Below are 72,089 nucleotides of genomic sequence, written 5' to 3'. Positions count from 1 at the left end.
CACCTCCTTCCAATCCATTGTCATGTCGGAGTTCAATGACTCCAGGGCTGGGGCTCCAGCCTTTCATTTTCCCTCTTATTTGATGTGTTTTTTGTACAGACATGAAGCAACTTTTTAATGTGTTTTTTTACAGAACCAAAAAGCTTTGATTCTGCACTTAAAAAAGTAACTGCAGCTTTTTACATACTTTTTTTAGGATCCGCATAGAAGCTGTCAGAGAAAAAAATTACATTAGTTTTTTGATTATCAAGTGTTTTAAATTATTTTTTACGGAAAGAAGAAACTGGGAAAGAAAGGGTCTTATCCAATGACAAAGGGGTGTCAGGTAAAGGAGAGAATACACTCACCTTGCTAGGTTGCTGAATGGCAACACATAACGGGCATATAACAGTTGATGCACAGATACCGGTCAAGGAAAATGACCATGGATATAGAGAGAAGACGGAGGTATCCCTCGAACGCTGCGAATATCGGTGAAGTTAAAACATTTATTTAACCCCTTTAGTCCCAAGGGTGGTTTGAATGTTAACCCCTTCACCCCCAAGGGTGGTTTGCAAGTTCATGACCGGGCCAATTTTTACAATTCTGACCACTGTACCTTTATGAGGTCATAACTCTGGAACGCTTCCATGGATCCCGGTGATTCTGACATTGTTTTCTCGTAACATATTGTACTTCATGTTAGTGGTAAAATTTCATTCAAATAACTTGCGTTTAATTGTGAGAAAAACGGAAATTTGGCGAAAATTTCGCAATTTTCCAACTTTGAATTTTTATGCCCTTAAATCACAGAGATACGGCACACAAAAAACTTGATAACTAACATTTCCCACATGTTTACTTTACATCAGCACAATTTTGGAACCAAAATTTTTTTTTGTTAGGAAGTTATAAGGGTTAAAAGTTGACCAGCGATTTCTCATTTTTACAACACCATTTTATTTTTAGGACCACATCACATTTGAAGCCACTTTGAGGGGTCTATATGATAGAAAATACCCAAAAGTGACACCATTCTAAAAACTGCACCCCTTAAAGTGCTCAAAACCACATTAAAGAAGTTTATTAACCCTTTAGGTGCGTCACAGGAATTTTTTTGAATATTTAAAAAAAAATGAACATCTAACTTTTTTTCATAAAAAAAATACTTCAGGTTCAATTTTTTTTATTTTACCAAGGGTAACAGGAGAAATTTGACTGCAAAAGTTATTGTGCAATTTGTCTTGAGTACGCAGATACCTGATATGTGGGGGGGAACCACTGTTTCGATGCATGGCAGAGCTCAGAATGGAAGGAGCGCCGTTTGACTTTTTCAATGCAAAATTGGCTGGAATTCAGATTGGACACCATGTCACGTTTGGAGAGTCCCTGATGTACCTAAACAGTGGAAACCCCCTACAAGTGACCCCATTTTGGAAAATAGACCCCCCAAGGAACTTATCTAGATATGTGGTGAGAACTTTGAACCCACAAGGGCTTTACAGAAGTTTATAACGTACAGCGGTACAATTAAAAAATCATATTTTTTCCACAAAAATGATCTTTTCACCCCAATTTTTATTTTCCCAAGGGTAACAGGACCCTAAAAGTTATTGTGCAATTTGTCCTGAGTACGCTGATACCCCACATGTGGGGGTAAACCACTATTTGGGCGCATGGCAGAGCTCGGAAGGGAAGCAGCGCCATTTGGCCTTTTTTTGCTGGAATTGAGATCGGACACCATGTCGCGTTTGGAAAACCCCTGATGTACCAAAACAGTGGAAACCCCCCACAAATGACACCATTTTGGAAACTAGACCCCCTAACGAACTTATCTAGATGTGTGATGAGAACTTTGAACCCCCATGGGCTTCACAGAAGTTTATAACATAAAGCCATACAATTAAAAAATCATATTTTTTCCACAAAAATGATCTTTTCACCCTCAATTCTTATTTTTCCAAGGGTAACAGGACCGTAAAAGTTATTGTGCAATTTGTCCTGAGTACGCTGATACCCCACATGTGGGGGTAAACCACTATTTGGGCGCATGGCAGAGCTCGGAAGGGAAGCAGCGCCATTTGACGTTTTTGGCTGGAATTGAGATCGGACACCATGTCGCGTTTGGAAAACTCCTGATGTACCAAAACAGTGGAAACCCCCCACAAATGACACCATTTTGGAAACTAGACCCCCTAAGGAACTTATCTAGATGTGTGGTGAGCACTTTGACCCCCCCAGTGCTTCAAAGAAGTTTATAATGCCCGGGCGTGAAAATAAAAAATTCGTATTTTTTCCACAAACATGATCTTTTAGTCACCATTTTTTTATTTTCCCAAGGGTACCAGGAGAAATTGGACCCCAAAAGTTGTTGTGCAATTTGTCCTGAGTATGCTGATACCCCACATGTGGGAGAAAACTACTGTATGGGCACACGTCGGGGCTCGGAAGGGAAGTAGTGACGTTTTGGAATGCAGACTTTGATGGAATGGTCTGCGGGTGTCATGTTGCCTTTGGAGAGCCCCTAATGTACCTAAACAGTGGAAACCCCCCACAAATGACACCATTTTGGAAACTAGACCCCCAAGGAACTTATCTAGATGTGTGGTGAGCACTTTGAACCCCCCAGTGCTTCACAGAAGTTTATAACGCCCGGGCGTGAAAATAAAAAAATCGTATTTTTTCCACAAACATGATCTTTTAGTCACCATTTTTTTATTTTCCCAAGGGTACCAGGAGAAATTGGACCTCAAAAGTTGTTGTCCAATTTGTCCTGAGTATGCTGATACCCCATATGTGGGAGAAAACTACTGTATGGGCACACGTCGGGGCTCGGAAGGGAAGTAGTGACGTTTTGGAATGCAGACTTTGATGGAATGGTCTGCGGGTGTCATGTTGCCTTTGGAGAGCACCTAATGTACCTAAACAGTGGAACCCCCCACAAATGACCCCATTTTGAAAACTAGACCCACTAAGGAACTTATCTAGATGTGAGGTGAGCACTTTGAACCCCCAAGAGCTTCACAGAAGTTTATAATGCCAGGGCATGAAAATAAAAAAAATCGTATTTTTTCCAGAAACATGATCAATTAGTCCCCAATTTTTTCATTTTCCCAAGGGTAACAGGAGAAATTGGACCCCAAAAGTTGTTGTCCAATTTGGCCTGAGTACGCTGACACCCCATATGTGGGAGAAAACTACTGTATGGACACACGTCGGGGCTCGGAAGGGAAGCAGTGACGTTTTGGAATGCAGACTTTGATGGGATGGTCTGCGGGTGTCATGTGCGTTTGGAGAGCCCCTGATGTACATAAACTATTGAAACTCCCCACAAGTGACCCCATTTTGGACACTAGACCCCCCACGGAACTTATCTAGATGTGTGGTGAGCACTTTGAACCCCCAAGTGCTTCACAGAAGTTTATAACACTCGGACGTGAAAATAAAAAAATCATTTTTTTCCACAAAAATGATATTTTTGCCCCCAATTTTTTATTTTCCTAAGGGTAACAGGAGAAATTGGACCCCAAAAATTGTTTTGCAATTTGTCCTGAGTAGGTTGATACCCTACATGTGGGGTAAAACATTGTTTGGGCGCATGGCAGAGCTTGGAAGGGAAGGAGCAACATTTGACTTTTTCAGCTCAGAATTGGCTGGAATTGAGATCAGACGCCATGTTGCACTTGGAGAGCCCCTGATGTGCCCAAACAGTGGAAACCCCCCCAATTATAACTCCAACCCTAACCCCAACACACCCCTAACCCTAATCTGAGCCCTAACCCTAGCCCTAACCCTAGCCCTAACCCTAACCCTAGCCCTAACGGGAAAATGGAGATAAATACTTTTTTTTAATTTTATTATTTTTCCCTAACTAAGGGGGTGATGATGGGGGGTTTGATTTACTATTTATGGCGGTTTTTATATTTGGCAGCTAAAAGACGCTTTTTATTGTAAAAATAGTTTTTGCATCACCACATATTGAGAGCTATAATTTTTCCGTATTTTGACCCACCGAGTCATGTGAGGTCTTATTTTTTGCGGGACGAGTTGACATTTTTATTGGTACCATTTTCGGGCACGTGACATGTTTTGATCGCTTTTTATTCCTATTTTTGGGACACAGAATGAACAAAAACCAGCGGTAAAATTGATAAAGCGGCTTTATTCTTCGGGTCAGTATGGTTACAGCGATACCTCATTTATGTCATTTTTTTATGTTTTTGTCGGTTTTATGCAATGAAAACTATTTTATATAAAAAATAATTATTTTTGCATCGCTTTATTCTGCGAGCTATAACTTTTTTATTTTTTCGCTGATGATGCTGTATGGCAGCTCGTTTTTTGCGGGACAAGATGACGTTTTCAGCGGTACCATGGATATTTATATGCGTCTTTTTGATCGCGCGTTATTACACTTTTTGTTTGGCGGTATGATAATAAATCATTATTTTTTGCTTCGTTTTTTATTTTTATTTTTTAAGGGGTTCGCTAAAGGGGTTAACTAATGGGACAGTTTTATAGGGCGGGTCATTACGGACGCGGCGATATCTAATATGTGTACTTTTATTGTTTTTTTTTATTATTTCCAAAAAATGGATTTATTGGGGGAATATTTTTTTTTTTAATTTATTTGGCGATTTTTTTTAATTATTTTAACACTTTTTTTATTTTTTTTTTTACTTTATTAAATAGTCCCAGGTGGGACATCACTGTCCTGTGACAGATCGCTGATCTGTCACATCACAGATCACTGTGACAGATCAGAGATCTGACACTGGCACTGCAGAAGGCTTCCTCATGCCTGCGCTTTGCAGGCACTGAGGAAGCCAGGTTCCTCAGGCCCCCGAAGGCCCCCGTCGCCATCTTGGATTCGGGGGCCTGGAGGAAAGGAGCCCCCCGCAGCAGCGCTGCACATTGCGCTGCCGTGGGGGGCTCAGGGAAGCACGGAGGGAGCCCCCTCCCTGCCGATGCTTCCCTTTAACCCCCGGTACACCGCGATCATGTTTGATCGCGGTGTGCAAGCGGTTAACGTGTCGGGGGCGGTCCGTGACAGCCCCTGACACATTGTGCCGGGTGTCAGCTGTGATAATCAGCTGACACCCGGCCGCGATCAGCGGCGCTCACCACGTGGGCGCCGCTGATCGCGCTAGACGTACTATCCCGTCCATGGGCATAGGGGCCCAGGTCCCATGGACGGGATAGTACGTCTCATGTCAGGAAGGGGTTAATGTCCGGGCCAATTTTTACAATTCTGACCACTGTCCCACTGTATATATGAGGTAATAACTCTGGAACGCTTCCATGGATCCCGGTGATTCTGACATTGTTTTCTCAAGACATATTGTACTTCATGTTAGTGGTAAAATTTCAATCATATAACTTGCGTTTATTTGTGAAAAAAATGGAAATTTGGCAAAAAATTTGAAAATTTTGCAATTTTCCAAATTTGAATTTTTATGCTCTGAAATCACAGAGATATGGCTCTCAAAAAACTTAATAAGTAACATTTTCCACATGTTTACTTTACATCAGCACAATTTGGGAAACAAAATTGTTTTTTGTTAGGAATTTATAAGGGTTAAAAGTTGACCAGCGATTTCTCATTTTTACAACACCATTTCATTTTTACGGACCACATTACATTTGAAGTCACTTTGAGGGGTCTATATGATAGAAAATACCCAAAAGTGACACCATTCTAAAAACTGCACCCCTCAAGGTACTCAAAACCAGATTCAAGAAGTTTATTAACCCTTCAGGTGCTTCACAGGAATTTTTTGAATGTTTAAAAAAAATGAACATTTAACTTTTTTCAGAAAAAAAATTACTTCAGGTTCAATTTTTTTATTTTATCAAGGGTAACAGGAGAAATTGGACTGGAAAAGTTATTGTGCAATTTGTCCTGAGTACGCCGATACCTGATATGTGAGGGGGAACCACTGTTTGTTCGCATGGCAGAGCTTGGAAGAGAAGGAGCGCTGTTTGACCTTTTCACTACAAAATTGGCTGGAATTCCGATCGGATGCCATGTCAAGTTTGGAGAGCTCCTGATGTGCCTAAACAGTGGAAACCCCCACAAGTGACCCAGTTTTGGAAACTAAACCTTCCCAAGGAACTTATTTAGATATGTGGTGAGCACTTTGAACCCCCCAAGGGCTTCACAGAAGTTTATAACGTACAGCCGTACAATTAACAAATCATATTTTTCCACAAAAATGATCTTTTCACCCCCAATTGTTATTTTCCCAAAAGTAACAGGACCCCAAAAGTTATTGTGCAATTTGTCCTGAGACACCCCATATGTGGGGGTAAACCACTATTTGGGCGCATGGCAGAGCTCGGAAGGGAAGCAGCGCCATTTGACTTTTTTGGCTGGAATTGAGATCGGACGCCATGTCACGTTTGGAAAGCCTCTGATGTGCCAAAATAGTGGAAACCCCCCAATTCTAACTCCAACCCTAACCCCAACACACCCGTAGCCCTAACCCTAGCCCTAACCCTATTATTTTTGGCAGCTGTCGCACGCTAAAAGACGCTTTTTATTGTAAAAATAGTTTATGCACCACCACATTTTGAGAGCTATAATTTTTCCATATTTTGACCCACCAAGTCATGTGATGTCCTGTATTCCGCGGGACGAGTTGACGTTTTTATTGGTACCATTTTCGGGCACGTGACATTTTTGATCGCTTTTTATTCCGATTTTTGGGACGCAGAATGAACAAAAACCAGCGTTTCATGAATTTCGTTTGGGGGGTGCTTTTACACCGTACCACGTGCGGTAAAATTGATAAAGCAGTTTTATTCTTCGGGTCAGTACGGTTACAGCGATACTTCATTTATGTTTTTTATGTTTTGGCGCTTTTATGCAATGAAAACAATTTTATATAAAAAATTATTATTTTTGCATCGCTTTATTCTGCGAGCTATAACGTTTTTATTTTTTTGCTAATGATGCTGTTTTGTGGCATGTTTTTTGCGGGACAAGATGAAGTTTTCAGCGGTACCATGGTTATTTATATCCGTCTTTTTGATAGCGCGTTATTGCACTTTTTGTTCGGCAGTATGATGATAAAGCTTTATTTTTTGTTTCGTTTTTTATTTTTATTTTTTAAGGGGTTCAATAAAGGGGTTAATTAGTGGGACACTTTTATAGGGCAGGTCGTTACGGACGCGGCGATATCAAATAGTGTACTTTTATTTATTTATTTTTTTTATTTCAAAAAATGAATTTATTAGGGAATATATATACATATATTTTTTAATTTATTTAGCGATTTTTTATAAATTATTTTTACACTTTTTTTAACTTTATTACATTGTCCCAGGGGGGACATCACTGTCATGTGACAGATCGCTGATCTGTCACATCACAGATCGCTGTGACAGATCAGCGATCTGTCACAGGCAGTGCTGCAGGCTTCCTCAAGCTGGCGCTTTGCAGGCATGAGGAAGCCGCCTCCCTGCAGGCCCCCCGAAGGTCCCCGCCACCATTTTAGATTCGGGGACCTGCAGGGAAGGAGATCCCCGCAGCAGCGCTGCACATCACGCTGCTGTGTGGGTCTCAGGGAAGCACGGAGGGAGCCCCCTCCCTGCCGATGCCTCCCTAAACCCCCGTTACACTGCGATAGTGTTTGATCGCAGTGTGCCAGGGGTTAATGTGTCGGGGGCGGTCCGTGACACTCGGCTGCGATCAGCTGCGCTCCCCCATGAGCGCAGCTGATCGCGCTAGACATACTATTCCGTCCTTGGGACTTAGGTCCCAGGTCACATGGGCGAAATAGTACATCTAATGTAGGAAAGTCAACGCGTTTCGAGGTCACGCAAGATCTCTTCATCAGGTTTGTCCTCTTCATCAGGTTATAGGATGAAATAAATTTTTTATTCTCCTTCTAGAATACAAATACATAGAAATACATGACTATGTAAAATTTATCAGTACAATCTGCCTTTGGAGTCACAGCCTGCAATACAATATAAAAACTTCTCACTTTACATCACTGAAGCCTGTGGCTGAGTAGCTTTAGCTCCTAACTGTAGTGTTGAACGTTGTTGATTCAAATACAGGGGAAATTCACGAAAAAAATTACATTTTTAATAGCTTTTTATTATTTTTAGTAGTTTTATAGGAACAAAAAAATCTGTTTTTTTTTCACCGCAGTAGTTTATACTGGGACCATAAAAATACATTGTTATGTACAATGTATATCTATGAACAAATAATCTGTTTCAGTGTGCAATGTCTGCAATATAGGTCAAAATTACCAAATCCTCACATGTTTATCGTAATGAGTTGTGGCCCATAGATTGTTCTGTGAACATAGAGACATGAGTTTGGGTCCCAGGGAGATGAGATAAATAAATAATAAATAATCTTTATTTTTATATAGCGCTAACATATTCCGCAGCACTTTACAGTTTTGCACACATTATCATCACTGTCCCGGATGGGGCTCACAATCGAAATTCCCTATCAGTATGTCTTTGGATTGTGGGAGGAAACCGGAGTACCCGGAGGAAACCCATGCAAACACAGAGAGTACATACAAACTCCTTGCAGATGTTGTCCTTGGTGGGATCATAGGATACGGGTGAATACTATAGTTTATTTAATGCACGCAGCAGAGAAATGCTGCCCACACCCCTGAGAAGGAGGAGCAACTGAGTGATGTTGGAGAAAGGTGCAGGTGAATATCAGAAGCCGCGACTGAGACGTCAAATCAGGACAGTCCCGCTGAATCCTGGACAGTTGGGAGCTATGGTGCAGGGGGAGGGATTACAGTATGTAGTGAGAGGTAACTGCTACAGCCCTAAGAAAGTAACACTGCTCTGATGGAAACCATCAGCTGCAGTGGAATATAACTTAATTTTCATGACAACATCCAGGTCACCAGAGCTAGGAAACTTGTTGATCATGCACAGGGCATGATCAGCAAGTCTCTCGGTCAGTGCAGCACTGACTGCTTCTATGGCAGGCAGATGCTGCTTCATCTGCATGCTATAGAAGCGATCAGCCTGCAAGAAATGATTATCCCATATCACAAAGTAAAAAAATTAGAAAAAAGTAAAACAAAATGCTTTTTAATAATTGTAAAAATATTTTCAAAAACTCAAAAACAATAATAAAAAAATCAATATATATCTCTAAATAAATATTTGAATAAAAAAACAAAAAAAAAAACAGTAAAAATATTTGGTATTGCCGTGTGTGCAACAACCCGACCTATAAAGCTGTCCCACTAATTAATCCCTTTAGTGAACACCATAGAAAAAAAAAAAGAGAAATAAACAATGCTTTATCATCATACTGCCAAACACATAGTAGAATAAAACGCGATCAAAAAGACAGATATAAATAAACATGGTACCACTGAAGACGTCATCTTGTCCTGCAAGAAACAAGCCATCATACTGCTCCATCAGCTTAAAAATTAAAAAGTTATAGCTCTCAGAATAAAGTGATGTAAAAATAATTATTTTTTCTATAAAATAGTTTTTATTGTATAAAAGCGCCAAAAAATAAGAAAAATTGATATAAATGAGGTACCGCTGCCATCATACTGACCAGAAGAATAAACCTGCCTTATCAATTTTACCATACATGGAACGGCATAACCCCCCCACCCCCCAAAAAAGAAATTCATCAATTGCTGGTATTTGTTTATTGTGCCTCCCAAAAATCGGAATAGAAAGGGATCAAAAACCATCATGTGCCCGAAAATTGTACCAATAAAAACGTCAACTCGTCCCGCAAAAAAAACAAGACCTCACATGATTCTGTAGACCAAAATATGGAAAAGTGATAGCTCTAAAAATGTGGTGATACAAAAACTATTTTTTGCAATAAATAAAATAAGCGTCTTTTAGTGTGTGACTGCAGCTAAACATAAAAACACTCTGTAAGGCCTCTTTCACACGCCCTGATATTTCCGGTACCGGAGATGTCAGTTTCTGTGTGTAAGGCCGGGGTCACACTGGCGAGGAATACGGCCGAGTGAGAGGCGCTAAAAGCACGCATTACACACGGACAAATGATTCTCTATGGGGTACCTCGCACCAGCCGTATATTTCTCATCCGTATTCTACGGTCCGTGCCAATCGCAGCATGCTGCGATTGTCAGCGTACTACAGCCGTAATACACCAATGCAAGTCTATGGGTGCGCAAAAAATACGGATTGCACACGGACCACACATGTGACTTGCGAGAAATACGCACCCGGTGTCTTTTAGCAAAGGCGGCAATTCAGTGCGCTATACAGTAATCTCACACTGACAGGTTTAATAAAGAAACGAAAGAATAGATATAGACACATATACACTCACTGGCCACTTTATTAGGTACACCTGTCCAACTGTGTGTTAAGACTTAATTTCTAATCAGCCAATCACATGGCGGCAACTCAGTGCATTTAGGCATGTAGACATGGTCAAGACAATCTCCTGCAGTTCAAACCGAGCATCAGTATGGGGAAGAAAGGTGATTTGAGTGCCTTTGAACGTGGCATGATTGTTGGTGCCAGAAGGGCTGGTCTGAGTATTTCAGAAACTGCTGATCTACTGGGATTTTCACGCACAACCATCTCTAGGGTTTACAGAGAATGGTCCGAAAAAGAAAAAAAATCCAGTGAGCGGCAGTTCTGTGGCCGGAAATGCCTTGTTGATGCCAGAGGTCAGAGGAGAATGGGCAGACTGGTTCGAGCTGATAGAAAGGCAACAGTGACTCAAATTGCCACCCGTTACAACCAAGGTAGGCAGAAGAGCATCTCTGAACGCACAGTGCGTCGAACTTTGAGGCAGATGGGCTACAGCAGCAGAAGACCACACTGGGTACCACTCCTCTCAGCTAAGAACAGGAAACTGAGGCTACAATTTGCACAAGCTCATCGAAATTGGACAGTAGAAGATTGGAAAAACGTTGCCTGGTCTGATGAGTCTCGATTTCTGCTGCGACATTCGGATGGTAGGGTCAGAATTTGGCGTAAACAACATGAAAGCATGGATCCATCCTGCCTTGTATCAACGGTTCAGGCTGGTGGTGGTGGTGTCATGGTGTGGGGAATTTTTTCTTGGCACTCTTTGGGCCCCTTGGTACCAATTGAGCATCGTTGCAACGCCACAGCTTACCAGAGTATTGTTGCTGACCATGTCCATCCCTTTATGACCACAATGTACCCAACATCTGATGGCTACTTTCAGCAGGATAATGCGCCATGTCATAAAGCTCGAATCATCTCAGATTGGTTTCTTGAACATGACAATGAGTTCACTGTACTCAAATGGCCTCCTCAGTCACCAGATCTCAATCCAATAGAGCATCTTTGGGATGTGGTGGAACGGGAGATTCGCATCAGGGATGTGCAGCCGACAAATCTGCGCCAACTGTGTGATGCCATCATGTCAATATGGTCCAAAATCTCTGAGGAATGCTTCCAGCACCTTGTTGAATCTCTGCCACGAAGAATTGAGGCAGTTCTGAAGGCAAAAGGGGGTCCAACCCGTTACTAGCATGGTGTACCTAATAAAGTGGCCAGTGAGTGTATATATATATATATATGTATTCTATGTGTCTATATCTATTCTTTGGTTTCTGTTAGAAACCCTGTCATAGGGCTCCATTATATGTCCATTTTGCAAGCCTGCGAGAAAATCTCTCCATACGGATGCCATACGGATTACATACGGATGCTGACATGCGCAAAATACGCGACCACACCTTGATTACGGATGACATACGGCCATTCATCCGTATTACGCATGTAAAATACTGACCGTATTTTGCGTCGGTTAGTGTGACCCCGGCCTAATACTTGCAGCACACATGTGGCATGCGTGTTCTGCATCAGTACCTCAAGGACGGATGCCAGGGAAGAAACATTACAGTAAGCTCTGTTCCCCGGTGCCGGGTGCTGAATACGACTCTCATCATTCTCCCCTGCTCTGTCGGAGATCAGTGCGAACAGGGGAGAATGATGAGAGTTACATTTAAGCAATAAAAGAGGCATCAGGTGGCGGCTGATGGAACTATTACTCCCATCAGCTTACCCCTGCTGCTGCTAATAACAGTGACAGCAGGAGCGGCTGATGGGAGTCTTCATCAGCTACCATCTGCGCTATAAATAAGTGAAAAAAGCAACACGTGTTTCCCTGTATTTTCTATAACCAGCCAGGCAAAACTCACAGCTGGGGGTTGCAACCCTCAGCTGTCAGCTTCAGCAAGAATAGAGTAGTCACCACGCTGTTTTTTTAAATTATTTAAATAAATAATTTAAAAAAAAACTGTGGAGTCCCCCCCATTTTTGTCAACCAACCAGCCTTGCTAAAACTCACGGATGGGGGCTGGTATTCTCAGGCTGATAAGGGGCCATGACTTTTGACTCCCCAAGCCTAAAAATAGCATCCTGCAGCTGCCCAGAAAAGGCACATCTATTAGATGCACCAATTCTGGTGCTTTGCCTGGCTCTTCCCACTTGCCCTTTAGTGGTGGCAAGTGGGGTTCATATTTTTGGGGTTGATGTCACCTTTGTATTGTCCGGTGACATCAAGCCCACGGCTTAGCAATGTAAAAGCGTCTATAAGACACATATCCATTACTAATCCTATAGTTACATGGTAAATAAAGACACAGCCAGAATAAAGCCTTTTATTAGAAATAAAGTAAAATGAAATATTACTTTTTTATTTAAAAATGACATACAGTTATACTCACCAAATACCTATTCAATTAAAGCCCTCGTTCTCCTGTAATAAAACTAAGATAAAAAAAATATATACCATACCTGTCTGTCGTTCTGTCCCACGCCGTAATCCATGTCTGGGGGATAATTCGTTTTCAACCTGGACGGTGAACATAAGAAAAAGTTCAAAAAATTAAAAAAAAAATCTGTTCAGATTTAGTATTAGGGACTCGCAAAATCTGGGGATCCTTGATGTTTGGATTGCGAGCTTATCTGTGTTGGCCAAAATAGTAACTAATACCCCATGTCTTTTTATCTTTTGCACTTTTTATCATTTTTGCAGGATACAGCTAGGTCTCTTTATGTTGGCTTGATTTTGTTTCTGTGTGATGCATGTATATCGTGCAGAACAGCCCGCCTGCTAAAACTGTGGGCGTGATCAATGGGCTGTTCAGACACTTTGCACTGCACTGTGTGACTGATGTCCTATGCAAGCGTTATCTGTGTGTAATTTTCCCAGTACGCAGCCAGCTCCTCTTTTTCTTTTGGTTACTGTGTATTCATCAGTGGGTTGCATTTGTGCTGCCCTAAGCCTTTATCAATAGAGGTCTGCTGCATCCTGCTAGTGCATTAGTCAGGGGTTGGTGAGTCTACCTTTCGTAAGTTTTTTTTTTTTTTTTTTGAATTTTGGATTGCGAGCTTATCTATCTTGGCCAAAATAGTAACTAATACCCCATGTCTTTTTATCTTTTGCACTTTTTATCATTTTTGCAGGATGCAGCCAGGCCTCTTTACGTTGGCTTAGGTTTTTTCTGTGTGATGCATGTATATAATGCAGAACAGCCCGCCTGCTAATACTATGGGCGTGATCAATGGGCTGTTCAGACACTTTGCACCGCACTGTGTGACTGATGTCCTATGCAAGCCTTATCTGTATGCTTTTTTCCCACTAGGCAGCCAGCTCCTCTTTTTCTTTTGGTTACTGGCTGTCTTCATCAATGGGTTGCACCTGTGCTGCCCTAAGCCTTTATCAATGGATGTCTGTTGCATCCTGCTAGAACATCAGTCAGGGTTTGGTGAGTCTACCTTTCATATGTAAGTTTTTTTGAATTTTTTCTTATGTTAGTTGTTCATATTTAGTGTTAGGGACTCACAAAATCTGGGGATCCTTGACATTTGGATTGCGAGCTTATCTGTCTTGGCCTAACTAATACCCCATGTCTTTTTATATTTTGCACTTTTTATCATTTTTGCAGGATGTAGCTAGGCCTCTGTATGTTGGCTTGGTTTTTTCTGTGTGATGCATGTATATAATGCAGAACAGCCCGCCTTCTAAAACTATGGGCGTGATCAATAGGCTGTTCAGACACTTTGCACAGCACAGTGTGACTGATGTCCTATGCAAGCCTTAGGCTAGTTTCACACTAGCGTTTATGAGCACAGCGACGGCCTGCGCATGGCCGCCGCTAAGCCCCGCCCCCTGCCGCGCCCCGCCGGTAGCTCCGCCCACCGGCGCATGACGCTGCATGTGCCCTGCGTCCCCTATCTTTATCACAGGGGGCGCAGGCCGTGCGCAGTATGCGTTTGGCGGCGCATGCGCCTTTTTGACGGTGCGCCGACGCAACCAAAATGCAGCAGGTTGCGTTTGGCGCAGGTCGGCGCACCGTCAAAAGGACGCATGCGCCGCCAAACGCATACTGCGCACGGCCTGCGCCCCCTGTGATAAAGATAGGGGGCGCATGCAGCGTCATGCGCCGGTGGGCGGAGCTACCGGCGGAGGCGCGGCAGGGGGCGGGGCTTAGTGGCGGCCGTGCGCAGGCCGTCGCTGCGCTCATAAACGCTAGTGTGAAACTAGCCTTATCTGTATGCTTTTTTCCCACTAGGCGGCCAGCTCTTCTTTTTCTTTTGGTTACTGGCTGTCTTCATCAGTGGGTTGCATCGGTGCTGCCCGAAGCCTTTATCAATGGAGGTCTGCTGCATCCTGTTAGTGCATCAGTCAGGGTTTGGTGAGTCTACCTTTCATATGTAAGTCCACCTGGACGGTGCCAAGATGCGACTGTCCAGACTGAGAACCACTGGTGAATGAGCTACTAGCAGTGATCTCACCGCAGTTCAGCCCAGCTGGAAGCGGAGCCTCACTGACCGGTAGTAACCTCTATTACGTCGCTCCCGGACACTGAATGTACATTCCCAGCAGCAACTCCATTACTAAGCCATGGGCTTGATGTCACCTGATGCACCAATCCTGGTGCTTTGCCAGGCTCTTCCCACCTGCCCTGTAGCAGTGGCAAGTGGGGTTCATATTTGAGGGGTTTATGTCACCTTTGTATTATCCAGTGACATCAAGCCCACCACCAGCTTAAGAATACCAGCCCCCAGCTGTGAATTTTGCCTGGTTATTTATCAAAAATAGGGGGGAACCCACGCTTTTTTTTTTTTAATTACCGTATTTATTTACAGCGCAGGAGAGGCAGGTGAATACCCCCATCAGCTGCTCCTGCTGTCACTGTTATTAGCATTAGCAAAGGTAGGCTGATGGGAGTGATAGTCCCATCAGCCGCCTCCTGCTGTCTCATTTATCACTTAAATGTAACTCTCATCATTCTCCCCTGCTCGCACCGATCACCGGAAGAGCAGGGGGGAATGATGAGAGCTGTGTTCAGCAGGGGGTTTCTGTTCTGGCACTTCAGGGGCTCTGCCATTGTGACATGGCACCCTCAAACCATGCCAGCAAAATCTGAACTCCAATATGGTTCCTCTTCCCTTCTAAGCTTTGCACTGTGCCTCAAAAGTTGTATTCCCCTATATATGAGGCATCGGCATACTCAAGAGAAATTGCACAACAACTTTTGGGGTCCAATTTCTCCTGTTACCCTTGGTAAAATAAAAAATTGAGGGCAAAAATATTTTTGTGGAAAAAAATGATTTTTTTTTTTTATTTTCACGGCTCTAAGTTATTAACTTCTGTGAAGCACTTGGGGGTTCAATGTGCTCACCACACATCTAGATAAGTTCCTTGGGGGGGGTCTATTTTCCAAAATGATGTCCCTTGTGGGAAGTTTCCACTGCTAGGCACATCAGGGGCTCTCCAAACGCGACATGCCGTCCGATCTTAATTCCAGCCAATTCTGCATTGAAAAAGTCAAAGGGCGCTCCTTCCCTTCCAAGCTTTGCCGTGCGCCCAAACAGTGGTTTACCCCCACATATGGGGTATCAGCGTACTCAGAACAAATTGCACAACAAAGTTTGGGTCCAATTTCTCTTGTTACCATTGGTAAAATAAAAAAAAAATTGCATCTGAAATAAATTTTCTATGACAAAAAGTTAAATGTTCCTTTCTTTTTTTTAAACATTCCAAAAATTCCTTTGAAGCCTCTAAAGGGTTAATAAACTTCTTGAATGTGTTTTTGAACACCGTAAGGGGTGCAGTTTTTAGACTGGTATATTTGTTTGGGTATTTTCTATCATATAGACTCCTCATAGTGACTTCAAATGTGATGTGGTCTCTAAAACAAAAAAAATGATGTTGTAAAAATGAGAAATTGCTGGTCAACTTTTAACCCATATGTTCTGCCCGAGCTGTGCAGCTAGATATTTTTAAGTGCTGTTGCAACTATGACCATTAGGTGACATAAGTTGCCCTTCTCTTTTATTCATGTGTTTGGAATTTTCTGTTCCCCAAATGGTTAATTGTTCAGAACCGCCCCTTCTTTCTGCCCTGGTCAACAACATTTAACCATTCTCCAGCAGTCTCCTGAGTAGCTCGCACGTGCACAGCTCAGCTCTTTGCAAAACCATTCCTATAACAAGCAGATTCTGACAAGGTTAATGCAATTATGAGATATGCATCTGTGTTAGAAGCCATAATGTTTGCATTGCATGCTCAGCTCCTGCGATGTTATTTCACTGCATGTTTGTTATAAGCATCCTCTAGTAATGCATCCTCCGTTCAGTGAGTGTAAAGCTGGCAGCCACTAATTGTGTTAGATATTTATTTCTCCTTTGCTGCTGTGTATGTTATATTGCTCAGCTCTAATATAATGCATGATAACAACATCCTGTACCATTGCTACTGTTGTGATAATACCTGCATTGCTATTACCTGCCAGCATTTGTGTATTGTGTACTGACATGCTGCATTATCTGTCTCTTGTAGTTTTTACCTGAATCATCCACATTTTGTACAACAATATGCTGAATCATCCATAACTGTGTTCTACTATACCATCTGTTATCATCTCCCATCGTTGTCCATATCATCCCAATAAATAATAGACTTAAGCACCCATACAGTCTTGTTTCTGGGAGTGGATGAAAGGTTAAGCCGTATGCTGGAATCCACACAGCGTCATACAGTTGTGGCCAAAAGTATTGACACCCCTGCAATTCTGTCAGATAATATTCAGTTTTTTCCTGAAAATGATTGCAAACACAAATTCTTTGGTATGATCTTCATTTAATTTGTCTTAAATGAAAAAACGCAAAAAGAATTGTCCTAAAGCCAAATTGGATATAATGCCACACCAAACATAAAAAGAGGGTGGACAAAAGTATTGGCACTGTTCGAAAAATCATGTGATGCTTCTCTAATTTGTGTAATTAATAGCACCTGTAACTTACCTGTGGCACCTAACAGGTGTTGGCAATAACTAAATCACACTTGCAGCCAGTTGACATGGATTAAAGTTGACTCAACCTCTGTCCTGTGTCTTTGTGTGTACCACATTGAGCATGGAGAAAAGAAAGGAGACCAAAGAACTGTCTGAGGACTTGAGAAACCAAATTGTGAGGAAGCATGAGCAATCTCAAGGCTACAAGTTCATCTCCAAAGACCTGAATGTTCCTGTGTCTACCGTGCGCAGTGTCATCAAGAAGTTTAAAGCCCATGGCACTGTGGCTAACCTCCCTAGATGTGGACGGAAAAGAAAAATTAACAAGAGATTTCAACGCAAGATTGTGCAGATGTTGGATAAAGAACTTCGACTAACATCCAAACACGTTCAAGCTGCCCTGCAGTCCGAGGGTACAACAGTGTCAACCCGTACTATCCGTCGGTGTCTGAATGAAAAGGGAATGTATGGTAGGAGACCCAGGAAGACCCCACTTCTTACCCCAAGACATAAAAAAGCCAGGCTGGAGATTGCCAAAACTTACCTGAAAAAGCCTAAAACATTTTGGAAGAATGTTCTCTGGTCAGATGAGACAAAAGTAGAGCTTTTTGGGCAAAGGTATCAACATAGAGTTTACAGGAGAAAAAAAGAGGCATTCAAAGAAAAGAACACGGTCCCTACAGTCAAGCATGGCGGAGGTTCCCTGACGTTTTGGGGTTGCTTTGCTGCCTCTGGCACTGGACTGCTTGACCGTGTGCATGGCTTATGAAGTCAGAAGACTACCAACAAATTTCACAGCATAATGTAGGGCCCAGTGTGAGAAAGCTGGGTCTCCCTCAGAGGTCATGGGTCTTCCAGCAGGACAATGACCCAAAACACACTTCAAAAAGCACTAGAAAATGGTTTGAGAGAGAGAACTGGAGACTTCTAAGGTGGCCAGCAATGAGTCCAGACCTGAATCCCATAGAACACCTGTGGAGAGATCTAAAAATGGCAGTTTGGAGAAGGCACCCTTCAAATATCAGGGACCTGGAGCAGTTTGCCAAAGAAGAATGGTCTAAAATTGCAGCAGAGCATTGTAATAAACTCATTGATGGTTACCGGAAGTGGTTGGTCGCAATTATTTTGGCTAAAGGTTGTGCAACCAAGTATTAGGCTGAGGGTGCCAATACTTTTGTCTGGCCCATTTTTGGAGTTTTGTGTGAAATGATCAATGTTTTGCTTCATTCTCTTGTGTTTTTTCATTTACGACAAATTAAATGAAGATAATAATACCAAAGAATTTGTGTTTGCAATCATTTTCAGGAAGAAACTGAGTATTATCTGACAGAATTGCAGGGGTGTCAATACTTTTGGCCACAACTGTACGTGGAAGAAGGCAGAACACCTTATAACTTCCTAACAAAAAAAAATGTTGGTTCCTGAATTGTGCAGATGTGAAGCAAACATGTGGGAAATGATGCTTATTAAGTATTTTTATGTGCCATATCTCTGTGATCTAAGGGCATGAAAATTCAAAGTTGGAAAATTGTGACATTTTCAAAACTTTCGCCAAATTTCAGTTTGTTTGTTTGTTTTTTTTTAATTTTTTTTTACAAATAATCGCAAGTCATATCAAAGAAATTTTACCACTAACATGAAGTACAATTATGTCACGAGAAAACAATGTCAGAATCACCGGGATCCATGGAAGCGTTCAAGAGTTATTACCTCATAAAGGGACAGTGGTCAGAATTGTAAAAAATTGGCCCGGGCATTAACATGCAAGCCACCCTTGGGGGTAAAGGGGTTAAAGATTTTTGATTTCACATGTTTCTGTCAGTTTTGCACAGAAAATGTAATTACACAGGTTTTATTACACAACCTCTTGCTAAGAACGTCTTGTCATGTAACCAGAATACAAGCCTTCTGCACGGCTCCATGTTACACAAGCATTGTTCAGTCCCTTGTGTGGCAATTACTTATCACAATGTAGCAAAATATTTAGAATTGAGAGTCCTCAGTGGTTGATACCTTTTAATGGCTAACTGAAAAGATGGTAACACATTGCAAGCTTTCCCGACTACTCAGGTCTCATCCGGTATTGAATAATACAAGATCTGGAATCTTCCGTGCAGGGAGGCGATGGAGCCCCTGAGCTCAGCATTAGCTTCTTTGTTAAAGGAGGGGCCACATAGCATCATGGCAGGTGTCAGAGCTGTGTGCTGACTTTCTTCCTGGATAGTAACCAGTCTGTGGTCTGAGGCGGTGAGATCAGCAGCAAGTTTTCCCTCCCAAGTTCAGCGAACCTTCTCTTTCAGCAGGTACATCTACAGATTCCTAGAAAGCACTGATGGTAATTCCGTACTTTCTCTACTACTGCTCATTCTCCAGTCTTGGTCCAGAAGGACTTCTATATCCATATGTTAAACTGCACTGTATCGGTTCCATAGCCATGCTTTTCAGCTTGAAAACAGGTCATAGAATTGTTTTAGGGAAAATCTGACTGTGTACCCCAGTTGTACGTTTGCCCTATGTGGACCACAAAATGTTTAGAGGGCACGTTATGTATTATGCTTGCCAGCACATTTTGCAGCACTTTACATAATCATCACTGTTCCCATCAGTACTATGTCTTTGGTGTGTGGGAGAAAGCCGGAGTTCCTGGAAGAAACCCACGCAAACTCTGTGTAGATGTCCTCCTTGGTGGGATTAGAACCCAGGAACCAGCCCTGCAGGAAAGCAACAGTGCTTAACCACTGAGCCACCATTAATATCACAGGCTGAATAAACCTCTTTTTGTCCTCAAGGATTCCCCATGTGGGGATGCGATAACATGACTGAATGTGTTCCATATTCATGGTCACCAGGATTCCCAACTGTCCATAAATTTCAGGACAGTCCATAAAAATAAGGTACTTTTTTTGCCCTGTCCGTATAAAAGTCTAAGGTGTCCATGATTTTTTTTTTTTTTTTTTTTTTTTTAAAGCTGACACAGCTTGGATTATTAACTTTACTGCAATTGCCATCATTTTACAGTGAATGCAGAATTATGAGATGTAGATGTGTATCCCTTATAGTCATAATGATTTATTATAGTTTTACAATGTGTCCGTAAAAAAAGTCTTACTTTTTGTTGACAATTTATAAAAAAAAAAAAAAAAAGTCAAGCTGGCAACCCTGGTGGTCACATGCCAACTAGCCTCACCCTGCTTCTTTGAATAGAAGATAATTGAGTGAAGCGCAAGCGTCTAGTTGGTATGTGACCGCACACCTGCCTTAGGAACGCAGTTTGTGCATTGCACACTGTTGAGATCCAGCAATCACGCGGCAACTGCAGACTTGCCTTACGAGATAGACAACCCACTTAAAGGTCAGTTCAATTCACATAAGTTATAATGCTTTAATAAACTGCTACTAAAAATTCAGTGTTGAGCCTAGTAAACAATGAAGGGTAGTGCGGTACTTGCAGGAGCATCCTGACTTCTTAAAACAGTTCCTTGGTGAGGATGTAGAGGGTAGAGCACCACCAATCTCCTAAGGATAAGTCATTAATGTTAAAGGATCTGTTAAACTTAACTCTTTCATACATTGCTGTGCCACAAAGGGGTTAAAGTCTGGCTGTCAAAGAAACAGGTAGGGCTCACGGATATGCTGTGTCATACTGAGTAGCAGTTAACTGATTAACCCTACATCCACCTCTTATTATGTAAGAGGCGCAGGAGCTCAGAATGGAATGACTTGAAAAAATGTTAGCGTGTTGACTTTGTGGTTAAAGCAAAATAACGACTATCATTCTTAGCTATGTCCTCGAGGGGGGAGAGAGAGGGGAAAATGTTAATTTCTTGCCACAAGACTTTCTTTATTCACACACAGTTGTTTAATGTGACTTAGAATATTCCACAATGACCACACAACCTCCTAATGTAGAAAGCTCTTTGCCCTATGAATGGGAGTCTCGGAGGTTCCCTTGGCATACCCCTACCAATGTGGTTGAAAAGGAATTTGATGTGCGCGGCATGTACAATGAAGTGACCTTGAATAATGAAGACTTGTCTTCAATCCTTTCAATCTCTCTCTCCCAATACAACAGATGTTTCATTTGTTGACTAGTACTTTTATAGAGTCCAGTGTGTAGCAACTTCAGAAAATTTGTGTGAAAGAAATATAGTGTGTATATATATATATATATATATATATATATTTTTTTTTTTTAACAGGTGAATAAATAAAAACAAAAAATGGTTGTATCCAAGTCCTGGACAATGGTGAAGCACTTTGAAGGTGCACCGAAACCTGAGGACTTCAAGCTTATAGAGAAAGAGTTGCCACCTTTGAAAGATGGAGGTAATGTAACCCAACTTGGCATACTTTAAGACGGGTGTCCGGGAGTGTTCCATATATTACTTCCTGGATAACAATCACTTAAGCAAAACCAATGTGAACATGACCTAACACATACACCAGGATAAGCTCCTGACAAGTTAAATGGAAGCTCTATTCCATCTATTACTAATAAACTATAATTTCATCCAGTTTATGGATATACCATGATTCATCCCTTCATGTCATGTGATGTAATGTATAGAAGGGTCTCTGATGCTGATCCTGCTGAATACTCTACAACACAGGGTTCCCCAACTCAAGACCCACCAACAGATCATGTTTTCAGGATTTCCTTTGTATTGCTCAGGTGAAGCAATTATCACCTGGGCAATACAAAGGAAATCCTGAAAACATGACCTGTTGGTGGGCCTTGAGGACTGGAGTTGGGGAACCCTGCTCTACAAGTGCCGGTTGTATTATACAGCCAGCACCTGCCTGTAATTACAGCAAATTGCTTTAGCTCAGATAGGGTCTCTTTAATGATGAGCGAACGTGCTCTGGTGTTATCTGAGCATCTGGGAGTGCTCGTAGCTCATGTTCAAGTCCCTGTAGCTGCATGATTTGCGGCTTTTAGACATCCTCAACACGTGGAGGGTGCCTGTTTGTTAGGCACTCCCAGATGCTCGGATAACACCTGAGCAGTGATGAGCGAGTATACTCGTTGTTCGGGTTTTCCCGAGCATGCTCGGGTGTCCTCCGAGTATTTTGGCGTGCTCAGAGATTTAGTTTTCGTTGTCTTATCTGCATGATTTACGACTTGTAGACAGGCTGAATACTTGTGGGAATTCCCTAACAATAAGGCATTCCACACATGTATTCAGACTGTCAACAAGTCGTAAATCATGCAGATAAGACAACGAAAACTAAATCTCCAAGCACGCCAAAATACTCGGAGGACACCCGAGCATGCTCGGGGAAAACCCGAACACCGGCTATACTCGCTCATCACTACACCTCAGCATTCTCATATAAGATGTTCCCCAAAAATGTTTGCTCATCACTTGTTGTCTTTTAAAAGCTGCTATCAGCTAATGGTGAGTGACCTGTCAGTCAAGCAGAGCCAGGGTGGAGATGTCAGTGGGACCCGAGCCTCCCTTTTATTAGTTTGCTTGGTCTTTGTTCCCAGATTACAGACAAAGCACAGGGTGATTCACTCACTGCTTTACCGTGAAAAATTGCTTTAACTTCTAAAAGAGATGGTTGGCCGTACTGAAATTTGGACTGTACATACTTTGGTTCATGAGAAGGGAGCGGGTAATGAACCTCAGCGACGAGAAACATCTTATCACCCTGCTTGTTGTCTCCACTGCAAGATAGACTTGCTGCACGCCTTTCTGCACGTTGCTAGTTTGTGTGGTGCTTCCATTTTACTCCTATCGAATTCCTTCTTCATTTGTTGACAATGTACAGATATAGTTTGGATTAGCATGTTTTCATTGTGAGACCTTAAGGCTGGTTTCACATTAGTGTTTTTTTGCGCAGCGCATTGTGCGCATCCATGCGCATGCGTCATGTGCACCTATGTATAACATGGCGTGCGCATGGTCTAGCATTTGCACGCATTCGTATGCATTTTCGTCAGGCCCGGATTGGTAATATAACCAACCGGGCATTTTCCCGCTAGGCCGCGGGCGGCAGCGCCCGATCATCTGGCCGCTTGCCAGCTGATGCGGCCACTGGCCTGGCTGTTGCTCCTGCCGTCGGCCCTCTGCGGGCACAGTGGTTATAGTTTCCAACCCTCCCGCACTGCAGGGAGATAAGCCACCAGGCCCCCCTCCCTGGCAGCCACTCACAGCGTTGCTTGCCTGCTCTCTTCTCTGTTCACAGGACCTGTGATGAGGTCACAGGAGTGGAGGGGTCACATGATCAGGAGCCTTTGTCCAGACCCCTGATCCTGTGACCCCCCCCCCCCCCCCCCCCTCCTGTGCGCTCAGCCTTGCCTCTTGGTGTCTGCAAGACTCTGCTGTGCTGTTGTCATGGTGCTGGATGAGGTAAGTATGTGTGGGGTCAGGAGGGGTTTACAGGGTAGATGTAGCAGAGCTGTGTGTGTATGAGGTGTACGAGGTGAGTGGAGCCGTGTGTGTACGAGGTGTACGGCGTGGAGCTGTGTGTGTACGGAGTGGAGCCGTGTGTCTCGCTCTCCTTTCTTTCTCTTTTTTTTTTTTTTTTTTTTTTTTTTTTCCCCCTCTCTTCCTTAGTGCCAGTCAGTGTGCCCTCAGTACCAGTCAGTGTGATCAGCAATCCTAAATGGGTGCGATTAGGCGTGGACATGGGTGTGACTAGTTGCAAAATGGGTGTGGCCAGGCATGGCCCAAAATTTGCAGCGGAGCGCGCCGCAGTCTTTGTCCCTCTTTCCCTTCTTCAAAAGTTGGGAGGTATGATAGGGGCGGCTGTGACCAGGGGGTCTGGTTGCCCAATGGATAGCAGTTCTGCCAGGAATTTTGTCACCGTGCGTACAAAAGGGGACAGAGCTTTGGGAGGGGTACTGTACCTAAAAGCAATAAATAGGACTGAGCTGAAATACTGGGCACAGCTCTGACTACATGTTATATAGTCGTGTTAATCTCCTCTCACTTCTTGTAACCTACAAGTGTGCAAAGATATTATATAGTCACCATGTGACTAGTGGGCCTGTGTAACTTCAAATGCCAGGGCTGAATTTTAGTCCCAGTCTGGCCCTGATTTTCGTGCCCATGCGTTTTTTTTAAGGTGTGCGCTTAGGCGCGCCAGACGCAACCTGTTGCATTTTTGGGTCCGTCCAACGGCGTAAAAAAATCCATGCACGGAAAGCGACAAAATAACGCATTAGTCTATGAACTGCGCATGCCTGCGTTACAAAACGCATGCGTTTTAATAGTTAACATGGCTTGAAACTGGTTAAAATGCTTGCGCCTAAACGCAAAACGCATGATGCGTCTTTTGCATGCGTTTCTATTGCACACGAAGAGCTGCGCTAAAAAAACGCCAATGTGAAAGTAGCCTTACCCCTTCCTTACCGATGACGGAATAGTACGTCACCGGTAAGGATCCCCTGCTTTGAGGTGGGCTCCGGCGGTGAGCCTACCTCATAACAGCTGATATGTTGCGGCTTTGAACAGCTGACATGTGCCCGCAATAGGCACGAGCAGAATCGCCATTCACCCGTGCCTATTATCTAGTTAAATCCCTCTGTCAAAGCTGACAGAGGGCATTTAAATAGCATTTCCGGCTGCCGGGCCGGAAATGAGCTCATCGTGGACCCCCCCCCCCCCCTCCCCGTCACGTGATCGGGGTCGGCGACCAGTTGCCCTGACAACCAGTGGTTATTGCAGGCAGATCGCTTTGAGTGCTGCCCGGTGATCAGCGCTCAAAGCACAGCAATAAATCTGATACATATGGGCGATCTGCTCATCGCCCATATGTAGCAGAGCCGATCGGGTTGTGTATGCTTCAGGCTATTGAAGCATACCAAAAGTAAAAAAACAAACAAAAAAAAAACAAAGTTCAAATCACCCCCCCCCCCCTTTCGCCCCAATCAAAATAAAACAATAAAAAAAATCCCACATATTAGGTATCACCGCGTTCAGAATCGCCCGATCTATCAATAAAAAAAAAAAAAAAAAGCATTAACCCGATCGCTAAACGGCATAGCAAAAAAAAAAATCAAAACTCCAGAATTACGAATTTCTGGTCACCGCGACATTGCATTAAAATGCATTAACGGACGATCAAAAGAATATATTTGCACAAAAGTGGTATTAAAAACGTCAGCCCGGCACGCAAAAAATAAGCCCTCACCCGACCCCAGATCACGAAAAATGGGTCTCAGAAAATTGCACAATTTTTTTTTTTTTTTTTCTCACCACTTAAGCTAGTTTCACATTAGCGCATTCTACATGCAGCGCATGGCGCCGCTAAGCCCCGCCCACTCCCTGCCCGCCCCATCCGGTCATCGCCTCCTACTATCGCACACGGCTGCATGCGATCTGCGCACCCTATCTTTAGCATAGCCATGCGCTAGTCGGATTTTGGCATGCACTGTGCGCTCGGTGCACCTTCAAAAGTGCGCCAAAATGCAACATGGTGCGTTCGGCACGCATCTTCAAATGTGCGCAGTGCACGCCAAAATCCTACTAGGGCACGGCCAGCGCACGGTCTGCGCACCCTATGCTAAAGAGAGGGTGCGCAGATTGCATGCAGCCATGTGCGATAGTAGGAGGCGATGACCGGGTGCAGGGGGCAGGGCTTAGTGGCGCAGTGCGCTGCATGTAAAATGCGCTAATGTGAAACTAGCCTTAGACATGTTTGGTGTCTATGAACTCGTAATGATCTGGAAAATCATAATGGCAGGTTAGATTTAGCATCTAGTGAACCTAGCAAAAAAGCCAAGCAAAAAAGTGTGGGATTGCACTTTTTTGCAATTTCACCGCACTTGGAATTGTTTTCGAGTACATGACATGGTAAAACCAATAGTGTCATTTAAAAGTACAACTCAGAAAAATAAAAACGTTATGGCTCTGGAAAGAAGGGGAATGAAAAACAAAAAATCGAAAAAAGCTTCGGGAGTAAAGTGGTTAAATAGGTGCAAAAGTGAGTTTCTGAGTAAGGCCGAAGTCACACTAGAGACAAATATGAACGAGTGCTATGCGAGAAAAAAATCGCTTTGCACTCGGACCAATGTTAACCTATGGGGCAACGCCCATCTGTTTTTTTTTTTTTGTTTTTTTTTTTTGTTTTTTTTTTCTCGCACGTATTATACATGCGTGTGACATCACAGTATGCTGCGATTTCCGCCATATCTCGGCCGAGACTCGCCAATGCAAGTCTATGGGTGCGAGGAAAAAACGGATTACACACGGACCATGCATGTGACTTGCGAGAAATAAGCACCCGTGTCCTTTAGAAAAGCTGGCAATTCAGGGCGCTATACTTTAAAATCACACTGACATGTTAGAATAGATGTACTATGTGTATACATGTATTCTAGGTATATATGTCAGTGAAACACATATAGATAGCAGAATAGGTTAAAATTCAGTTGTCGGCATCTGTAAAATCATTACAGAACCCGACAGGATATGAAACATGGTTTACATACAGTAAATCATTGCATATCCATTATTTTTTTTAGATGTCCCTCACTACTAATGTTAGTAGTGTATGTGTGTTAAAATTTGCAGCTGTAGGTGTTAAATTAAAGGATTACTGTAGTTCACGGAAAAAACTGGCGTGGGCTCCCGCCCAATTGTCTCCGCCAGAGAGGTCAAGCCAGTGACTGAGGGCAGAAATTAATAGCCTAGAGAAGGATCATTGTTTTTGGGGGCCCCCCCAAGGCTAAAAAAAAATCTGCCCCAGAAAAGGCGCATCTGTAAGATGCACCAATTCCGGCACTTACCTGCTCTCTTCCCATTGCCCTTTAGTGGTGGCATATGGAGTAATAAGGGGTTAATGTCACCTTGCTATTGTAAGGTGACAATAAGCCTGTTTAATATTGGAGAGGTGTCAATAAAACACCTATCCATTATTAATCCACTAGTCTGAAAGGGTTGAAAAAATACTTTTAATGAAATAATAATTAAGCACACTTTTTCCATCTTTATTTCACTCCCAATCCATTTGAAGCCATCGTTCTCCGGTAAAAAAAAATCTAAATTAAAAAAGCAACAATATCCCATACCTGTTCGCTGTACAGTGAAGTCCCACGCTGCAATCCATCTGAAGGGGTTAAATAGTTTACAACCAGGACCAGTGCTAATGCGATGGATCTGGCTGTAAACAATGGAGGAATGAAGGAAAAGCTGCCTCCGCAGCCTCCCCGCCTGACAAGAGATGACCTGATTAGCGTGGGAAAGTTTCTGAACATTTTCCCAAGGAAAATTGGGGATGTCCAATTATACTATCCTTCTGGAAAGAGGTTACTTCGTTGTTGACCTCCCTTATATGCACTCCTGTTTCTCTTAACCCATTGGTGTCTGTTTGGTGTGCTAGAGGAAGAGATTTGGGATCATCATGTTCAAATTTTCCTACGTGAGACACGTTTCTTAGCCAGGAAATATTGGCTTTGCGTTGGATGGGTAATGCACATCCATCTCTTAGAGCTTGGATTGAGTTGGTGAATTCAGTTATACCTTACGAACGGACAATGTATTAGAATAGGGTTGCCTGGGAAAGTTTATTAAGATTTGGGACGTGTGGAATACTTCTCACATCACTGTATCACCATGTAGACAATAGTTTGATGCCATCATAATAGCTGTAGTGAAGAATACATTGATTCACACTTTATAGTTTCATAATGTCATTAGCATTGTGGAGGTTGTTTATGGTGGCAGGTTGTAGTAGTTTTAGTTTCGTGATCGATATGTTGAATGTAATGTATCACTTGGAGCTAACCAAACATATAGACTAACGAACAATTAACCCTTTTTTCTTTAATTACCCCTTAATTGTCCATAGGCCTCACAAGGGAGTGAGGATCTGTGGGATTGAAGTCTGTACAAATGGCTCATTATGCAAGCTTGTTGGTTTACCATAATGAACCTGTATACATTACATTGGTTATGTATCAAATATGTCTGTTTGTTTGTTGCTGTTTTTAAAAAAAAAAAGTGTAACAGTGATTTGTCATCTCCACGTAAACTGTCGCGCAGACTTTCACATGTCTTGTTCGCCTTTACAGAGTCGATGCCTTTATACTGAATACAATGGTACCTGGTGATGAAATCCGTCTTGTGGTTGTTTAATCTTTATTGTGAGTAAATGAGATTCTCTTGCTTCGGTGCAGGCTGTCACAAGGCGGATGTCACCAACCAAGGTATCATTGTAATCAGTATAACGACGCCGACCTGACACTGCCTGTAGGTTACAGTGCACAATCCTGCTGACAGGATCTCTTTAATGTAAAATAAACTGTTTTGCACGGTAAACACCGTTAAAAAAATAAAATTGATAGTTTGTCGCCGCAAAAAATGGAATAAACAGTGATCAGTCATGTGTAACAATGCTACCAATAAAAACCTGCACTAAGAAGACATATAGCATTGGTAGCAGGGAACGCCATTGTGGGTGAGGAGTACACTTTGAAAATGCCACAGCACTAACCAGTGAACTACTTCTTTAGGAAGGTTTTTCCTATGCCAGAGAAAATGAATTTTTGCTTTTTATTTGCTCATTAAACTATTTTTTTTTTTTTTTTTTTTTTTTTTTTTTTTTTCTTCACAAATTTATTTTTATCTGTAAACCTTTATTTCTGCACATTTTCTATTTGAATTTAAGTAATTTCTATACCCATTTTCAGAAATTCTGCTGGAAACGGTCTTTTGGAGTGTAGACCCATATATGAGGTAAGTAGTATCAATCATTATAGTAATATTTATTATTTTTTTCCTTCCTATAAAGGACATACAATCTTTTGTAATTAAATATAGCCATTTCTAAGCTATTTTTTGGCCCATTGGAAGATGCAGCACATACAACCTAGAACAAGTAATATAAATGTCAAAAGCTGAAAACAGGTTGTGGATCACGGTGAAACCACAAACTGTGTCATGGTATGTTCAGATGTCCTGACAGTATATGCAGTACCGCGGTCCTACTACTAATACTGCAGCTTCTCAACAGACACAGTCCTATAGGTTTGGCCTAAATACCTAATTAGTCCTCAAAGGACATGTGGGAATAGACCCATCATTGATATGGAATGTTTCCCTTGAGGACATTCTCTGGCTCCATGTGCTTATCAGAAGGAGAATACCACTGTGTATTCCCAGCACTGCCAACAAGAGGAGAAAATGCTGATTGTATCCGTAAAACCCAGCATGCTTGTCCATCTCTAAAAACATAGAAATGGGGGGACTGATACGTCGGGTGGCACTACAGTAAATCTATAAAAATTTTTTTTTTTTTTTTTTTTTTTTTTCTTCAAAAGGCATCATAACCACACATTGGAGATCATTGTATAAATCATACTGGAAGCAAAAATTGTTCATTACATAGGCCGGGTTCAGAAGGTCAGATTTCACAGTCTGTTTCCACAATACGATGCTTGGACTGACCCCAGATCTTCTGACTACAAGTAATCCTCGTAAGTTTGTGCCAGGAGACTCGCCTGGTCAGTCATGGCTTTGTGGCTTATATACAGACTATGAAATGCATTTATGAACATAAGAAAAACAGCGCATCAGGAATTATTCAATTATAAACAATTTTTATTAGCACATACAGTGCCATGCAAAAGTATTCGGTCCCCTGGAACTTTTCAACCTTTTCCCACATATCATGCTTCAAACATAAAGATACCAAATATAAATTTTTTGTGAAGAATCAACAAGTGGGACACAATTGTGAAGTTGAACGAAATTTATTGGTTATTTGAAATTTTTGTGGAAATTCAAAAACTGAAAAGTGGGGCGTGCAATATTATTCGGCCCCTTTACTTTCAGTGCAGCAAACTCACTCCAGAAGTTCATTGTGGATCTCTGAATGATCCAATGTTGTCCTAAATGACTAATGATAAATATAATCCACCTGTGTGTAATCAATTCTCCGTATAAATGCACCTGCTCTGTGATAGTCTCAGGGTTCTGTTTGATGCACAGAGAGCGTCATGAAGACCAATGAGCACAACAGGCAGGTCCGTGATACTGTTGTGGAGAAGTTTAAAGCCGAATTTGGATACAAAATGATTTCCAAAACTTTAAACATCCCAAGGAGCACTGTGCAAGCAACCATATTGAAATGGAAGGAGGATCATACTACTGCAAATCTACCAAGACCCTGCCGTCCCTCTAAACTTTCATCTCAAACAAGGAGAAGACTGATCAGAGATGCAGCTAAGAGGCCCATGATCACTCTGGATGAACTGCAGAGATCTACAGCTGAGGTGGGACAGTCTGCCCATAGAACAGCAATCAGTCGTACACTGCACAAATCTGGCCTTTATGGAACAGTGGCAAGAAGAAAGCCATTTCTCAAAGATATCCATAACAAGTGTCATTTAAAGTTTGCAACAAGCCACCTGGGAGACACACCAAACATATGAAAGAAGGTGCTCTGGTCAGATGAAACCAAAATTGAACTTTTTGGCAACAATGCCAAATGATATGTTTGGCATAAAGGCAACACAGCTCATCATCCTGAACACACCATCCCCACTGTCAAACATGGTGGTGTCATAATTATGATTTGGGCCTACTTTTCTTCAGCAGGGACAGGGAAGATGGTTAAAATTGATGGGAAGATGGATGGAGCCAAATACAGGACCATTCTTGAAGAAAACCTGTTGGAGTCTGCAAAAGACCTGAGACTGGGACGGAGATTTGTCTTCCAACAAGACAATGATCCCAAACTTAAAGCAAAATCTACAATGGAATGGTTCACAAATAAACGTATCCAGGTGTTAGAATGGCCAAGTCACAGTCTAGACCTGAATCTGTGGAAAGAGCTGAAAACTGCTGTTCACAAACAATCTCCATCCAACCTCACTGAGCTCGAGCTGTTTGCCAAGGAAGAATGGGCAAGAATTTCAGTCTCTCGATGTACAAAACTGATAGAGACATACCCCAAACGACTTGCAGCTGCAATCACAGCAAAAGGTGGCGCAACAAAGTATTCAGTTAAAGGGGCCGAATAATGTTGCACGCCCCACTTTTCAGCTTTTGAATTTCCACAAAAAATTAAAATAACCAATAAATTTCGTTCAACTTCACAATTGTGTCCCACTTGTTGTTTCTTCACCAAAAAATTACATTTGGTATCTTTATGTCTGAATCGTGATATGTGGGAAAAGGTTTAAAAGTTCCAGGGCGCCGAATACTTTCGCAAGGCGCTGTAGATAACAAAAATCACAATATAACACATAAAAACAATTAACCCCTTCACCCCCAAGGGTGGTTTGCACGTTCATGACCGGGCCAATTTTTACAATTCTGACCACTGTACCTTTATGAGGTCATAACTCTGGAACGCTTCTATGGATCCCGGTGATTCTGACATTGTTTTCTCGTGACATATTGTACTTCATGTTAGTGGTAAAATTTCATTCAAATAACTTGCGTTTATTTGTGAAAAAAACGGAAATTTGGCAAAAATTTTGCCAATTTCGCAATTTTCCAAATTTGAATTTTTATGCCCTTAAATCAGAGATACGGCACACAAAAAACTTGATAACTAACATTTCCCACATGTTTACTTTACTTCAGCACAATTTTGGAACCAAAATTTTTTTTTGTTAGGAAGTTATAAGGGTTAAAAGTTGACCAGCGATTTCTCATTTTTACAACACCATTTTATTTTTAGGACCACATCACATTTGAAGCCACTTTGAGGGGTCTATATGATAGAAAATACCCAAAAGTGACACCATTCTAAAAACTGCACCCCTTAAGGTGCTCAAAACCACATTCAAGAAGTTTATTAACCCTTTAGGTGCGTCACAGAAATTTTTTTGAATATTTAAAAAAAAAATGAACATCTAACTTTTTTCACAAAAAAAATAATTCAGGTTCAATTTTTTTTATTTTACCAAGGGTAACAGGAGAAATTGGACTGCAAAAGTTATTGTGCAATTTGTCCTGAGTACGCTGATACCTGATTTGTGGGGGGGAACGACTGTTTCGGCGCATGGCAGAGCTCAGACTGGAAGGAGCGCCATTTGACTTTTTCAATGCAAAATTGGCTGGAATTCAGATCGGACGCCATGTCACGTTTGGAGAGTCCCTGATGTACCTAAACAGTGGAAACCCCCTACAAGTGACCCCATTTTGGAAACTAGACCCCCCAAGGAACTTATCTAGATATGTGGTGAGAACTTTGAACCCACAAGGGCTTTACAGAAGTTTATAACGTACAGCGGTACAATTAAAAAATCATATTTTTTCCACAAAAATGATCTTTTCACCCCAATTTTTATTTTCCCAAGTGTAACAGGACCCTAAAAGTTATTGTGCAATTTGTCCTGAGTATGCTGATATCCCACATGTGGGGGTAAACCACTATTTGGGCGCATGGCAGAGCTCGGAAGGGAAGCAGCGCCATTTGACGTTTTTGGCTGGAATTGAGATCGGACATCATGTCGCGATTGGAAAACCCCTGATGTACCAAAACAGTGGAAACCCCCCACAAATGACACCATTTTGGAAACTAGACCCCCTAAGGAACTTATCTAGATGTGTGGTGAGAACTTTGAACTCCCAAGGGCTTCACAGAAGTTTATAATGCCAGGGCATGAAAATAAAAAATCGTATTTTTCCCACAAACATGATCAATTAGTCCCCAATTTTTTTATTTTCCCAAGGGTAACAGGAGAAATTGAACCCCAAAAGTTGTTGTCCAATTTGTCCTGAGTACGCTGACACCCCATATGTGGGAGAAAACTACTGTATGGACACACGTCGGGGCTCGGAAGGGAAGCAGTGCCATTTTGGAATGCAGACTTTGATGGAATGGTCTGTGGGTGTCATGTGCGTTTGGAGAGCCCCTGATGTACCTAAACTATTGAAACTCCCAACAAGTGACCCCATTTTGGACACTAGACCCCCCCACGGAACTTATCTAGATGTGTGGTGAGCACTTTGAACCCCCAAGTGCTTCACAGAAGTTTATAACACTCGGACGTGAAAATAAAAAAATCATTTTTTTCCACAAAAATGATATTTTTGCCCCCAATTTTTTATTTTTCTAAGGGTAACAGGAGAAATTGGACCCCAAAAATTGTTTTGCAATTTGTCCTGAGTAGGCTGATACCCTACATGTGGGGGTAAAACACTGTTTGGGCGCATGGCAGAGCTTGGAAGGGAAGGAGCACCATATGACTTTTTCAACTCAGAATTGGCTGGAATTGAGATCAGACGCAATGTTGCATTTAGAGATCCCCTGATGTGCCCAAACAGTGGAAACCCCCAATTCTAACTCCAACCCGAACCCCAACACACCCCTAACCCTAATCTCAGCCCTAACCCTAGCCCTAATCCTAGCCCTAGCCCTAGCCCTAACCCTAGCCCTAATGGAAAAATGGAAATAAATACATTTTTTTAATTTTATTATTTTTCCCTAACTAAGGGGGTGATAACGGGGGGGGTTTGATTTACTATTTATGGCGGTTTTTATTTTTGGCAGCTGTCACACGCTAAAAGACGCTTTTTATTGTAAAAATAGTTTTTTTGCATCACCACATATTGAGAGCTATAATTTTTCCGTATTTTGACCCACCGAGTCATGTGAGGTCTTATTTTTTGCGGGATGAGTTGACGTTTTTATTGGTACCATTTTCGGGCATGTGACATTTTTTGATCGCTTTTTATTCCGATTTTTGGGACGCAGAATGAACAAAAACCAGCGTTTCATGAATTTCTTTTGGGGGAGTGCGTTTACACCGTTCCGCGTGCGGTAAAATTGATAAAGCGGTTTTATTCTTCGGGTCGGTATGGTTACAGCGATACCTCATTTAGGTCGTTTTTTTTTATGTTTTGTCGGTTTTATGCAATGAAAACTATTTTATATAAAAAAATTATTTTTGCATTGCTTTATTCTGCGAGCTATAACTTTTTTATTTTTTCGCTGATGATGCTGTGTGGTGGCTCGTTTTTTGCGGGACAAGATGACGTTTTCAGCGGTACCATGGATATTTATATGCGTCTTTTTGATCGCGCGTTATTACACTTTTTGTTTGGCGGTATGATAATAAATCATTATTTTTTGCTTCGTTTTTTATTTTTATTTTTTAAGGGGTTCGCTAAAGGGGTTAACTAATGGGACAGTTTTATAGGGCGGGTCGTTACGGACGCGGTGATACCTAATATGTGTACTTTTATTGTTTTGGTTTTTTTTTATTTTCAAAAAATGAATTTATTGGGGAATTTTTTTTTTTTTTTTTTTTTTTTTTTATTTTTACTTTTTTTTTATTTTTTTTTTTTTTTTACTTTATTACATAGTCCCAGGTGGGACATCACTGTCCTGTGACAGATCGCTGATCTGTCACATCACAGATCACTGTGACAGATCAGCGATCTGACACTGGCACTGCAGAAGGCTTCCTCATGCCTGCGCTTTGCAGGCACTGAGGAAGCCAGGTTCCTCAGGCCCCCGAAGGCCCCCGTCGCCATCTTGGATTCGGGGGCCTGGAGGAAAGGAGTCCCCCGCAGCAGCGCTGCACGTTGCGCTGCCGTGGGGGGCTCAGGGAAGCACGGAGGGAGCCCCCTCCCTGCCGATGCTTCCCTTTAACTCCCGGTACACCGCGATCATGTTTGATCGCGGTGTGCAAGGGGTTAACGTGTCGGGGGCGGTCCGTGACCGCCCCTGACACATAGTGCCGGGTGTCAGCTGTGATAATCAGCTGACACCCGGCCGCGATCAGCGGCGCTCACCACGTGGGCGCCGCTGATCGCGCTAGACGTACTATCCAGTCCATGGGCATAGGGGCCCGGGTCCCATGGACGGGATAGTACGTCTGATGTCAGGAAGGGGTTAAAAGGCAGGTGAGCCAATTTGCTCACTAGTGAGTCTAGGAAATGTGTTACCCCACAGCCAGACAGGAAACACTATTGTTGTTGGCAGTGAACAACATATAAGAATTTAGGCAGCAAGGAAAAATTCTAGTCCTAACAATTTGAGAGCAATACTAATCAAGAGCTAAAGTGCATATACTCTTTGTAAACAGGAGATCAAAGCATGCTTTCAGAGTAACATATTACATAAGATTTGTGATAAAACACTCCGGGATCGCCTTTGCTGGGGTCAAAGGTCACGTGCGGTGAGCATGAAACTCAGGCGCAGAGCTGGGATTCGGGTATAACTGACACTGGGTCAGGTTTATTAACGGTGAAAGCAATGCATAAAGGAAACAAAACATAAAACAAATCCTTGCCTGTCCGGCACTAACTAAACAATGGACAACCTAACTACCAACTGGAGGGCTTCTCCCGTCCAGCCAAACCACAGTTGCAGTGGGCACTGCTTTCACTCACGTGTGTCTCTCACACAGACAGGCTCTCTATGTTCCCAGGCTGAGACACTCACACAACCACCTGGCATCCTTTTATATCCGCCTCCCATTATTCATTAGTAACCAGGTGTGATACTGACCAGACTAGGCCACATAGGAAAGGAATCTGGGTGAGATATACCTGCCCTCATCCACTATTCCCACATGATTCTCACAGATTATACTGCAAGATATAAATCATGGTTTACCTGTGCAACAGCAATAGTGCCACTTCCCCCTACGCGCATTTTGGCAGCGTGCCTTCGTCGGGGGAGTGGCATCAAGGCTCCACAAGCTCATTAAAAGTGCACCCTAACCAATCGTTGTAGTATCCTAGTGTGTGTTGTAACGATGCGATTGGTTGCTGTACCAGCATGGGTATATCATGCTGACGCTGTATGATTGGCGCATGGAGGGCCAACGTCATCCAGCTACCAGCACAGCTAAGGGTGTCAACGAAGGCGGGCCTATAGTGGCGTCACCCGGCGCCGCCCACCTCACTGAGTAGAGCAGGGGACACCCAGACAGATGCTTGGAGACACAATCGGCTGTACCGGCACCGAGTGTCAACACTCATGCACACCAGCCAAAGCCATGAAATGGGGTAAGAGTATCAGATATTTGAGGTTATGTATATATAAAGCACACAATCAACATCTATGTATGCCACGCAATGTGGAGTAATAAAAAGATAGTGACATGATTACAAAATAGGCACAGAAATGAGGTATAAACAAAGTAATCACCAACTTGATGTCATAGGGATCCAATACGCAGTATGTAATCAAACAGATACATCATTTCAACAAATCTAAATATAATTGCATGAACCAAAGTAGAATAATTAAACCAACAAAGGAAGCGGAAAATGTGTCAGATACAAATATTACGTCTATTGATTAACTGAGATTTACTTATAGTGAGAATTTATTGTTCTATCTGTATAGAACCAAATTAAGAACATTTAAAATATATGTGAATAAAGTGACTACATTGAAGGAATATGTCTATGCACTTAAACAGTTGGAATTGGGGAAATTCTAAAGGGCTCTGTATAGAAATCAAAACTCAATAAAAAATATATAAAAGAGCCTAAATGAAATGAGTGTATAGGGTTGGTGACATCATTGAATAAATGTTTAGTGTAGGAGAATGTGTGTATAATATAATTAGTTGAAATGCATAAATGACACAGGGAAAGCATAATAAAAATATAAATACTTTATGAAGTTCCATATTTTTCTCTCAAAATCATACAAATATTCCATAACCATAAATAAAAAACCTAGATTAGTAATAAAAAAAACCAAAAAAAACTATGAAATGCACCCATCTGAGGAAATGAATGTTTTGTCTTTCAATACTATACCACTTTGAAAGGTCAAGTGTTTTGTGAATAATGAGACTGAAACCTAAACATTTTCTATCCGACAGGCCATATAGTAGAAGGCATCTGAAGGAAGGGGATGTAATGATGGGATCCCAAGTTGCCAGGTAATATATTTCACGCATATTCTTTTTAATGCATACTTAATTTTGCACATTGTTATCATAGACCTTAACTGCGCTTAAAGGGAACCTGATTTATATTACACTGGATGGTGGCCCGATTCTAACGCATCGGGTATTCTAGAATATGTATGCAGTTTATTATTGAAGATTTAATAATAATGCAATAATGCACCCCCCAATCCTGATATGCATGCTACCCCTCAACCCCCTATCCTGATATGCATGGTCCCCTGACCCCCCCCCCCCCCCCCCCCCCAATCCTGGAATACATGGTCTTCTCACCCCCCAATCCTGGTATGCATGATCCTCTCACCCCTCTTTCCTGGTATGCATGGTCCTCTTACACTCCTTTCAGGGTATGCATGGTCCCCTCACCCCCCTTTCCATGTAGCCGCGACCAATCAGCGTCGCGGCCCTCTAGCATGTAAAAAAAAATAAAAAAATTAAAAGATAAATTATTCTCACCTTCCGACGGCCTCCTGTCTTCTTTCCACACACCCGGCCTAGAGTTCCCAGTAATGCTTTGCGGCTTAGACCGCTGATGGTCTTCTTTCTCGCTCTCGCGAGAGTGACGTCATCAGCGGTCTAAGCCGCAAAGCATTACTGGGAATGCGAGGCCGGGTGCGTGGAAAGAAGACAGGAGGCCGTCAGAAAGTGAGAATAACCTTTTTTTTTTTTTTTTTTTATTCTCTTTTTTTACAGATTAAGGCCTGCGCCCGATTGAGCGCTGCGCCTGCCGCTGATTGGTCGCGGCCGCCAGGCCTGCGATTTCGGTTAGACAGACATGATAAGGTGTGTGTATGTATGTATGTATATATATATATATATATATATATATATATATATATATATATATATATATATGTTACATATTACTTAACCTGAGGTTAATAGCGCTCTGAAGCCATATCATATGGCTGCTGGGAGAAAATTAACTTTATTACTCCTGGCAGGCTCGGGCTTTCAGTCAGAGGTACAGGCCGACGCGGTTTCAGTCACCGCTCAGTACATGGTGAGAGGCAGCTGTAACCACTCCTGGCACTGACTGACAGTAGGCTCAGCAGTGTATTGACACCTGGCTGTGTACCAATCAGTCCTGGGGTGTGATTACAGCCGCCACTCACTATGTACTGAGCAGTCACTGAAGTCACGCTGGCCCATTCCGATGACTGAGACTAGAGAGTGCCAAGAGGAATAAAGTTAATTTCCTCCCGGCAATGGGGCTCTCAGAGCAGGCAGAGGGCAGTTTTGGAACACAATTAACCTGCAGATTAACCACATATTTACAGTTTTATAGCATTTAATAGCGTGTTTTTTACATGACCTAAAGTTTCCTTTTAAGAAAAGGGAGGTCTTGACATGTCAGGCAGCAAATTATAAGATTAACAGAAATACAAAAATACCACAATGGCGCTATTTCCATTCCATAAGCCACAAATTGCAATCATCCATTACTTGCAAAATCTAAAACAGTATAATACAGTGAGGGGGGGGGGGATTTAATCAGTCACCAATTGTGCAAGTTCTCCCACTTAAGATTAGAGAGGCCTGTAATTGACATCATAGGTAGACCACAACTATGAGTCAGGCTGGGGTCACACTAGCATATGGAGTCCAATGCGAGATAGATGAATACTTGTCCGATGTTTTATCACATAGCACTCATCCGTATTCATTGCTAGTGTGACGCCGTCCTCAAAATAAGAAAACCAATCCAGAAAATAACCTTGTCTGATTTGGCAAGATTTATTTTGCAAATTGTGGTGCAAATTTAAGAGGCTCCTCTGTCCTTCAATCATTACTTGTAGTAATGGTACCTGTTTAAACTTAATAATAGTAATATTCTTCTTCTTTTTTATAGCGCCATTTATTCCATGGCGCTTTACATGTGAAGAAGGAGCCTACAAAGACAAGTACAATAAACATGAGCAATAAAAGGTACACACAAGTACAAAAGGTGAGAGGACCCTGCCCGCGAGGGCTCAGTCTATAGGGGATGGGTGAGGATACACTAGGAGAAAGTAGAGGTGGTCGTGCGTTGGTTCAGTAGATTGAGGATCACTGCTGGTTGTAGGCTTTCCGGAAAAGGTGGGTCTTCAGGTTCCTTTTGAAGGTTTCCGTGGTAGGTGAATATCTGATGTATTGGGGTAGAGAGTTCCAGAGTATGGGGGAAGCATGGGAGAAATCTTGTATTCGGTTGTGGGAAGAAGGGAGTAGAGATGGAGATCTTGAGAGGATCGAAAGTTGCGTGTAGGTAAATACTGGGAGGCCATGTCACAGATGTGAAGAAGAGACAGGTTGTCGATGTCTTTGTATGTCATAGTTAGGGATTTGAACTGGAGCCTCTGGACAATAGGAAGCCAGTGAAGGGCTTGGCAGAGAGGAGAGGCTGGGGAATAACGGAGAGACTGGTGGATTAGTTGGGCAGCAGAGTTTAGTATAGATTGGAGTAGTGCTAGAGGAGAGGCCAGAGAGTAGAAGGTTGCAATAGTCGAGGCGGGAGATGATGGCGTGCACAAGTTTTTCTTGGTCAAGGAATGTACAGGTCCGGGAAATATTTTGAGTTGGAGTCGGCAGGAGGTGGCATGGGCTTGGATATGTGGCTTGAAAGAGAGGGCAGAGTCGAGGAGGCACAGAGCATGCGGGACTGGGGAAAGTGAGCAGCCATTGACGTTGATATGTAGGACTGGTGGAGGGGTAAAGAGAGATGGGGGAAAGATTAATTCTGTTTTGTCCATGTTCCGTTTTAGAAAGTGAGCAGAAAAGAAAGATGCAATAGTGACAGACATTGTGGCATTTTGGTCAGTAAGGAGGTGATGTTGAGTCCAGATAGGAAGGTAGATCTGCGTGTTATTGGTGTAGAGATGATACTGCAAACCGTGTGATTCTATGAGCTGTCCCATGCTGAGGGTGTAGATGAAGAAGAGTAGGGGTTCTAGAACTGATCCTTGGGGAACACCGACAGACTGGAGGCGAGGTGTGGAGGTGGTGTGGGAGAGGGAGGCACTGAATGTCTGGTCTGCTAGATATGGCGAGATCCTGGATAGAGCCAAATCTGTGATGCCGAGAGAATCTGTAATAAGAGGGAATGGTCTACAGTGTCAAAGGCAGAAGACAGGTCCAGGAGGACTAGGACAGAGTAGTGTCGCTTGTTCTTGGCGGTTAATAGGTCATTGATGACTTTAGTTAGGGTGGTTTTAGTTGGGTGATGCAGACGGAGGCCAGATTGTAACCGGTCAAAGAGGGAGCAGGAGGAGAGGTGGGAGGACAGTTCAAGATGGACATGCTGTTCCAGTAGTTTTGAGGTATAAGGGAGAAGTAATATTGGGTGATGGCTAGACACAGAGGATAGGTCAAGGGAGGGCTTTTGAGGATGGGTGCGATTGAGGCATGTTTGAAGGATGAGGGGAAGACACCATTTGTAAGTGAGAGGATGAATAGTTGCGTTAAGGTTGGGATGAAGACAGTGGTGAGGTTATGGATGAGGTGGGACGGGAGTGGGTCAAGCATGCAAGTGTTGAGATGTGATCTTGACAGAAGGATGGAGAGCTGTTCCTCTCTCATGGTGAGGAAGCTGGTTTTGGAAGAACAGGGCTGAGCAGTTAAGAGGAGAGGCATTGGGGGCTGCTGACCAAAGCTTTCTGTGATGTTATCGATCTTCTGTTTAAAGAAAGAGGCAAAGTCTTTAGCAGAAATGAGAGGAGAGGGAGGAGATGCTAGGGGATGGAGTAAAGAATAGAAAGTGTTGAAAAGCTGTTTAGGGTTGAAAAGTAAGTTTGTTTTGCGGCAGTGAGTGTGGACTTGAAGCTGGCGAGGGGCTACTTGTATGCGAAAGTGTTCAGCAGAACGGGATCTCTTCCATCTCCGTTCAGCAATCCTAGAAGCCTGTCTTGGTTCTTTGGTCAAGCTGTTCAACCAGGGTTGCCTGTTGATTGTATGAGTTTTGTTGTGCATGAGGGGGGTGGCCGAATCGAGTGCTGCTGTTATTGCGGTGTTATATAAAGTGGCAGCAGCATCTGTGTCATGTAAGGAAGCTTTGTCTGTAAGAGGGAGAAGGGGCTCAGAGAGTGTAAATTGAGGTGTTTGAGATTTCTTCAAGGGTGAGTGAGTTTGTGGAGTGGGGGTTGCGCACTAGGAAAGGAGAGGGAAGAGAATGTCAGTAGGTTGTGGTCAGACAGGGGGAGGGGTGAGTTAGTGAGATTAGTAAGGGAACGGAGGCGGGTGACTATAAGATCCAGCATGTGGCCATCTTTGTGAGTGGCCGTGGAGGATCATTGAGTGAGGCCAAAGGATGCAGGCAATGATAAGTTTAGAGGCAGCTGAGGTGGAAGTGTCAATGGGGATGCTGAAGTCACCCATGATGATAGTGGGGATGTCAGCAGAAAGAAAATGAAATAGCCAGGTGGTTGAGGAGGATGGAAATAGCTAGTTCTGGGGGGCAGTAGATGACCCGCTGAAAGCACGCTAATTCCTGCTTCCACTGCCACCACTGCGCTTTACGGGTGGATACTGGTTTATGCCTTCATGGGACACTCTGGATAGAGCTCCAAGGTGTGGATTCCTATGCACTGGCCATCTTATTGGATATCTTTCCATTAACCACAACTATACCATTAACTTCTAGACTGTATTTTTCATCTTTTCATACAACAGTCTCCATGAAGATTATTCCTCTTATTCTTGCAGTCAGTATACTGAAGGTCAGAGGTTGTACTGCCAATGGATGTTCATTAAAAATCACTTCACTAAAGCTGAGTGACAAGTTATTTCTGTCACTGCACTGGTCTGCGTACGTTCTTTGAACCACTTTATTCGGTTGTGCCACGGTTACTTCTTTTAATCTCCAGATCTCAACACCATAGAAATCCTTTGGAGGGATTTGAAAATCTGTGTTGCCCAGTGACAGGCCCAAAAGACTGCTCTAGAGGAGAGATTCCAGGTCTCTGCTGTTGGGAGAAGGCACCCTTCAAATATCAATTTTAAGATCTCTATAGGTGTTCAATGGGGTTTAGATCTGGACTCATTGCTGGCCACTTCAGAACGCTCCAGGGCTTTCTTTCCATCCATTTCTGGGTGTTTCTTAAATTATGTTTGAGGTCATTGTTCTGCTGGAAAACACATGACCTGGAATGCAAACCCAGCTTTCTGACACTAGGCACTACATTGCGTCCCAAAATCATTTTGTAATCTTCAGATTTCATGATTCCCTGCACACAGACTTGCGAGAAACTCGGACGAGCCTCGCACGTCAATACCCGGCACTGCCGCCAGCACTTGGGGAGCAGAGAATTCGGTTTCACGTCTTTCTATGCAGCCGCACTGTCCAGTGTGCTGGCGGCAGTGCCGGTTATTAAGATGCGAGACTTGCCTACATTTTGGAAAACTGCAGTCTAGCATTTTTGTCTGTCAGCAGAGGGGTCCTCCTGGGTCTCCTACTATAGCTTTTAAATTCATTCAAATGCCAACTGATAGTTTACGCTGACACTGAAGCACCCTGAGAATGCAGGACAGCCTGAATTTGTTTGGAACTTGATTGGGGCTGCTTATCCAGCATCTGGACAATCCTGTGTTGCAACCTTTCAACAATTTTTTTTTTTTTTTTTCTACCGTACAGGGAGATTAGCTACAGTGGCATGGGTTGTAAACTTCTTGCTTATGTTGCGCATTGTGGACAAAGGAAAATCAAGATCTCTAGAGATGGACTTGTAACCTTGAGATTGTTGATATTGCGCAACAATTTTTCATCAAGTCCTCAGACAGTTCTTTCTGTTCTCCATGCTTAGTTTGGCACACAGATACACAATGCAAAGATTGAGTCAACTTTTTATCTGGTTTTAGGTGTGATTTTAATATTGCCCATACCTGTTACTTGCCACAGGTGAGTATGAACAAGCATCACATGCTTGAAACAAATTTGTTTACCCACAATTTTGGAAAGGTTCCAAAAATTATGTCCTGCCCATTTTTGAGGCTTTGGGTGAAGTTGCATCCAATTTGCTTTTTGTGGTTTTTCAACACACAAACGTGTAACAAAACATGTGTGATTGAAATTATTTTCTGGGAGAAATACTTCATGTTCTCGAATTATTTCAATAGTGTCAACACTTTTGATCATGACTGTATGTTCATATATGCAAATGGCAGCCAGATAAATGGTTGTCCCCATAATACAAAGACAGCTCAAGTCCGCTGCCAAAGCCATGGCTGCACGTACAATTCGACTTTCTGTTGAATACAAGAGGCTCTCAAGCTGAAGACTTTACTGATATCCATATGCCCTAACAAGAGAAATGCAAGGGGTTGTCTTCATGAGACGTTTACTAGGACCCACAGTATTTACAGTCTAAAAATCAGCCGTTTAGGCAGTCATCATGATAACAAAAATCATATTAAAGTGCTTTTCTTTTGAAAACATGGAAACTGTTGAATAGATATTTCATATAAGTTGTTTTTTTTTTCCTCATCTAGGGTAAAAGAAAGTAAAAATTCTGCATTCCCAGTGGGCAGTTATCATGTTGTACAAGGTGGCTGGACAACACACTTTATTTCTGATGGCAAAGGAATGCATCCGCTGCCTTCCGAATGGCCAGAAGCTCTACCTAAATCGCTGGCAGTTGGAACAGTAGGTATGCCTGGGTAAGTTGTATGGTATTACGCTTTTTTGACCTTACAAAGATGGCAGCTATGCAAATGCAGCTTCCACACATGACCCATATTAGCCAATAGCCAAAGTGGCTACCAAGTTGTCAGAGCCTAGGGCTGGTTGTCAGAGGCTGGAAGAGCCTAGGGCTGGTTGTCAGAGGCTGGAAGAGCCTGGAGACAGGTTGTCAGAGGCTGGGGGCAGGTTGTCAGAGGCTGGACGAAGCTGGGGGCAGGTTGTCAGAGGCTGTCGGAACCTGGGGCAGGTTGTCAGAGGTGATCTGTGAAGAAAAAGTCACTCTGACCCTGCTTTTCGGGGTATTTTGGCATCGCAGTGCAATAGCATCAGCTAAGGATTCCTCAGATTTTCCTGCAAAAAACACGTGTTTTTTTTAAAAGACCGCATGTGTGTTTTGCGGGAAAATCTGAGGAATCCTTAGCTGATGCTATTGCACACATTAACATTCGACTGCGACAAAAAAATACCCCAAAAACGGGGTCTGAGTGACTTTTTCATCACAGATTTAATTTTAAGTGTGTGCATTAGGATCAGGGCACCCCCCCAAAGGCTGACTGTGTAAAAAAAAAAAAAAATTACTTAAAAACAGCCCCAAATCCTGTTCACTTTCATAGATTTTTGATTTATTACTTTTGTCAGATTCAAGTAATTTCTGTGACCATTGTGGGTTCTTCTGTCATTAACCGAGGGGTACCAACAATTTTGACCACGTGTGTAGATCCTCCTGCAGCAATTGGTTTACATGAATACTTATCAACACAATTTTCCTTCTTATTTATCAGTTTAACTGCATATTTTGGCCTTTTGGAAATCTGCAAGCCTAAGAAAGGAGATGTAGTTCTTGTCAATTGTGCTGCTGGAGCAGTCGGGTCAATTGTGGGACAGATCGCCAAGTTAAAAGTAGGTACATCTGTGTTTCTGTGATGCTTAAATAGGCACCTTAGTTTCACACATTTATGACACATTCCTGGGATTTGCCATAAATGTTTGGCTATATCCTAGTAAGCAGGGCTGTGGAAACTTTTTTTTAAAGTGCATTTTTGATGTCTTATTGATGACAGCATCATTATTGTAAAAGAAAAATGTTATCTGTGGAAAGCCTGCTTGATGTATAATGTAGTGCAACAATTACGATATATGAATTATATTCAGAAAAGAGCACAATGTTCTTGGGTTAGTATGACCTGGCTTTCCTTGCAAAGACACACTTAAGAAATTACAGGAAAATTGGTAAAAATGTCACCAAAGGAAGAATTTCTAAACTTTTGAAGAGGTATAAGAAGACTCGGTAACTACAAAACCAGACTGGTATAGGCAGTAAAAGAAGTGCATCAGGTGGTGGAAGGCAATTTTCTTCTGTTACTCAGACTTGATTCCATACAAAATGAATGTCTCAAATGACATTTCAACTGAAAGAATTAGGTGTGAATGCTAAAATGCCAAGAAAAAAAATCACTTCATCACTCAAAGATTGAAAAGATTACAGTGAGCTTATACCCATGTTAACTGGACAGAGGAACAATGGCAAGAATTTTGTAACGAGACCACAATGTCCTTAGTGATGGTGGAAAGTATGTAAGGGCACAGTCAGATGGCCTTCTAAATCTGAGCGAGATCAAATCATAATGTACAGATTGGCCGAAGGCTCTCCCGACCCGAGAGTGACAGTTCCATAGAAATACATGCTCTGGTCCGGAGAGCCGCCTATCAATCCGTTGTGGTGTGATGGGTGGTCGCGTGGTTAATAGGAGGTATATGTCACATGGATGGATGCTTCCTGTGATGCAACCCGGAATATTTATCTCTAGTGTACATGAGCACTAAAGACGTCATTTAGTGCACTGGGTCCGGGTTGTGGGTAGCTATGAGATGGGAGGATCTGGCTACCCATATTGCCTCACCTCTGGGTGAGGTAGTTGACTTTACCCGTTTTCCAATTCTACAGGACCTGCAGGTGTCAGGACCTGTTGTGGGGTCATGACCATGTGACCAGCCCATGTGATCCATACCTCACCTATGGGTGTGATTACAGGGCTATGTAATTGAGGTGTTTAGCACACGTGAGTGTGTTTTGGGAGTCTGGCCATGTGCACAGACTTCCATGTGTCCAGGCGGGACATTACAGAGTGATCTGTGGTCTAAGGAAGGAGAAGCCTTCCTGTGTGTGACTGCAGATAGAGCGCTGCTCTGGACATTGCCCTGGCCTGTGTGTGCACAAGGCCTCAGGGAACCAAGCCCATCTAAGGACTGTTTTGTGTTTCATAAAGACTGTTTGCCTTTCTGTTCTGGATTTGATGGTTTGTGAAGCCAATAAACTTGCAAGGACGTTAAAGAGAATGTGCCTCCTGTTTCCTCCTACTCTGCTAAGTGAGTACAAACGTTACACCGTGAAATTCATTTCTATCTTGCTCCGATTTATACTGCTGTCGACTGCTGCCTAATTAAGAACAGTTTGAGAAGATTTTTATTTGAATTTCATTAAACCTACTTTAAATCATCCATGATTATGATATTGGGATGTTTAACAGCAAAAGGTGTGAACATAATTTGTATGACTAATGGGACTGTAAATGGCAAAAATGAACAAACCATGAATTGGATTAGTCAAAACTGAATATTCTACATGTGATCTTTTTCAAGACTATGTAGTCTTTGTATTTCAACAGGGTTTAGCCCCATGTTATGTTTCTGTGGCGCTCCTGAGGTTCAGTCGCCACAGAGGTACTGCACCTCCTCCTGAGGTGTGGTGCCCCACCATCCAGGTAAGTTGGAGGCTCCTGACAGTCTGCAGTCACTCACTGCGCATTGAGAGGATTTGCCGATTTCTGACCCGGGACAAGAGGCTATGTACGAGTTACATACTCCCGGCCAGTGAACGGCCACATCGGTAGATGAGAAATGTCCAAGTCACTAGACGAGGATCGAGGAAACGTGCACTAGATGGGCCCTGGCCGGGAGTATGTATAACTCATACATACACTCTGGTCCTTTGTCAGAAACTAGCGAATCCTCGCAGCATACAGTATCTGTGCTGAGGGAATTCATAAGTCTAGAAGTCACACACTGTGTGATGTGGTAAAAGTCATATGACTATATTGTATAAGCTGTACAATAGACAATACTTCTCTTTCAGAAGATAGTCAGAAGGTCAAAAGTGAACAGTTTGTGCTCTTAAGGGCCTGTCACACTAAGCGATATCGCTAGCAATATCGCTATAACGTCACTGGTTTTTGTGACATAGCAGCGATATCGCTATGTGTGATACTTACCTCCGATCTACTCCCCCGCTGATTATTGCTGATCGCGCGAGAACGTCCTGGACCGTTTCTCGTCATCAGCTTCCTGTGGAGAGACGAGCGTGGACGCGGGCGGGAGGACGTCAGGATCGCCGTGTCTGACAGGTAAGTAACGACCCCCGACCCCTGCGATGTCGCTGGTGAGATCTGCCTGTGTGGCAGCTCACTGGCGACCACTTAGCAATGCACCAGCGATCCTGACCGCGTCATATGGTGCATCGCTAAGTGTGACAGTACCTTTACTTTATTCCCTGTGTGTGTGGTGTTATTCACCATATGGTTTCTGACATTGTAATTTTAATTACTGCTAATTTTACAGTCTTTATCAAGCGATAAGATTCTGTGGGGGGTGTCTTTAACCTGCCCTGCATTATTACCCTTGATAAAGACAATAAAAATTAGCATTAAACAAAAGGCTTTTGTCTGGTACTGTGTAGTGGATTTCTAAATAAAAAAAAAATTCATTTTCGCAGCCCCCCAAAGTATTGAAACCAAAAAAAACTGCTGACTTCTCATCTAGTTTTTTTAAGGTTTCTTTCCTAATGCACAGTTATCGAAATCAAGCATTTACTAGCTGCTGATTGGCTACTGTAAGCAGCCTTAATTGTAGGTTCCCCCCCCCCCCCCCTACATACACATTAGACTGTCTGCTGAACCCGCAAATATCTACAGGTTCAGCTGTCTAATGTGTAGGAGGGCCGTGGATAACTTGGTGAGGAGTTAAGAATCAGGCATGTCCAATTCTGCGCTATTGATCCTCTTGTTCTCTGAGATAATATCTGGCAGCGGCTCTCATAAAAAAAAAAAAAAAAAAAAAAAAAAATTGTTCCTGTGTGTGGGAGATTCATCGGACAGCAAAAGTGGTGGACTTTACACTGTTATACTTATCTCCAAGCAGGTGTTTTCCGGAAATATACAATATATGACCTTGATGGCCAAATGCCATCTCTTAATATGAAAGTCCCAATTTCTGGAGGCGCAGAGAAGCCGTGACCACGCGATGCCGCAGTATTGCATTACAGTGTATGTAACCCTTGTTCTAGTTTCAAAAGTTGTCAGGTTTGGTTATGAAATCAGCCATTTCGTAATGATTTATTATGACCTCCTCAATTCAAATCTGACAATGACATTTTTTTAGTTGGCTCTTGTTTCTGAATCAAAGATTTTTCCTTCTACATGTAACACAAGTGGAATTTTTTGTTCAGGTACTAAGGTTTTTTTAATGGAATTGGGGTATTTTGAGGGTGCTGAATTAAAAAATCCCTTTTTTTTTTTTTTTTTTTCTGAATTGGTTCTAGTTTTTGAGATAATTAATCTATGAATATAATGCATTTTCCCAATGCGACTTGTGTGTGATTAACAAATGCAATGGCTTTTGGTCTTTTGACTCTTTAGCAGCGTCTTGGGTAATGAAATATCCAAAATAATTATTTTGCATTTCAATTGGTAGGCTTATAATGCTATTAAAGTACTTTTTGAAGCCAGAATTCTACTGTAATTATTAAATCTCAGAAATTAGAGCCAAAATCGGTCATATTCTTAATCGGCGCCATAAACTTAATATAAAACCGTTTAGACGTCGTTGGCACCAAAATCCCTGTAAACCAGTGTAATGGAATGCATAAAAGTTCTCAGAGTACGGAAAATTACTATTTTTGCAAATACAAAGATACAGAATACTTTGAAATGCCAATTTTTTTAAACTGACAACTCAAAATGCACCAACTTTGATTCTATGTTTTTAAAGAACTTTTACAGACTTTGAATTAGGTCTTCCAAATGGCTCAAACTAGTAATGTCACATAGAAATGGGACAGTCAGTAATACGATACAATTAGGGCCGCTTTTGCCTCTAGAAACTGGAGGTCCTTTGGCTTGGTGGGAGCGGTGTGTGTGTGGTTTTTGTTTTTTTTTTTTTTTTTTTCTTCCAACCCATTTTCCTACTTTCCTTGGCAAATATTACAGCAAAATGGGCACAGGACTGAGCAGATTTGAGCTGGGCAGAATTTTCATGTGGTGCAGTGAGTTATCTGTCTACGCCAGTTTAGCGTTCTCCACTAGGAGATGCATTACCCTCTGTAGCAATACTGCTTAACTATCGGATAGCGGGGTTGATGGGATTTCATTATAACTTTCCTTATAGCCACAAAGTGCACAATGACAGATTGTACCGTCTTCTATACTATTGATTTGTGAGGTACACATCACTTAATGAATGTTGCGCGTCTTTATTGGGGCATGCGCCTCACATAGAAAAGAGAAGCAAAATTCAAAAAGACAGAACCTAACGCTGGAAATCATGGTAGCTAAGACTTAATGATGATCTGTGCATAATCCACTGTCTGTTATCATTGGAACATGTAATTTTCGATTTTGTCCTTAGGGCTGTAAAGTAGTTGGATCTGCTGGGTCAGATGACAAAATCCAATATTTAAAAGAAATTGGTTTTGATGAAGCTTTTAACTACAAGACGGTGAGCTCTTTGGATGAAGCTCTGAAGAAGGCCTCTCCGGAAGGCTATGACTGCTTTTTTGATAATGTAAGTACAAAGTTTGAAAATATTAGTGATACATTTTTTTTTTTTTTTTTTTTTTGCAGAATTTATCTTACAATTGCACAGACGCTCTGAGCTACCTGTAACCCATACTCTATGAGGCCAATAATGTTTTAATGTCCTGATTTTCCTGTAGGGATACTGAAGATTTCCGCTCGGATTCCTTTTGCTGACTGTACAATTGTTGTGCACTGGGCAAACACGCCTTGTTTTTACACACACAGTTCAGGGAGGAGATGTAAATCCAGCTCCTCTGTTGACAGAGATTGTGCCGTGCCAAGCGGACTTTGTTCTGCTGGTTTTGGCTGCACTTTGACCAGCACCAGACAACGTCCAGCCTGGGGGAGCGGTGCAAGCAACTAGCATGAAGTGCGTCACAGGAAAGTGCTGATCACTGCCATCTTGGAGATGGCTACTAGGCGGGTGTGTTGCATCCCCATCCATTGAGCCGTGTGTCCTTGGGAGCCAAAACCGCAGGGGATTCAGTCCCTTTTCCGTTTCACCTACAAGTGAGCAGCTTGCCGTTATGACATCGGCAGGAGAGAGTGGAGCCGAAATCTCTGGGAACTGGTATCAGCGTGGAAGCTGGAGAGCCCGCCAGCAAGTCAGAAGTGGTACCATCCCAGGTTCTCTCCACCTCCTGCTCACTCAGTCATTGGCCAAGCGCATGCAATTCTGCAGCGTTACAGTGACCCAGACAAAGGTCGGTAAGGCCGGGTTCACATTGCAATTGGTAAGAGTGCGGAGGGCTGCGAACTTCCTCCCTTAAGCCCCGCCTACTTCAGCACTTCTTCCCTTAAGCTCCGTCTACTTCTGCATGCGTTCTGCGTACCTATCTTTAAGATTGGGTACAAAGGGACATGCGTGTACGTGGATGCATCCGCATGCGGTGTTTCAACGTGCCCGCCGACTGCATGGGAACACAACATGTTGCGTTTTAGGTGTCCATGACTTCCATCAACATAGGCATGAATAGCTAGAGTGCCTTGTTGGTGCACATCCCATTATCTGGGTAGGATTATTTACAATTCTGGTTAGGGCAGTAAACTGGGCGATTCCATGGTAACTTATGTTACATTCACAAGCCAAAAACTGAGTTAATAATGGCTACAGACTGTTCTTTGAAGGCAGGCACAAAAATGAGTGAATGTATATTGTACATTACACTTTTTTTTTTTTTCAATAGATTTCAACACCGTTTGATTTTTCAACAATACAAATTAAATACAAAATACAGTGTTATTACTTGGTAACTTACATTACACAGAAAGGAATGTCAATTGTCCACATCATGAGACTGCCAAATTTTCTGTTCTGGTGAACAGGGAAGAAGCACTAATTTTAATGTATTAAACACCATAGTCCAAGCAACTTTAACAAATTTATTTTAACCTCTCAAGTTAAATGCAACACTTTTTATTACAAGAAATGTAGGTTACTTACAATACAACACTATATAGTAACTTACGTAACAAAACGTGTTCAACTTTGTAAGTGTTCATATTTGAGAAGGCAAACTGACTTTATTTAGACAAAACATAGGCTGCATGTGAATTCATTGGTGTGAACTACATATGTAGACTAAAATTTAGAATAAAAATGTAATCAATCAATATTCATACTTCAGTTGTCAACATTTTTGCAGAGTGGAAATTCTGATTACAAAATATGACCGTTGACCAATTATATAATAGAGACTACAGGAAAGATGTACAGTATATCTTTGTACCATGTTAGTTAGTAGATAGAAAAATATATATTTGTATGCCTGATCACAGCACCATGGACATGAAATTACTTGTAATGAGAGGTAACTTCACATATCAGAGAGACAGAAGAGTCTGTGAGTACAAACTCATGATTACCTTTGACACTCTCAATGCAGCACTGAATGTGTCGCATGGATTTGTCTTTTTACATCAATTAAGGAATTTGCTCCGTAGACCTTGTGGGGGCTTCACAACACAGAACCAGACCCCAATCAGAGGACAATAAAACTTTAACTTCCTATCTATGAACTGGTCCAATATTTATGGTCATAACTCTCTATCCCTCCCCCATAATGATAGTTCTGCTTCACGTCACTTGTCTTATCTATTGCATTTTTTCTGTGCTGTGTTGTGTATAAATATGATTCTTCAGATGTTGTATTAGTGAATGTCTGATGAGGAGACCTCAGTAGTCTCGAAAGCTTGCAATGTGTTACCATCTTTTCAGTTAGCAATTAAAGGTATCAACCACTGAGGACTCTCAATTCTGAATATTTTTCTATAATGTAGACTAAGTTTTAATCTAGGCCTACATATGTGGTCCAGTGCAATGAATTCAGACACAGCTAATGAAGAGCTTCAACAAGGATGTAAATTTGTGCTCCCTGCTCATTTAACTTCCTGGCTAATCAAAAATTTCCCAAATGTCCCTAGAACCCATTTTCAGGGGAGGATCAACCTTTCTTAAAATCTTTAGATGGCCATTTCCAGGTATTTTTATTCTTGCCATAGAGTTCCATGGTTTTCACTTTCATCTCATTGCGTGCAACCTCAGTAACCAATCCACGATACTTTCTGCCATCATACATTACTTCAACCCAGTCATCAACTTTGTATTCAATATCAGGGTACTTGCAGTTATTAGCATTGTAATAGACCATGTTTTTAGTTGTTCTAAAGCCAATTAATATGCCTGCAAAATACCCTATGGCATGAAATTTGGAAATATAATATATTATAAAGTATAATACTTATAATATAAAATAAAATTAACATCAAAATTATGATAGTATGTAATTATTTCAAAAAGCTGACTAAGTGTTGTCCAAAAATTGAAAGGCTGAAGTAACTTGCGTTACAAGGCTGATGGTAACTTGCGTTACAATACGTTTACTTCATACAAAAGCTGTGAAACTTTTAGCAGCAACATGAGACTTGGTGAATAGTTAATACATTATGCAATACTAGATGTTGGCCCAATTCTAACGCATCGGGTATTCTAGAATATGTATGTAGTTTATTTATGAAGTTTTAATAATAATGCACCCCCCAATCCTGATATGCATGGTTCTCTCACCCCCTATCCTGGTATGCATGGTCCCCCTCACCCCCCAATCCTGGTATGCATGGTCACCCTCACCCCCCCTTTCCTGGTATGCATGGTCCCCCTGCCCCCCTTTCCTGGTATGCATGGTCCCCTCACGCCCCATCCTGGTATGCATGGTCTCTGTTAAAATAAAAAATAGTTATATACTCCCCTTCCATCGGCGTCCGATCTTCTTTCCACGCGCCCGGCCTCGCGGTCCCAGTAATGCCTTGTGGCTTAGACCGCTGATGACGTCGCGCTCTCGCAAGAGTGACGTCATCTCTGGTCTAAGCCGCAAGGCATTACTGGGACCATGAGGCCGGGCGCATGGAAAGGAGATCGGACGCCGTCGGAAGGTGAGTATAACTTTTTTTTTATTTTAATTCTATTTTTTACAGATTAAGCGCTGCACCCGATTGTAATGGTAAGCTGCACCTGCTCAAACAGCTGCGCCTGTTGCTGATTGGTCGTGGCCTGGCGGCCATGACCAGTCAGCGCAGCGGGATTTCGGTTACAGACACCATAAGACTAATATATATATATATATATATATATATATATATATATATATATATATATATATATATATATATATGAGCTCTGAAAGTTACAACTTCATTTATGCATAGTTCTCAATCCTGCAAAAACTTTTTATCTTTTTGGTAACTTACGTTACTGAGAAAATGTCTACAATGGATATGTGCAATATTTCTGGTAAACAATAATCTTACAGAACCAAATATATTATAGTATTTTGGTTTCCTAACAGTACTACTTTTATATTTACTGAACTTAAGTAATGCATGTTGCTAGTTAATAGTAATCCACTTACCAATATAGCTTGATACTGTATGATTCCTGAACAGTAGGTGTTCACCTGCAACCCTCTGTCATCTTGGAAATATATGGAATTTGAAAGAAAGTGTTGCCACCTTATGCCATGTGTAATGAAGTAACAACTTACAAAAAAATAACTATTTCCAAAATATTTGAAAATATTCCTTCTCAGCATAGAATCGTCCTGCTGTAATTCCTTCCCTTATCTGATGCAAAACCCAGCTAAACTGCATAGAAAATCATGAATGTTCAGCTGACAAAAAAATAAAAATGTTCACAGGCCAGAATGCTAATTGATAATCGTACAATGAAATAGTAATCTGAAGAGGCGATAAGGTTAGATATTTATCCATGTGACTATGAATGTATAAAATGAACAAGTTTTCATCTCTGCTCTGTAGGTTGGAGGAAAGTTTGCTGATGCTGCTCTACCGCAAATGAAGGAGTTTGGAAGAATTGCTGTGTGTGGTGCTATATCCCTGTATAATGATGCTACACCACCATCAGGTACTATTGCAATAGAAAATAATTACCTTAATCTATTTTAACCACCCTCCACATGGGAGCTAAGGTACATTGTTCATGCACAGTTGCCCTACTTGGTGTCCTCTCCTTGACTCCTGTAGGATCCATCACTCACTCTCTCACCATTTCATCCTACAAGGAAGGTGTGTGTGTGTTTTAAGACTTTTCACTAGATTATATTGTAAAATGGATCTTGTCATTCAAAACTTCTATTCTTCCCACAAAAAAGGCAAGACCTGCAGCTATGTAGTTGAAAAAATATATAGTGGGGGGAAAATACTGAATAACAAAAAAATGAAAACTGGCTTTAGGAGCAAAGGGTTAAAGAAGCACTCCCATCAATATTTTTACCCTCTTAATTTATTGCAGTCGGCATATTATATAGCACTGGGTACTTACAATTGCTCATTTTGCCTTTCTACCCAGTCAATTCTTGCGGCTCCCTGCTTGGAGTGTAGCAGAGCACCTTTGGTGGCTCCCTGCTTGGAGTATAGCAAAGCACCCATTGGTGGCCTCTGCTTGGAACACGAAACGTGCTGGGAGGTGGGTGGAGTTAGATTACATTTCAATGAGCGGGAAGAGTTTAAGTCAGTTAGTCAGTAGTTGATTGAGGAGCTGGAGAGAAGAAGATCCCTAGAGAGAGGGATAGATGGATGGAAGTGCTGCAGCAGATCCCAGTGATCTGGGTCTGCTGGCGCGGGAAAGAGAGAGCGAGAGAGCAACATAGACTGAAAACTTGACTCTCCATAGAAAGGATTAGCACGGAACGTGAGGAGTAAAAGAGAACAGAGGACGTGGGTTAGGAGAGAACCCTGCCTAGAAGTTCTGAGCGCAAGGCCGGGGCCCAGTCCCCGAGGTTGTATGGATACTAATGGTCCTACAGCAGACACTGGTGGAGTAGTGAGCTGTAAATGCACTACTCCCATATAAGGCCAGTTTCACATTTGCGTTTCAGGGAGCAGCGACGGCCGCCGCTAAGCCCCGCCCCCTGCCGCGCCTCCGCCGGTAGCTCCGCCTCCAGGCGCATGACACTGCATGCGTCCCTTATCTTTATCTCTTTGGACGCAGGCCGTGCGCAGTATGCGTCCTCTTGACGGTGCGCCGACCAGCGCCAAACGCAACCTGTTGCAATTTGGTTGCGCTCGGCGCACCGTCAAGAGGACGCAGGCGCCGCCAAATGCATACTGCACATGGCCTTTGTCCTCAGTGATAAAGATATGGGACACATGCAGCGTCATGCTCCCGGAGGCAGAGCTACCGGCGGAGGCGCAGCAGGTGTCGGGGCTTAGCGGCAGCCGTGCGCAGGCCGTCGCTGCGCCCTGAAACGCAAATGTGAAACCGGCCTAAGACTTGGGGGCACAACAGCAACTTGGATAGTGAGCCGGGATTCAGGAGTAAGGAGTCCCCGAAGCAGGCTACAGCTCTCTGCTGTACAAGTATTGTTCTTGGGAACATCTGTCAGGAGGAACTCCAGTGTAACTCAGTACTATGAGTACTTCACACCAAAGGCGCTATAAGAGGAGACATTCAGAAAGGCACATGTTGGCGGAGTGTTGGAAGGGAGTATTCCATCTGACCTGGAGGTTGACTGAGTCCCTGACCCGGAGGACACAGCACGGAGGCAGGCACCTGTGTGTACTACAGACTGTGAGTAAAGCTTTGGAACTACAAGCCCTGGTGTCCTCCACTTATTCCTGCACCAACACACCCGATGCCGCTACATCTGGATACCCACTTCTACACCACCTGTGCCTCTCCTCTACCCCTACATCTACACTGCCCTGGGACTACAGCTCCACCTGTGGGGAGCTTCACCATCTTGGCTGCAACACACCACCAGTCCCAGTGGATCTGCATGCAGCGTCGGCTTAACATCTCACTTGCCGAATACCACAGGTGGCGTCACGAATTATTCATTTAATCAGCTACATTCTACCACTTCAATTCCCCCATTACTTGGGCGCCCAGGGCCACGGACCGGGTCACTGCCGCTGTGACACATCCCGCTGACACCGGCCCAGTACCGAGCACCCCACAGCCCTGGGAGGGCGACCCATAGGTCTATGACATCATGTGATTAAAAACTGACTAGCGGAATCCTTTTTTAAGCTCTATGTAGAAACCGGTCAGTTTTCCCTGTACAACTTATCAGTAACTGCAAAAGTCAACTGAGAGGGTGGGGGGCTTAGCAGTGGGGTTAGAAGTTGAAGAGGGGAATGATTTCTGCAGGGACAAAAGACTTAATGTTTGTACACAGAACAGCAAAAGAGAAGAATTAGCTGGGTAGAAAGGCAAAATGAGCAATTGTAAGTACACTGTGCTATATAATATGATGACTACAATATATTAAGTGGATAAAAACTTTGGAAGTGCTTCTTTAAGGACTGGGTTTCACTGCAGATAGTCAGAGAAACTCCATTCCTAGTAATGGATACATTCATATCTCATGACACTGTTGCAAATTTTATTCTCCATTCCGAACTTGCATCCAGTTTGAGTGAGTGTTATGTAGTAGAAAAGCGTTTGGGACCATGATGACCATGACAGATGGCCCTATTATCATTCCAATCCAACAAAACATTAGATCACACTAGGACCTATGTTAGTCATGGGGCCGTGCAAATGTCCATTTTAATTTTTATTTTTTTTCCCTCTCAAACTGTTTGTCCAAGGAAAAGAATTGCTGCATGCCCAAGTTTGATCTGATATTTGGATTGCAGTCAGCCATGCAAGTCACTAAGTCTTTGGATACACAATGGAGAAGATGGAGAAATTTTGTTCTCCGTCTCCTCCTAAGTGTGCTCAGACTCTGATCTGAGAGAATCGGATCATCTTACACTGACTAAAGTCCAGATCATTCACCACCAGCTGCACAGATCACACGGTCTATGTGTAATTAGAGGAAAACGAAGAAGCATCCAGCTCCCTCGATCCAAATGAATTAATGTATGGCTTTATTAAACAATCGACAAAACATATCAACAGGGCAGAGTGTAGATATGCTTATTTCAGATCAATTATGATCCTTCTTCATGGCATGACTATGCTGACCAGAGTGTTATTTGCTTGGATGAGAAAATCTGCAGCCGTTTGCCCCTGCCTTTATAGTGGAGTTAAACAAAAGCTCTATTAAAAGCATTGTCCCAAGCTCTAAGGCTTCTTGTAACTTCTCTCACATTTAGGCCTTTTCTTTCAAATATGGAGATCTTATTTTAAAAAAATACATGAAAATTTGGGTAATTCTTGGTAATTCAACAAAATGACTGGTAATAAACTAATTACGTTTCATTTTCTTATGCCTCTTTTACAGGGCCTTATATGCAACCCATTCTTCTTTTTAAGCAACTCCGCATGGAAGGCTTCATTGTGTTGCGCTGGGCAAATCGGTACCAAGAAGGACAAAAAGAACTCCTTCAATGGGTTTTGGAGGTAATTACCAAGTTAGTTCTGGTAAATGGGGGATATTACATGAATATGGAAATTCAGTTATTCCGTAAAGATCTTATGTTTTCCTCAGATGTGTATTGTAAAAGTTCTGTGCTTACTGATTTCACTCACGATTGCAATGTGGTTTCTACATTGTGGCAGTTTCTCTATTTCTATGGCCAGTTTTCTCTCCTGATAAATGTCTTTCATATGTTAATGACCATTCCTGACACAAGTGTAATATATGTCTGGATTTTTCGAACTGTAAGGCTACGTTCACACGTAGCGGAACTCTCGTGGAAATTACCGCGAAAATTCTGGATTCCATTCCGCGGGAAAATCGCATTTTAAATTCCTGCGATTTTCCCGCGTAAAAACTAGCGTTTTGCGAGCGTAATTAGCTTGCAGAATGCTAGCGTTTTCCAAGCGATCTGTAGCATCGCTTGGAGAACTGATTAGTAAAAAGTTGGTCACACTCGTCAAACACTATGTTTGACGAGTGTGACCAACCAGTCAAAGTATTGAGGCTGCCTATGCAGCATCAGTAGTAAGATAGGATGTAAAAAAAAAAAAATTTATTATTCTTACCTCCCGGCGTCCCGCGCAGCCTTCCCGCCTCTCTCCACACTCCCGGTCCCAGTAATCCTTTGCGAGAATGACCACGATGACGTCCGTTCTCGCGGGATCGCGACATCTCGTGGTCATTCGCGATCCCGCGAGAACGGACGTCATCGCGGTCATTCTCGCAAAGGATTCCTGGGACCGGGAGCGTGGAGAGAGGCAGGAAGGCTGCACGGGACACCGGAAAGTGAGAATAACAATATTTTTATTTTAAATTCTATTTTTTACAGGGATATGGTGCCCGGAGGACAGTCTCCTCTCCTCCGGACCGTGGGTACCATCCGCAAATGTTCTGCTTACTTTTCGCATGGTGTGCAGCCACATGCTCAGTTTGTTATCTTGGCCTAGCCTAGATCTCAATCTGCGCCCGCGTTGCCTCCGGTGGCCATTTATCTGAAGCCACCAGCCTCAGGAAAGTTGGTTGAACCCCAGTGGACAGATCTTAAAATTGCTGTTAATAATAATAAATTTTATTTCTATAGCGCCGACATATTCCGCAGCACTTTACATTTCAGAGGGGATTTGTACAAACAATATACATTACAGCATAACAATAATCACATACAGTAGATTATAACAAATACCAAGAGGAATGAGGGCCCTGCTCGCAAGCTTACAGTCTATGAGGAAAGAGGTAGACACGAAAGGTGGGTGGTAACAGTTGCCCTGATTGTATGGACCAGCCATAATGTTAAGTGTGTGACAGTACAGACAGAGGGCTAATGGATGCATAAAGCATGTGGGAACATGATGTGGGAAATCTGGTTGTGGTAAAACTTTTGGCTGTGCCACACAGGGATAGATTAGGTTAATGTGTTGAGGCGATAGGCCAGTCTGAATAAATGCGTTTTCAGGGCATGCTTAAAATTGTGGGGATTGGGGACTAATCGTATTGACCTGGGAAGTGCATTCCAAAGAATTGGCGCGGCACGTGTAAAGTCTTGGAGACGGGATTGGGAGGTTCTGACTATTGAGGATACTAACCTCAGGTCATCAGCAGAACGGAGGGTGCGGGTAGGGTGGTAGACTGAAAGAGGGAGGAGATGTAGGGTGGTGCTGAGCTATGGAGGGCTTTGTGGGTGAGGGTAATAAGTTTATACTGAATTCTGGAGTGGATGGGTAGCCAGTGTAATGACTGGCACAAGGTAGAGGCATCGGTGTAACGATTGGTGAGGAATATGATCCTGGCTGCAGCATTCAAGACAGATGGGAGAAGGCACCCTTCAAAAAAGAAAAACCAGGAGTCCTTTGCAAAATACCAGTTGAAAGGTGTAAGAAGCTTGGTGATGGTAATCGGAAGCCATTGATTGCAGTTATTCCAAAGGGTGTGCAACCAAATATTAAGTTGAAGGTGCCAACGATTTTGTCCAGCCCATTTGTGTAAAATTATGTTCAATTTGTCTTTTTTTTTTTTTTTTTTGTGCTGCTCCAATACACATAAAGGAAATAAATGTTTACAACAAGACATATGTAACTGCAATAATTTTCTGGAAGAAATACTTCATTTTCTGGAACACTTTCAAGTGTGCCAATGCTTTCGGCTATGACTGTAGAGAGCATGAACTAACAAGGATCAATAGTGTTCATGTCACTGCAGTAAAAATGCATGACAGACAGCTACTTTAAACACAATAGCTGATCACCATGGATCTGACCTTAGAAAACCCTGCTAATAGCCAGACAAGCTGCATATGAGACAGGAGAAATCTCAATAAATCAACCCATTTTTAAACGGACCATGTAATGTTGTGTTTTTTTTTTTTAAACCAAGACCCAATGGCTCTGTTCCAGCAGTCTTCCCGATGGGTGTCGCAGTCCTGTCCGGGTCGTGCCATCTTCATGCGATGATGTCCCCCTTCTTCTGCCGCGGCTCCTGTGCAGGCGAACTTTCTCTGCCCTGTTGACGGCAGAGTAAAGTACTGCAGTGCGCAGGCTCCAGGAAAGGTCAGAGAGGTCCAGCGCCTGCGCACTGCAGTACTTTACTCTGCCGTCAACAGGGCAGAGAAAGTTCGCCTGCACAGGAGCCGCGGCAGAAGTAAGAAGGAGGACGGCATCTCTAGAAGATGGGAGGCGCCGGACCGCAACACCCATCGGACCGGATCCCCGGGTGAGTATAATCGAACTCATTTTTCTTATCTTTCGGTTTACAGCAGGGGCTTATCTACAGCATTACAGAAGGCTACACACAGTCCCATGGAGACTATTGAAGCAAGTGAAAAGAGAAGAAAAAAAAATGAAAAAATATAAGAGTTCCAATAGCCGCATTCAAAATAAAACAATTAAAAAAAAAAAAAAAAAAATACATATATTTGGTATTACCGCGTTCATAATTGTTTGATCTATCAAGATATACAAAGAATTAATCTGATCGGTAACAGAATAGTGAAAAAAATGCCAGAATTGCATTTTAAACAAAAAAAAAGTAATAAAGCACGATCAAAAGATTGCATCTACCCCAAAATGATATAAATAAAAATGCCAGCTCGGCATGCAAAAAATAAGCCCTCCTCCAGGTCATGAAAAATGAAGACTCTATGGGTCTCAGAAAATGCCGTAATTTTTTTTTTCTTTTTACCACTTAAATAAAGAACCTATACATGTTTTGGTGTCTTCAAACTCGTAATGACCTGAAGAATCATAATGTCAGGTCAGTTTTAGAATGTGATGAACATGGTAAAAAAACAAAAAAAAAACTCTTTTGGAATTGCACATTACGGTAATTGCAATTTTACAGCACTTTTTTTTTTTTTTTTCCTGTTTTCCAGTACACGATTTGGTAAAACCAATGGTGTCATTCAAAAGTACAAATCGTCCTGCAAAAAACAAGCCCTCACATGGCCATATTGACTGAAAGATAAAAAGTTATGGCTATGAGAAAAAAAGCGAAAAACAAATGTAAAAAGGGCTGTGGCATGAAGGGGTTAAAGAAGCAATCTGATTTATGATGTGCAAATCATTGACAGCATGAATCAGATTGCAGCAAGTTTATATTTTTCACTGAAACACTTGGAGGCTTTCAGGGAAGATATACCTTTCTACAATCACACTGCCAGGCTCTGATCCAGGCTGTCTGTGGTTTGTACAGCATGAATCAAGTGACCGGTTCCCTTTAACCCCTTTCTGCCATATGACGTACTATACCGTCCATGTGCCCTGGGACTTAATTCCCAGGGACGGGATAGTACGTCATAGTGATCAGCGGCGCCCACGTGGTGAGCACCGCTGATCGCGGCCGGGTGTCAGCTGATTCACAGCTGACACCCGGCACTATGTGTCAGGGGCGGTCACAGACCGCCCCTGACACGTTAACCCCTGGCACACTGCGATCGCCGTGTTCCGAGGGTTTAGGGAAGCATCGGCAGGGAGGGGGCTCCCTCCGTGCTTTCATGAGACCCCCGCAGCAGCGCAATGTGCAGGGCTGCTGCGGGGGTCTCCTTCCCTGCACGTCCCCGGATCCAAAATGGCAGCGGGGACCTGCAGGGAGCTGGCTTCCTCATGCCTGCAAAGCGCTGGCATGAGGAAGCCTCCTGCGCTGCCTGTGTCAGATTGCTGATCTGTCACAGCGATCTGTGATGTGACAGATCAGCGATCTGTCAGATGACAGTTATGTCCCCCCTGGGACATTGTAATAAAGTTAAAAAAAAAAAAAGTGTAAAAATAATTTATAAAAAAAATCGCTAAATAAATTAAGAAAAAAAAAAATTCCCTAATTCATTTTTTGGCAATAAATTAAAAAAAAAACAATAAAAGTACACATGTCTTGTATCGCCGCGTCCGTAACGACCTGCCCTATAAAACTGTCCCATTAGTTAACCCCTTTAGCGATCCCCTTAAAAAATAAAAATATGAAACGAAGCAAAAAATAAAGCTTTATCATACCGTCGAACAAAAAGTGCAATAACGCGCGATCAAAAAGACGGATATAAATAAACATGGTACCGCTGAATACATCATCTTGTCCTGCAAAAAAAAGAGCCACCATACAGCGTCATCAGAGAAAAAATAAAAAAGTTATAGCTCGCAGAATAAAGCGATGCAAAAAAATTGATTTTTTTTTTTTTTTTTTTTTATATATAAAATTGTTTTCATTGCATAAAAGCACCAAAACATAAAAAAAGACCTAAATGAGGTATCGCTGTAACCGTACTGACCCGAAGAATAAAACTGCCTTATCAACTTTACCGCACATGGAACGGTGTAAACGCATCCCCCAAAAGAAATTCTTGATCTGCTGGTTTTTGTTCATTCTGCGTCCAAAAAATCAGAATAAAAAGCGATCAAAAAATGTCACGTGCCCGAAAATGGTACCAATAAAAATGTCAACTCGTCCCGCGAAAAATAGGACCTCACATGACTCGGTGGGTCAAAATATGGAAAAATTATAGCGCTCAAAATGTGGTGATGCATAAGCTATAAATAAAAAGCGTCTTTTAGCATATGACAGCTGCCAAGCATAAAAATCCGCCATATATAGTAAATCAAACCCCCTTTATCACCCCCTTAGTTAGGGAAAAATAATAAAATGCATTTATTTCCATTTTCCCATTAGGGCTAGGGTTAGGGCTGAGATTAGGATTAGGGGTGTGTTGGGGTTAGGGCTAGGGTTAGGGCTGAGATTAGGGTTAGGGGTGTGTTGGCGTTAAGGTTGGATTAGAATTGGGGGTTTCCACTGTTTGGGCACATCAGGCGCTCTCCAAACGCAACATGGTATCTGATCTCAATTCCAGCCAATTCTGCGTTGAAAAGTCAAATGGTGCTCCTTCCCTTCCAAGCTCTGCCATGTGCCCAAACAGTGTTTTACCCCCACATATGGTGTATCGGCCTACTCAGGAAAAAATTGCAAAACAACTTTTGGGGTCCAATTTCTCCTGTTACCCTTGGGAAAATAAAAAATTGGGGGCAAAAATATCATTTTTGTGGAAAAAAAATGATTTTTTTATTTTCACGCCTGGGCGTTATAAACTTCTGTGAAGCACTTAGGGGTTCAAAGTGCTCACCACACCTCTAGATAAGTTCCTTAGGGGGTATAGTTTCCAAAATGGGGTCACTTGTTGGGTGTTTCCACTGTTTAGGTACATCAGGGGCTCTCCAAAGTCAACATGACACCCGCAGACCATTCCATTAAAGTCTGCATTCCAAAACGTCACTACTTTCCTTCCGAGCCCCGACGTATACCCATACAGTAGTTTTCTCCCACATATGGGGTATCAGCGTACTCAGGACAATTTGTACAACAACTTTTGGGGTCCAATTTCTCCTGTTACCATTGGGAAAATAAAAAAATTAGGGACTAAAAGATCATGTTTGTGGAAAAATATGATTTTTTTATTTTCACGCCCGGGCGTTATAAACTTCTGTGAAGCCCTTGGGGGGTTCAAAGTGCTCACCACACCTCTAGATAAGTTCCTTGGGGGGTCTAGTTTCCAAAATGGTGTTACTTTTGGGGGGTTTCCACTGTTTAGGTACATCAGGGGCTCTCCAAACGTGACATGGCGTCGGATCTGAATTCCAGCCAATTTTGCATTGAAAGTCTAAAGGCGCTCCTTCCCTTCTGAGCTCTGCCATGAGCCGAAACAGTGGTTCCCCCCCCCCCACATATCAGGTATCGGCGTACTCAGGAAGAAATTGCACAATAACTTTTGCAGTCCAATTTCTCCTGTTACCCTTGGTAAAATAAAAAAAAATTGGACCTGAATTAATTTTTTGTGAAAAAAAGTTAAATGTTCATTTTTTTTTTTTTAAACATTCAAAAAATTCCTGTGAAGCACCTGAAGGGTTAAAAGACTTCTTGAATCTGGTTTTGAGCACCTTGAGGGGTGCAGTTTTTAGAATTGTGTCACTTTTGGGGATTCTCGATCATATAGACCCCTCAAAGTAACTTCAAATGTGATGTGGTCCGTAAAAATAAAATGGTGTTGCAAAAATGAGAAATCGCTGGTCAAATTTTAACCCTTATAACTTCCTAACAAAAAAAAATTTGGTTCCAAAATTGTGCTGATGTAAAGTAAACATATGTGAAATGTTATTTATTAACTTTTTTGTGTGCCATATCTCTGTGATTTAAGGGCATAAAAATTCAAAGTTGGAAAATTGCAAATTTTCAAAATTTTCACCAAACTTCCGTTTTTTTCACAAACGCAAGTTAATTGAATGAAATTTTACCACTAACATGAAGTACAATATTTCATGAGAAAACAATGTCAGAATCACCGGGATCTATGAAAGCGTTTCAGAGTTATTGCCTCATAAAGTGACAGTGGTCAGAATTGTAAAAATTGGCCCGGTCTTGAACGTGCAAACCACCCTTGGGGGTTAAGGGGTTAAAGAGTAACCATTGTTTCTTATGGGTTTTTTTTTTTTCCCCCCTAAAATCAGCACGAAAAGTCAAGCTAGGTGTTACGGGCTTGCGGAACGTACTGAATAATAAAGATGGAATAAGGTGCGTTCGCAGCCCAGGGTCCACCGTGCAGAGATGACAAACTGCTGCTCGGTAATGGCGAACACTATATGGAGTAGTACTAACACTGGTGGGTAACCACTGGCCCGGTGTGTAAGGATGCGGACTCTGTTAGCTTACAGAGCCGTACTACCACTCAACGTAGATGCCGGAGCCTGGTAACCTCACAGGACTCGGCAAGGTCAACACTAGTTAAGAGACACAGGACTCTGCCCCAAGGACACAGGGTTAGAGTCCCTCTAGTCCCACTAGCGTTCGACACCGCAACTGCGATGCCAGAACTAATAGTGTAATTACACCATGTACGCACTGCACCGGTTCAGCGGACGCCACTAACCACCCAGACAAGGGAGGTAAGCGCTTGATTTGCGCACGGCACAGCCAGTAGTGGCATAAGCGATCTCCCTAAACCCTAACTCATACACAACCGAGGGTAGGGATTTCATAATGAGTCAGTCCCCAGTCTCATACTTCTGTGATCACACACACAACTAGCCATCAAGAGTCTATACTAGCACATGGCCGAGCAGCCATGCGACTCTTTTATAGCGGCTTCCTTCCAGGACCTTCCCAGTGGACCAATCAGAGCAGGAATGGGACCTTTGCATGTGACCTCAGACCTCCAATGAGAGGTCATCCCACGGGCATGCTCAGTAGGCAAAATACAGGACTTAGTCCCTGGAGCGTCTGCTTGCTGCTGACTCAAACATGGTGTTACAGCAGAGCCTGAAGGAGCAACCAGATGCCTAGCATTAGCCTGGACAAGACGCCTGGACCAACGTCTCTGCTGAGCAGGAATCTCTGCGGTGCAGAGGAATGGGAGACTGCAGAGGAGATGGCTTGAGATTCCCCCTGTGCAGTGGGGGAAACTTGACACCTAATCCACTTTTTCTCAAGCCTGACTCCTCTTTCAATCTGAAATCATGGCTAAAATCTGTGTTTAGTGAATACTGATTTTCCCATTGCTGAGATGGGAATTAGAGCGCCGATAAGATTCAGTGGAGAAAGGAGAAGTGAATGGCCAACACAGATATTCTGCTGCAAGTTCATCTGAAACGCCAGTTTACAATTCAGTGTAAAATAATGTAGTCTGAAAAGTAGCCTCTCATTAAAGGGGTTCTGCAAAACTGCAAATATATCGTACAAATAACTATGTTGTAGGCTGTATAGAGTAAAACTGCTAACTTTTATTACATGTCGGTATTTGAGGGATCTCTTAATTAGTCAGTGTAGATGTGCTTCTATATTTGTACAAAATTATCTTATGATGTTATTTTCTTTCAGGGCAAGGTGAAATATCATGAACACATCACCAATGGTTTTGAGAACATGCCGGCTGGATTCATTGGAATGCTCAAAGGAGAGAATACTGGGAAAGCAATTATAAAGGCATAAATGTCACCCACATACAGCATAACTTGCTAGTATGCAACTACTTCCGTCAAGCTGAAAATTTACTGATTAAATTAGTTTTTTGTAACATGCCATTTTGGTCTTTGTTTTTTTTTTTTTCTCTCTGGCTACTTGTAGAACTTCTTCATATCCACATTGCATGTTTTATATATACACATAAAATAATAGTCATATATAACAGCAACACAATGGATTGTGTTAAATATTTCTGATCTTGAAAGAGCTTATGAATTTATGAAATGGAACTGTTTTCTCTTTTGCCCAATCATGATGCATTTTGCCATAACTGAGCATTGCAAAGGCAGCATACTCCTGAGATTTTTTTTTTTTTTTTTTTTTTGTACTGTGTGCCAAAGGGAGGACAAATATTTTGTAATTTTTGCCATACTTTTCCTAATATCTAGTCTTGCATTTTTTTTTTTTTTTTTATTACTATGGCTCTTTAAGCAACCTTTATGAAGTATTAAGACTTTAGTGTAACATCAAATTATTAGTATTTTCAGGGCTGCTTGCACGTGTTGCGTGCTCAGCTTTCACCTAAAATCTTGTTTCCAACAGACTGCATCCGGATAAGTTTTCCACCTGAGGCTGTTAACCATTTCAACGCTGTTGTCAATTTGATAGCGGCGTTTAAGAAGAACATGCACCAATGGCTCCATGGCAGCCAAGTGCTCTCACGATTACACCACTCATGGTGTCCTTGTTCTGGCACCATCAACTTTGTGCTTCAGAAAAGCAAGTTGACAGACAGCTAAACTCTTTTTCCTATCCTTTGCTGTGATATTCACCATCGCAATCTTCTATCTTGAAAGCGCTTGTGTAGTACGAATCTTCAGGCTTGGGTGCATGTCACACTGATACTAGTAGGTAGACGAAATTACCTTCTTCCTTGACATGTGGTGATTGAAGGATTAGGATCAATGACTGAGTGGTGAAATTTTGACTCTGATGATGGGCAGGGTTTGGTATTGCTCTTGGAGCTGAAAGTAGGTAGTTGTCTAATGGGGTATGCTGTAGCACATAGTCTGAAATGCGTAGTGAGATATCACACTGACTAAGTTCGGGTCTGAGTATTAAGCTGGCACTTGTACTATTGCAGCGTGCTGCTTTTTCGAAAGCCTGTACTTCAGCTTCTGTTGCTGCTGCTTCTGCATCCACGGCGAGTTTTGCAAGGTCGACTTCTAGATGTGCTTTTTTCCTTCTTTAATTTCAACTCCTGTTCAGCAAAGGCAGCTCTAACTTTGGTGGCTTCCACCTTCGCTCTGGCAGCGGTGCTGCTCACAGACTTCCTTGAAGCTGATGAGCTTACGTGGGAGCGTGTTGCATAATCTTCAGATCCTTTATCTGACATCGTGTCTGTATGTGGCATGACTGATCTTTCATAGAAGCCCCAGTGTCTGTGCTTCAACCCTGTTTTATAGTGGTTGTTTTACTGTTCTGGCACCTTCAACTTTGTGCTTAAGAAAAGCGAGTTGAAAGACAGCAAAACTCTTTCCTATCGATGCATTGAGATAGATGCAGGTGGTCCGTTACAACTTTTATTGATATAGTTATAAAAGGATAGGGAAATGAAGGGAGGTCAGCTCACCAGTCTCAGTTGCGATCCATAATCCTCCTGCGCACGGAGTCACCTTGATCAGAGGCGTTGACTGAAGCAAAATAAAGGATGGAATCTCCAGCGCTGGACTTCAGTTAAAAATTCATCATTAGAGTTGAGCGATACCGACCGATACTTCAAAGTATCGGATCGGAATGGATCGGCCGATCTTAAAAAAAAAAAGTATCGGTATCGCCGATTCCGATACCGGAAGTCCCATTCAAGTCTATGGGACTTCCGGTATCGGAATAAGAAAAATCCTGTTTTTCCCTTGTACAGCCTCTCTGGGGTCTGTACGGGCCTTTCGGGGGGGGCTGTGCCGGCCTGCCAGGGGGTCTGTGCAGGCTCCGGTGGTCTGTGCCGGCCTGCCGGTGGGCTGTGCCGGCCTGCCGGTGGGCTGTGCCGGCCTGCCGGGGGGGCTGTGCAGGCATCGTCCGATGCGTGGGAATTTCCCACGCAGCAATGGCATAAAGTGAGACTAGGGACTTTTTTTTTTTTTTAAGTGGCGGAGGAATACAGTGCGGAAGGATACCTACCTTCCGTCATTGGATTCCTGCAGCCCGTAGAGAACGGCAGCAACAGCTGATGCTGCAGTAATCTACCCAAGATCGTCGTGGGACACACTCGTGGACTGCTTCGGATCGTGGGTGAGTATTTTTGTGGTTTGTTATGTTAATATTTATTCCGTAAAAGACAATGGCTTCGGGGAACAATGTGACAAGTATTGGTAAGTATGTTACTCTATGTTATATGTACTGTATGTCTATGTATGTATTGTATGTAGTATGTATGTAGCATGTATGTAGCATGTATGTAGTATGTATGTAGCATGTAGCATGCATGTATGTAGCATGTATGTAGTATGTATGTAGCATGTAGCATGCATGTAGCATGCATGTAGTATGTATGTAGCATGCATGTAGTATGTATGTGGTATGTATGTAGCATGCATGTAGTATGTATGTAGTTTTTTTTTTTTTAACATTTAACACATTAGCCGGATGATGGGACTACTACTGTCCCATCATTGGCTAATGTGTCAATCACTGTCATGGTAGCAGGCATCGCCAGATGGGACTTGTAGTCCCATCGGACGATGCTTGCACAGACCCCCGGACATCAGCACAGCCCCCCGGCAGGCCGGCACAGCCCCCCGGCAGGCCGGTACAGACCCCCACAGGGTGCACAGACCACCGGCAGGCCGGCACAGCCCCCCGGCAGGCCGGTACAGACGCCCACAGGGTGCACAAACCACCGGCAGGCCGGCACAGCCCCCCGGCAGGCCGGTACAGACCCCGGGCAGTCCACACAGCCCCCCGGCAGGCCGGCAGAGACCCCCGGAAGGCCCGAAATGACGGCGCATCATGATGCGCACACACCGCGCATCATGATGACGTCAGGCTGTCAATCAACTTTGAACTTCCGATTCCGATGCCGACTTCCGATATTGAAAAAATATCGGAAGTCGGTATCGGAATTCCGATACAGCAAGTATCGGCCGATACCCGATACTTGCGGTATCGGAATGCTCAACACTATTCATCATTTATTATAAATTCTTAAAATCGGACAGAAAAAAGTATGAATAAGGACATACAGGCAGATGGGGTCTCTGGTGGTCTCCAACCAACGCGTTTCGACCTAGAGGGTCTTACTCATGGTTCACACTAGACCAGTACTGACGACTACAAATAATACAAAGACTGGTAAATCACAGGTGTTGGACAAAGAATTAATGAAAATAGGGAGTATCCCTACCAGTTAACTCTTGCAAAACACTTAGCCTAATGTGGAGCTAAAATATACATTATTTCATTTACTAATGGTAAAAGGGTTAATGTAAACAAAAACTTGTCGGAAAAACAGGAAAAAATAAAAACTAATGAAAAGATATCATAAGAATATAATGAATAGCAAGAAAATAAAATTATAATAAAAAAAAAAAAAACCTTCATTAACTAATATAATGTTAATAAACAGAATAACAATCACAAAAATTATCAGAATAGCCAGAATTAAAAAGGACTAAGTAAAATGTAGATATACAGAAGAAAATATCAATCTAATTGCAATATTAAATCAAGTCATTTGTTCAGACCTAATGGTACTCTTGTATTTAATTTAAAAATCCAAAAGGATTCACGATTTAATAATTTTCTCCTGAAATCACCTCCCCTAGTAGATCATAGACTTTCTCTATTGCTATAATTTTGAGACTATCAGTTTTACCTCCATGAACAGTTTTACAATGATAAGATACTGCTGAGATATTATAATTGTTACTAGTAGCTTCTGACAAATGTTTCCTAATTCTCTTTTTAAGAAGTCCTATTGTACAGCCTACATATTGTAGGTTACAAAAAACGCATTCAATCTATAATAATAAATGCCCTAACCAGCTTCCGGTTGTAACAACTTCCGTCCAGTTGTAACCGGTGACGTCACCACACACACACACACACACACACACACACACACACACATATTAACCCTCAACACACCACACCGCCTCAACACACACTCCTCTCACCTTTCACCTCTACTCATGTCCACTCACTCTTTCACTCCACATACGTTCCTTTCTCTCACTCTGTTTCTCATACTCACACCGTCATCGTCGCTGCCCCGACATCTTCCTCCGCCGCCGCGATCCAGGATCCAGACGTTCTCCAGGCCGCCAACATGTTCTTGAGGGACGCCATCTTGGATGTCGTGAAATCCCGCGATATTCAAGATGGCGTCGCCGCAACAATATGTCGCTGGCGTGGACGACATCGGGATCCAAAAAGATGGCGTCGGCGAAATCTCGCGAGATTACGCCGACGCCATTTTGGATCCCGATGTCGCCCATGCCAGCGACATGTTGTTGCGGCGACGCCATCTTGAATATCGCGGGACTTCACGACATCCAAGATGGCGTCCCGCAAGAATGTCGCAGGCGTGGGCGACATCGGGATCCAAAATGGCGTCGGCGTAATCTCGCGAGATTTCGCCGACGCCATCTTTTTGGATCCCGATGTCGTCCACGCCAGCGACATGTTGCGGCGACGCTATCTTGAATATCGCGGGATTTCACGAAATCCAAGATGGCGTCCCGCAAGAACATGGCGGCCTGGAGAACGTCTGGATCCTGGATCGCGGTGGCGGAGGAAGATGTCGGGGCAGCGACGATGACTGTGTGAGTATGAGAAACGGAGTGAGAGAAAGGAACGTATGTGGAGTGAAAGAGTGAGTGGACATGAGTGGAGGTGAAAGGTGAGAGGAGTGTGTGTTGAGGCGGTGTGGTGTGTTGAGGGTTAACATGGCAAGAGCTGTTAACGACGTCGGCGAAATCTCGCGAGATTTCGCCGATGCCATCTTGCATTCGTGAAATTGCGTCATTTACCTCACGCCGACTTGCTGTGCGGACGCTTGCCATTGCCTGTACCACCATAACTACTGCTGCCTTGGTCCTATGCCTGTTTACTGCCGGTGTCTAATTACTGGACCAATTTGCCTGTACCGCCATAACTACTGCCTTTGTCCTCTGCCGGTGTCTAATTACAGGGCCAATTTGCCTATACTGCCATAACTACTGCCTTTGTCCTCTGCCAGTGTCTAATTACAGGGCCAATTTGCCTCTATCGCCATAACTACTGCTGCTTTGGTCATCTGCCTGTTTACTGCCGGTGTCTAATTACAAGGCCAATTTGCCTCTACCGCCATAACTACTGCTGCCTTGCTCCTCTGCCGGTGTCTAATTACAGGGCTAATTTGCCTCTACCGCCATAACTACTGCTGCCTTGCTCCTCTGCCGGTGTCTAATTACAGGGCTAATTTGCCTCTACCGCCATAACTACTGCTGCCTTGCTCCTCTGCCGGTGTCTAATTACAGGACCAATTTGCCTATACCGCCATAACTACTGCCTTTGTCCTCTGCCGGTGTCTAATTACAGGGCCAATTTGTCTATACTGCCATAACTACTGTTGCCTTTGTCCTCTGCCAGTGTCTAATTTACAGGGCCAATTTGCCTCTACCGCCATAACTACTGCTGCCTTGCTCCTCTGCCGGTGTCTAATTACAGGATCAATTTGCCTCTACCGCCATAACTACTGCTGCAGTTCTCCTCTGCTGGTGTCTAATTACAGGGCCAATTTGCCAATACCGCCATAACTACTGCTGCCTTGCTCCTCTGCCGGTGTCTAATTACAGGGCCAATTTGCCTCTACCGCCATAAGTACTGCTGCCTTGCTCCTCTGACTGTTCACTGCCTGTGTCTAATTACAGGGCCAATTTGCCTCTACCGCCATAACTACTGCTGCCTTGCTCCTCTGCCGGTGTCTAATTACAGGGCCAATTTGCCTCTACCGCCATAACTACTGCTGCCTTGCTCCTCTGCCGGTGTCTAACTACAGGGCCAATTTGCCACTACCACTTCATAACTACTGCTGGGCAATTACAGGGTCAATTAGTATCTGTTTACTCTACAATACTCCAGGACGCCTTCTTCACTGCCAGATAACTGCCAAATAGACTCCTTTACCTGTGCCAA

General features: G+C 42.8%; 1 protein-coding gene across 3 annotated transcripts; it reads left to right on the top strand.

Moving 5' to 3' along the window:
* The first annotated feature begins 14,645 nt into the window (after positions 1–14,645).
* LOC141055755 (prostaglandin reductase 1-like) lies at positions 14,646–66,032 on the top strand. Of its 3 annotated transcripts, none has more exons than XM_073552452.1 (10): positions 14,646–14,679; positions 21,464–21,590; positions 28,906–28,951; positions 37,021–37,080; positions 43,567–43,734; positions 44,539–44,656; positions 49,436–49,591; positions 53,920–54,025; positions 57,354–57,472; positions 65,832–66,032. In XM_073552452.1, exons 2-10 carry the CDS (start codon positions 21,485–21,487, stop codon positions 65,940–65,942), a joined length of 990 nt encoding a protein of 329 aa, XP_073408553.1. In that variant the 5' UTR covers positions 14,646–14,679; positions 21,464–21,484; the 3' UTR covers positions 65,943–66,032. The 3 variants fall into 3 exon arrangements, with proteins under 3 accessions (XP_073408553.1, XP_073408551.1, XP_073408552.1); XM_073552450.1 differs by lacking the exon at positions 14,646–14,679 and adding an exon at positions 19,415–19,567; XM_073552451.1 differs by lacking the exon at positions 14,646–14,679 and adding an exon at positions 19,452–19,599.
* The last annotated feature ends 6,057 nt before the right edge of the window (positions 66,033–72,089 follow it).

This window comes from Dendrobates tinctorius, unplaced genomic scaffold, assembly GCF_039654945.1.
Source record: "Dendrobates tinctorius isolate UK_male_01 unplaced genomic scaffold, ASM3965494v1 ptg000191l, whole genome shotgun sequence".
NCBI classification, from domain to species: Eukaryota; Metazoa; Chordata; class Amphibia; order Anura; family Dendrobatidae; genus Dendrobates; species Dendrobates tinctorius.
The sequence above is the reverse complement of the archived record's forward strand: the minus strand, read 5'-3'. Positions and strand labels throughout refer to the sequence as shown.

What these genes read in the sequence shown, in the direction of transcription:
- LOC141055755 (XM_073552452.1), top strand. Translation starts at nt 21,485, where the DNA reads ATGGTTGTATCCAAGTCCTGGACAATGGTGAAGCACTTTGAAGGTGCA. An exon ending in ATGGGATCCCAAGTTGCCAG is followed by an intron (nt 37,081 to 43,566) that starts GTAATATATTTC and finishes TTCCTCATCTAG; the next exon opens with GGTAAAAGAAAGTAAAAATT. An exon ending in GACAGATCGCCAAGTTAAAA is followed by an intron (nt 44,657 to 49,435) that starts GTAGGTACATCT and finishes TTTTGTCCTTAG; the next exon opens with GGCTGTAAAGTAGTTGGATC.